This window comes from Akebia trifoliata, chromosome 4 (genome assembly GCF_017979445.1).
Source record: "Akebia trifoliata isolate Shusen 1 chromosome 4, ASM1797944v1, whole genome shotgun sequence".
Lineage (NCBI taxonomy): Eukaryota > Viridiplantae > Streptophyta > Magnoliopsida > Ranunculales > Lardizabalaceae > Akebia > Akebia trifoliata.
Window position 1 is genome coordinate 34,031,196 of NC_141378.1, and position 72,089 is coordinate 34,103,284.

The window sequence follows — 72,089 nt, forward strand, 5'->3', positions numbered from 1 at the left end:
AAAACTTAATCTTCGAAGGTATTGACTTTGGGGTAGGAAAGGACGACCTAGAGAAAGCCGAGCCATCGATTTTCATACACCTAGAAGCATTCACAAAAAACGCATCTATAGTAGAGACATAAATTGGGCTCAAACCCACATGCCATATCAGCTTGGTTAATTCTCACAAACTGGTTGATTAAAGAACTCAGTCTAAAATCTCAATTATAATGAAACAAAAAAGTTTATGCAATCTGAGTTCTCTCATGTACCTAATCTCATCATTTATGGTAATATCTACAAGTACTTATCAATCTGAGGTGGTATTTTCCCTTCTCATATATTAAGTTATGGAAATTTATGGGAACAATGATGAGTTCTTGACTGATCTCATCCCCACCACAAGGAATCGGATCAAGAATCCAACCTCGTAATACGGAAAGATGATAGGTTCGAGATTTGATTTGAAGTTTTTCTATAATTTTTAAGCTCATAAATGTTAACCACAATAATTTCTTAATCAAATTTTAATCAGAATTGCAAATTTGATTGAGAAATTTTCCAAAGTTTAAAAATTGAGGTTTGCAAAGGAAAATCATAATCAATAATAAAACAATGAATCAATCAATTTTGAAAATTCACTTTAATATATGAAATAAACTCAAAGATAAACAAAATGAGATCTGAAATATAAACTCACAGTTAAATTCAAAATTGAACAGAGAAAGATAGAGATAAAGATTGTGAAATAGAAAACGATGTAAAATAAGGATCATTACCAATTTGAATTTTTTTTTTCAATTGAGGAGTAGAACATTTTAGTTTTTACAAGACTTTCCTCCATGATTTTTCAAAGAATTTCTTTTCTATCTGGAGAGAGAGATCTCCAAATCTAAACTCACTTTCCCTTTTTTTTTTGTGTTACAAATTCTCCCCTTTTAAAAAAAAGTGGATATCTTCTTTTTCATGTTCCCTTCCCCTCTATTTATTAAATCATAAAGGGGAAGAGATTTACAAAATTTAATCACAAACTCGAATTGAACAAACTTGAACCAATTATTTTCATAACCATTATTTGTCCTACTCACTATGCATAGTGGCTTGAAATCGCTATTTGCTAAATCACTACATGAATAATGCCAAATTGCTATATAGCAATTTTAGTTTGGCTTCCTTCTTGACTTTCTTAGATTCATAGGTTTTTGTATCCTCTGATAATCATTTTGTTCTTTTAATTCTCTTGGTTCTTGACTCGTCAATCTTTGAAAAACTCTCATCTTTCATAATATTGAGTTTATAGAGTTTTTTTATTAACAAATTAATACTTGACTCTCAATTGAACACTTTGAAATGTAAGTGTGATCATTTTGGGGTATAACAACAATGTCCCCTTGATGCTTGCCTGCCATAGGAACTCAAAGGTGAGCATCACATCAAATCAACTAAAAAGAAACACCTAATAAGCCTAATGGGTCAAGAAGCCACAACAGAAAGAAACATGCAAATTACCAATAAGCATGTGATAGTATGTTGAGAAAAGCCAAGAAGTGGTGCATAAAGGATGACGGACAGAAGAGTCATATCACATTCATTCGCATGGCTTCTTGTATTCAAAGAAGGGAGCTTTCATTATCAAACCACCAATCCATCGTTTGAAAGAATATCAAAGCAAAAATTAGATAATCGCCTTCAATAACTCTCACAAATTGACGATATAACAGGTACGAACATCCAAATTGCATGAAGAACTTAGAGCCTTCATTTTCGTTGAACCATTTTTTTTGGCTTTTGGGCTATACCCTCTGTGGACATGGGATTTTCAATTTTTTAAAACATCCCTCCACTTTGGGGTGTTTTGGAGTCGCCACCATTCAAATTTGTAAAAGGGTGTGAATGGTCACCCGATGTCACATTTTCCGAAAAATCATACATTTTATATGTTTGATGACTCTCGTTGGATAATGCATGTGGCCCAACCTTGATTCAAGGTAAGGGGGTCCATTTATGGAGTAGGAAAGGTGTTAGGCACCCTACTCCATCCACCATAGGTGGTAACCTCAGATTCGGTTTTTCTTAAAATAAAAAGAGAAAATGGTTAAAATAAAACATAATGTGCCCTCGAGTGTGAAGAGGCTTTCGATATCGGTTCAAATCATTGAGGGCACCCCTATGAAGAAGGGGTCCTTTGGTGATTTAAACCATGGTGATGTGTGCAAATGTGTAGGAAAGAGGAGAGTAGAAGAGGGGAGATGGAGGGGGTGTCCCTTTTTCAAACCCACCTTGTCCTTGAGTTGATCTTCAAATATGTCTTCCTTTGAGTTGACTTGGACTTACTTGAGGTTGTAGAAGATTGAGTTGAGTTGAGAGTGGGGTGTTGAGAGTGGAGAGTTGATGGTTGAGAGTAGTAAAGTGAGTTGAAGGAGAATTGTTGAGAGATTGATTCTTTTCTTTTGTTAGTTCTTTTGAGAGTTTTTTGTTGGATTTTTCATTAGGGATTGAGAGTTGATAATGGAGGGGTTTTTATAGAGGTTGTGGGGTATTTTAAGGGTATAATGGGGTGAAGTATTAGAATAATGGCTAATGGCATGGGTTTGAGAGAAGAGGGGGTATGAAATTTGATATGAAAATAAGGGTAATTTTGTAATGGGGGAAATGGGTTGTGTTTTAACCCAAATGGTTTGAATCTTACCCAAATCCATTTGGGTAGAGTGTTTGGTGGGGTGAGATGGGTGATGGTTGATGGGAGAAATGAGAGGTGTAAGGGAGTTGTTTGGAGAATGAGTGTTGAGATGGTTGAAGAGGTAAGGAGTTTGATTTGGGAGGATGGGTAGTGATTGGTTTGATTTTGAGAGGATTGAAGGGATGATGACATGTGGCAAATGGAGAGATGAAGAGATTGGTTAATTGGTGATGGTGGTTGGTTGATTAGAGAGAAGGGTATGGGGGTGATGGTGGGAGGTATGGGTTGAGGTGATTTTTGTGGGAGTGTTTTAAGGGAAAGTGATGGATAGATATGGGTGATTGATAGTGTTAGAGAATGGGGAGTAGGTTAGGGTATGTAGGGTATGAGTTGTGATGTTGGTGGTTGATGATGAGAGGATGGGGAATAGGTTAGGTTAGGGTAGGGTTATGGGTTGAGTTGATTTTAGGAGGGAGGTGATGGAGATGGGTGATTGGATGAGGGAGGTGGAAGGGGATGTTGACATGTGTTATCTTTTGGGTTTGGATTGATGATAGGTTTGATGTGATGATGATGGGTAGGATTGGGCTTGGGTAGTGAATTGGGCTTTGGGCTTTAGTAATGGATTGGGTAAGGTTTTAGATTGTAGGTTGGGTTGGGTTTAGGAATGTAGAATAAGGTAGTTTGGGTTTTATGTGATGGGCTTAGCTTAGGTTGGGTAGAGAGATGGTTTTGGGGTTCATGGGTTTTAAGAAGAATTGTTGGGCTTGGGTAGCATAGTATTGGTTTGGGAGTAGGCTTGGATCATTGAGAGAAGGCTTTTGGGGGGCTTTGGCTTTGAGGGCCCGATGCAACTTTTATTATTATTTTGGCATTTTTGCGTTGAGGACCTGCTCAAATTCGGGTGTCTACACCCTCTTTACTTGGTCTGATAACATTCAAAAGCCATACAAATGCAATGACGAATGTCCTAGAAAAAGGAATTGACAGTAATGGGATCTCAAAAACCAACAATGAAAACAAGTAACATATAAACGAGGGTTTTTGGCTGAAGAATTAAACCCAAAAATCATTGAAGAAAGTGAATAATAATATAAGCGAGTGAGAATCTAGGTTTAAAAAGCATGATCGAGACAGAAGAATCACCCTAAGAAAATAACGATCTAAATTGCTATCAATGAAATAGTAACACGATTGAAAACGACTTTGTATTTACTGAATAGATTGCCAGGTCACTGTAATTTTAGTGATATAATATCACTATGACTTTAAGCCGGTATTTTGAAAAGTAATGATATGGATGAAGAGATTTTGGGAAAAAAAATATTGATATCAACAGAGCTGATTTAGGATATGAAAGTGATATGGATAGTGATAGGTAGGATATAATGAGTTGAGCTGAGAAACATCCCATAGTGATTCAAAACATTTGATAATTCACATTTTTTCAGGACCATTTTTCACTCAACATGTATACTCCAACCAAGAAATCACTAACAAACTCCTTATCAATAAGATCCCAAGCCATTCTCATAGGGGGCATAGGTCAGTTGTTTATAGAAATGATAATAACAGCATTGGAGAATATTAATGGGTAAAGGACCCATAAACATATTGTAAACCATATAAGCAAGATTCAATCCATCGATCCGCCATTTATGTCAATTGCAAGACGAATGCGATGATTCTTCAACCAACATTGGTATTCAAAGAAAATGCCATTGATCAAATTAAATAGAAGCCACTTTACTTTTTAGAGGCAGAAAGAAAGTAGAAACATCACCTAGAACCTTTGTTATGTCAATAGTTGGGAACCTACATAATGGGCCAACTGGGTTAATGAGGTATGGGCACAAAATTCGAAAGTAAAACCAACAATCTCTATCTAACTTAGATCTCATGTGGCAGTCCACTTGGACTAATAGTGTGGTGACACCTGCCCTAAAGTTTCATTAAACTCCCCTTATAAGACTATGGGAAGAGGATGAGGATGAGAAAAATTGACTCCACTTACTCTAGAAGAGATTTTCTCTCCAACTACACACTTCATTATCTTTTCCAAAAAGATCATTTCACTTTTCTTCTTGTGATATTTCTATTTACTAATTTAACTTTTTGAGGACCTTTGGTAGGCACCACACCGGGGCCTCATCCTTCTTCCTTCCTTTTTATCCCGTTCCAGGAAGGTTAAAGTCAATCCAAAATCACCAAGTCAAGAAGAAAACCCTAAGATCAAGATCCACTTGTTGATCAACATACATTGCTCATCTCAAGGAGTGGAACCTAAAAAGAACTTCATACTTTTGGCGTTGTCCATAAAAAATAAAATCCTACTGTTGATCTTATTTTTGCACCATCAAGCCCTATTAACATAACAATGAATCGCATACCTCACTCCCTAGGAGTTCCTTACTTCGTCCTAGTGGATTTAGCCAAGCAATCAACTTCCATTAAAGTACCTTCAATTCATAGCCTACACACCAAACTTAGGGAATTACGACATGACCCAACATAATAGGGAGTTCATATGATAGACATAAAATGAGAGAATACCTTATTGATGGCACATATGAATGCTTAGATAGATGTTCAACCATAAAAGCCACAAGTTATGACAACGACACAAGGACGAAAGATATTATGATTAACGTCGAGGGCACTAACGACGACTGCATGACCAAGAGTGCAAACCATAACTTTGGAACCAAGGAAACTATTCCCATCCTTAAGCCACATAATAGCAATAAGAATGAGAATAATGCCTAAAATAAGGAATGAGACCTAAGAAGGCCATAGAGAAGATGTTTATCTGGCTCGGAAGAAATAAGAAGAATAAGAATACCTTCTTCATCCCATAGAGCCTCAATTTCAAGTAGGAAGAACTACAGTAAGGGAAGTACGATGGCATCATAAGTAAGGCCAAGCCTTGGACCAAGGCTATCATTTCGGTTGTATAGTCAGAGATCCATTGGTAGGGAGGAGGTCACCTAACTCCTTATAAAACAAAAGAAGGTTTTTGACTTATTACTAGCATTAGGAAGAAGCAGAACGAAAGATCTCATAATGTTGATGGTCATGAGAAATTTTCGAGGCATGCTATAAACCGAGGAGATCATGTAGGCGATGATGCTGACCAATTTTAACATGCCTAAGTTTGACATATATTATGGAAGCATCGATCCTATTGATTGTCCTACTACTACCACTACCAATAGATGATGATTTTGCATGAAGGAATGTAACTCTTTTATGCTGAGTTTTTCAGGGAGCTACCCTAACATGTTTTAGGCAACTACAAGTCAGGTCAGTAACGTCATTTTACTATCTCATTAAGACCTTCTTGGCATAGTTTGATGGGAGTAGGAGTTAGGACAAAGACTTGAATACTTTATTTGACATTAAGAAGAAAATTGAGAGTCACTAAGAGAGTATGTGAAGCGATTTCGGTCTGAAATGGTCCAAATTGGCAACTGTGATGAAAATAATGTCATACTAGTGAAAGTGCCATCGATCCGTGGGATGTGCGGATCCGCTTTTGATTTTGAGGTTTGGGAGTCGCCACATAGTTATTACGATCTAGGAACCGAGCATTGACTCAAAAAGGATAAAAACAACTAATCTACAAAAGGAAACTAAGTCCGGGGATCACGTTACGGGGTTGGAAGGTGTTAGGCACCAACCCCGTCCGGCAAACGCCGGTCTCTACTATTTCTAAAAAGAAACTACATTGCTAAAAGACCTAAAAATAAATAAATAAAATAAATAAAAGAAAATTTTATCTAGATGTTTGCGACGATTTGTTCCCTCAGATCTGGTGGAGAGATTCCTCGTATGAGATTCCTTACTTCGTTTTCGTCACTGAATCTGCTTCTAATCTCCCAGATGAAGTATCTGCTTCCTAAATCTGAGTATTTTTTAATTTTTTAATAGATTTCTAAATGTTTTTGAAGGGTCTTTGGGTGTTTTTTGAGCAAAAGTTAGGGTTTGAATAATAGGTAAGGGGTTAGGACTTTAAAATGAAGATTTTGGGAAAGTTAGGAAGGCCTTTTGACCTACTTTTTCTAAGATTTTCTTTGACCTATGAAATTAGGTTGTGGAGGCTCTATATTTATAGAATTTTTTGGAAGAAGTAGGGTTTGACTAAGTCTCCTTTTAGATAAGATAAATTAGGATTTTGACTTTAGTTTTATGAGATTGACTTGGTTTTTTTAGATTAGGATTTTAACTTAAGTCTTATGAGATTGACTTGGTCTTTTTAGATTAGGGTTTTAATTAGAATTTTGACTTAAGTCTTATGAGATTGACTTGGTCTTTTTAGATTAGGGTTTGACTTAAGTCTTATGAGATTGACTTGATCTTTTTAAATTAGAGTTTTAATTAGGATTTTGACTTAAGTCTTATGAGATTGACTTGGTCTTTTTAAATTAGGGTTTTAATTATGATTTCTCTTTACGTTTATTAATGTTTTATTTATTAATTTTGAAATTAAAAATTTTTTAAATTAAAAAATTATCGTTATGCCCCCGAAGAGAACTTTTGCGTTTCAAGTCGATTTTCGATGTTCCGGGATATTTTAGAATCGATTTTCCGTAAGGAATTCAATGGGCTTATTGGTTTGCGTTATTTATGAATGTTTTTGGAGTGAAATGATTGTCAACCCTTATGAGGGGCATTTTTGTAATTTTATTGAATTTGGTAAAAATTGGCGAAATAGTTTATTTAATTTCATTTTGTTGTTTTATGTGTTTGAATGGGTTTTCCTAAGCGTAAAAGGGCTCTAAGGATGTTTTGACGTTAGGGGTATTTTGGTAATTTGATTATTTTTTAGTGATTTTTATCGTAAAACTTCTTTTTGTCTGCAAGATGATGATTTCTATGTTTTTGAGGTTATATTTTCCTAGCGTAGTGTGATTTTTACAGTTTTGTTAGTTTGAAATACCTCATTTAAATTTTTGAAACATATCTAGTAACAAATAAAGCATTGGAATAATCATCCATCATTAGGAATCATCGCGATTGGGTTGGCGAGTTGATTAATCAGGTAAGTGCAAAAATGGGGTGTCTACAGATGCCCCTATTTGACAAAGGGTTGAAGCAAACTAGATAGAAAATATATTTTGGTAGATAGTGCGGTATCTGAATGCCAAAGCTAATGATAGTTCTTTTTGTAGCCTGATTTAGCAATTCGTCGAGGCATTCGGATCCTTGAGGGTAAAACTCTTCCCGAACTAAAATGTTGTCAGGTCTTAGAGTCTGAACTCTCATTGACGATGTCAGATCCTTGAATTTTAGAAAATTCTCCCTGACTAGAGCAAAAGTGTACATGTATGCAATGATGTGATACTTACTGAGTATTCTATCGGATCATTGAGAATAAACTCTCCTCGATTAAAAAAAAATGTCAGGTCCTAGAGATCTCCTCTTACTGACAATGATGATTCAAATTAAATTATGGTAAGTTTGAATAACGAGATAGGTGATGTAGAAACTTCATTAAATCCTATGAAAATTCTTTTTTAGTGTTCGAAAAAATTTGAGTCTGGTTTATTGAACTCTAGCTAAGGTTTATAGGACCTTAAACAATCGTGTCAATTTATTCTATGATTCAAAAAGTTGGAACTCGTTTCTCGGACTCGAATTTAGGTTTGTAGGCACTTCAAAAAACCTTCTCATTCGATATTCAAAAAGTTGGAGTCTCATTTCTCGGACTCGAACTTAGGTTTGTAGGTACTTCAAAAAACCTACTCATTCTATGATTCAAAAAGTTGGAGTCTCGCTTCTCGGACTCGAACTTAGGTTTGTAGGTACTTCAAAAAGCCTACGCATTCTATGATTCAAAAAGTTGGAGTCTCGTTTCTTTGACTCGAACTTAGGTTTGTAGGTACTTCAAAAAACCTACCCATTATATGATTCAAAAAGTTGGAGTCTCGCTTCTCAGATTCAATCTTAGGCTTGTAGGTACTTCAAAAAACCTACTTATTCTATAATTCAAAAAGTTGGAGTCTCGCTTCTCGAACTCGAACTTAGGTTTGTAGGTACTTCAAAAAATCTACTCATTTTATGATTAAAAAAGTTGGAATCTCGTTTCTCGGACTCAAACTTAGGTTTGTAGGTACTTCAAAAAACCTACTCATTCTATGATTCAAAAAGTTGGAGTCTCGCTTCTCGGACTCGAACTTAGGTTTGTAAGCACTTCAAAAAAACCTACTCATTTTATGATTCAAAAAGTTGGAGTCTCGCTTCTCGGACTCGAACTTAGGTTTGTAAACACTTCCAAAAAACCTATTCATTCTATGATTGAAAAAGAGTCGGAGTCTCAATTCTTGGATCGAACTTAGGTTTGTAAGCACTTCAAAAAACCTACTCATTCTATAATTCAAAAATAGTCAGAGTCTCAATTCTTGGACTCGAACTTATTGGAACTACGCTTCTCGGGCTTGAATTAGTTAAAGACTCGGTATTATCGAGTTCAAAATTTAAAAGATTGGGCCTTTATTGGCTTATCATGCATCTAGATTCATAATTATCATTGGACTTCACCGGACTTTTAAGCTTTTGTAAGATTTTCTTTTTATCATGTGATCAAGAATGAAAAGTTTGGAATCACAGTTATTCTAAAAAAATGCCCTTAGTTTAAAGGTTAGCTTATAATTGGAACTTGACAATGAAACTAATAAAATGGATTGCATTTGGAAAATATGAATGAGCAACTATGGACTCTGATATATGACAGATAGAAGAATCGATATTCTTTTAAATTTAAGACTCTTAAGATTATCATATGTGCAATAAGGAATTTGATCAATTTATTTTGAGAAATGTTGAACTTAGAATCTTGACGATTATTCGAATAGAAGATCTTTCTTTTCAAAGTGGTCGATAGTTCTACATTTTTCTGTGGTGAACACTTGAACAAGTAAACATACTGTAAAATATCTTATAATGTTCAAGATGACTTCTGAGTTTTTTCGACTTCAACACTATCTTCATCAGATGTGAGCTTTCAGCTGAAAATAAATGTTGTGACTTGAATAATTTTCTACATCCTCTAGTAAACGTTTTTCTGGATTTTTCTTCTTGATGGGACATTTCCTCCAATTTGATGATGCCTTAATTTTTTTCCTACATCGCCGATTCAGGTTTTCAATCTAGCATGCTTGATTTTTCTTCTTTTGATGATACCTTGATTTTTGCCTAAGTTGCTTTTTTAGGTTTTCAACCTAGCATGCCTTTTTTATGGTTATGCCTTAACTTTTACCTAAGTCGTCCTTTCGGATTTTCAACTTAGCGGATTTTTTTTTCTTGATGATTTTGAATATTCAACTCAGCAATTTTTTGGTTCCTTGGACCTTAATCAAGTCAACAGGAAGACTTAATAGGTGGGCTTAGGACATGGTTTAGAAAGAAAAGGTATAAGACTCAACTTTCCAAAATGCCCCTAGTTTGGCATTTTTTTTGTAAATTCTTTTGATTCTTTTTTTTAATGCACCTAATTTGGCATTTTTTTTTATACATTTTCAATAGGAGATTTTTCTTTTGGATGACAGTTTTCTTAAGAGAATACATTTTTTTTGTGACTGGGCCTGAACTAACTTCTTAGGTTGCCTACGTACCCCAAATACTTCTTTTCTCTTTTGGGATCAGGGCGAAACGTAGTTCATACTAGACTTTCCTCCCAAGGTTGGTCGGTGTGATTTAGAAGGAAGAGGTTATTGATTTTTTTAAAGGATGTGAGGGGCTAAAAAAGGTTATCTTTTATTGGTAAGACATGAAAATGGTTCGACCAAAGAAGGCCTCCTTTGGTGAAATAATACTTGATTTGGTCATGATTCCAGGAACTCGATGGCTGGATTGCTTTGTTGAGTACGGTTTTCTTTTGAGAAAATCTTCAGCCTTCTTCTATGAAATTGAATGTGATTGAATTCTTTGTATTTGACATTGGCTCGTTCAACATTTTCAGAATTTCAAAAAATCTTTTATTCTTTTGTGAATAAGAACTTTCCTCATGATGGATCCCTTCATACAGATCTTAACACTTTTGTCGATTGTTTCAATTGCATCATTCTTGATCGATGAACTTTGACTTTGAAAATCACCATTGACTTTATATTTTCGTGAGACCATGCGGGAACATTGTTGGATTTTTCAAGTGAGTTTATTATTATCTCATATTCCCCTGAGGATAATGTTGTACCGATTTGCACTTCTTGAGTGTATTCTTTAACTCTAATATTCATCAAATTTGATTAGTGAGCTTTGAGGCATTCCTCATGTCAAATTTTATGTTCACATCATTATCACACGCATGATAATCCAAAACTTCTTTATTTATTGGAATTAATGGATTCGGGTTTGCTTATGGATATTAGCTTCAGAGTAGGAGGGGGTTGATTTTGAAATATAGGTAAAGGGTTAGTTTTAACATTAGGCGTAGTAGGAGTAGGTATAGTGACCTTTCCTCACTCAATAAGGTCTTGAATATCATGGTGGAGACTAAGTCATCTATCAAGAATATGACCGGACATCTGATGGAATTCACAGAATTGCCTATTGTTCATGTTTGGAGGAAGATGATTGGGCAAAGGCTTAGGTTGTAATGGTGTCAGCAATCCCCTTTTCATCAAATTTTGATAGGCAACACTAAGGGACATTCCAAGATTGGCGAATTGTCTCATAGGCTTGGCTTGTAAGGGCTGAATGGCTTGAGGGGTTAGTGTGAAAGAGGTGTTGGCTACTTGTAAGGAATTGACACTAGGTTTGAAATGTTTGGGTTTTGACTCAGACGAGTTACCAAAAAGTCTCGAAAAGTATGCATCTTCAACTTGATTTCCAACCTCAAGAAGGGATTGAAAAGTGGGAAGGTACTGAGTTATCAAATAATTGGCATAATTTGGAGTGAGATTCCTGAGGATGATCTTGACTTGTTCCTTCTCCTAAGGTCGATCCCATAATTGAGCAACTTTAGCTCTTCATCGAGCAATGAACTCAGTGAAAGTTTATCTAGGCTTCTGTATAGTAGTTTATAGATCTCTTCTTGTAAGTTCAATATCCGTGTTGAATGAATACTGACCAATAAACTCTTTCATCAATTCATGCCATGTTCTTACCCGAGATGAATCCAATGACATTAGCCAACGTAGGACAGGACCTGTAATGGTTCTTTGAAAAAGTTGTGCCATATGTTTTTCACTCAAACCTTGAGATTGCATGATGCCGACATATACTTTTAAGTGAGTCCTAGGGCATCCAATCCCATCAAATTTCTCCATGTCTGGCATTGTGAACTTCTCTAACAGACGGACCATGGGAAATAACGTCATTGCCCCTAATCCAAGAATAAGATCATTGGGATCTTTGATATTCTTCAAAGTAGTTTCAACCTGAGTTATTCGATGAACTAAGACAAGTAGACGTGTAATTGATCATCTTCTTGGTTTTCGATGAGGTCAAACACATCATGAGGTTCTATAGCTTTATTTTTTTTCTTTTCAGTCTTTAGGGCTTCAATTTGTGTCTAAACAGAAGCGATAATTTGTGCTTGAAAAGATTCTAAAATCTGACGGAGCGTTGCTTCATCCATGGTATTTATTTTTTCTTGTGGCAAAGATTGACTACTTAGCAATGGTAATCTGGAAAAACAATTTTTTTCATGAACTCAAAGTGGTACAAATGGAGGTTTTGAACGTTTAGGACCAATTATCACCTGAGTGGAAGTACACCAAGATTAACCATTGATTCTGAAAATTTGATTATTAACCACATGATTAAAATTTTGAGATTAGCCTAAGTCCGGTGGAAAACATTGAATCCAACTGTATTATAAGTCTATAGGGACTAAGAAGGTGAGAAAAATTAGTCACGAGTCTACTCCTGATTGGGATAGAACCTCTGATAAGACAAAATAATTTGACTCTAAGATCGAACCTTTTGGTATAAAATAGTCTGAGTCTTTGAAAGTAAAACCAATTGGTCCAACTAGTTTTGTGTTGATCAGTTTGATCCATTTGTTTATTTGGCCAATTGATTTACATTTCACACATTGGGTCGGACCGATATTGTGGGTCTAGTTTGAACGGTTTTGATCGGTCCGTCCACTTACCTGTTGGTTGGATTTATTAGAGCAACCCAGGAATACCTATAGTTAGTTCGGACCGGGACCTGTAGGGAAGCTCTTAAACTCTAGGTTTACTACGTGTAATGTAATTTATCTGGTCACCCTTGCCCAAGTATACCTATATACCTCCTAAGCGTACTCAATCAGACACTATGTGGTGACTGAGTTTGATATACAGTATTAAGTGATAATCTAAGACTCCAATTCAAATCTCTGAAGTCAAAAGTAGCCAGTTTAATCCCCAGTTGAGAGGTGACGCACGATGCTGAGCAAGGGCCCACTTAAATACCTATCGTCTAGAATAGACGTTGTCTATCTCTCTCGTATAGTAGGGTACAGCGGGGAAGGATTTTGCTTAGGCACTAATTTTGACCAAGAAGTGAAATTGGTGAACTTTGATATATCGTATAGATATGAGTCTAGGGTTGGCGATCAGGACATGTGACTTTGCGGCTTACAATAGGACAAAGGCTCAGGTCGCTAAAGTCTGGGTGCATCGATATACCTTTCAGTGTCACCTAATTGAACGGTACTGATGCCCTAATTTTATATACCCTAAGATACGTGACTGGATTTGTGGTTTTCATGAATGACGTCGCATCTCCGAGGAGACTGGGCCACGCACTAATACTATATTGGCTATAAGGGACATGCTAGCTTGCAAAGCAATAAACGTGCCAGTGGTGTGTGCTAAACAAGATGAGGTGTGCTCGGGGCATTTTTCAGATAAATAAGCCCATAGGCCAAACCAAATCACAAGAGTATGAATTCCAATTATTGATCAAGAAATACACACAATATTCAAAACATCAAGATCGAATCAAGGCATGTGCATCAAGGATATGTATATCAAGATCATAGCATGTTAGATGGGCACAATTTATATCACAAGAATAATCAATATGATCCAACATTGAAATAAGCAAGGAGGAAAAATTTATTTTTAATCCAAACAAAAGAAATTTTTTTATTTTATTATTGTTCAATCAAGGGTCCCTTTTGGGCGATCCAAAATAAATTGAGATTTTAATGAATATTGAATCGAGGATAGGATGATAATCGTTGAGATAAGGGGTGATGACTTTTATTTTTAGTTTTATTTTTATTGGAATCCTCTCCTCATCACGAACAACATTAAAAAAAAATAATTTTTTAGTTTCTTAGCGCATCACTCACAAATAATTTATTTGAGAAGAAGATAAAAAATAAAAAATCGTTTTCTATTAACGGCACACCACGCATAAAAATAATTTTTTTTTGCGATTTTTTATTGGAATCATCTACTCATCACGAACAACATTAAAAAAAAAATTTCTTAGCGCATCACTCACAAATAATTTATTTGAGAAGAAGATAAAATATAATCATTTTCTACTAACAACACACCACGTATAAAAATAATTTTTTTTAATGATTTTTTATTAGAATCCTCGTCTCATCATGATCAACATTAAAAAAAAAAATTATTTCTTAGAACATCACTCACAAATAATTTATTTGAGAAGAAGATAAAGAATAAAAAATCATTTCTGCTAACGGCACACCACGCATAAAAATAATTTTTTTTTTTGTGATTTTTTATTGGAATACTCTACTCATCACGAACAACATTAAGAAAAGTAATTTTTTTGTTTCTTAGCGCATCACTCACAAATAATTTATTTGAGAAGAAGATGAAAAATAAAAAATTATTTTCTGCTAACGGCACACCATGCAGAAAAAAAATTTTATTTATTTATTTTTTTTTTTGAAATTTTTTTTCCTGGAATTCTTTCCTCATCACGAACAACATTAAAAAAAGTAATTCTTTTTTTTTATTTCTTAGTGCATCACTGACAAAATTTATTTGAGAAGAAGATGAAAAATAAAAAATTATTTTCTGCTAACGACACACCACGCAAAAAAAAAAATATTTTATTATTATTATTTTTTTTGAAAATGTTTTCCTGAAATTCTCTCCTCATCATGAAAAACATTAAAAAAGTAATTTTTTTATTTATTAGTACATCACTCACAAATAATTTATTTTCACAACTTCTCACCCATGTATAGTAACGTGCTAAAATTTTTCTAAAATAAAAACAAAATTCTATGACTCCCACCCCAACCACCATCATTCCATCATCCATTCATATGTCACTTTGAATATTTCATTGTTTAGAGTCATCTCAAAATAACCCTAGATTGAATCTGAAAAAAATATATGCCAAATCAAAGTATCAAAAATCAAATCAAAGGATACCAAAGGATAATACAAATCAAAAAAATAATCCAAAAAATCGGTCAACACCCATTTTTCTACATCATCATTCTCTCAATATTTTACATTATTTAGGATCATCCCAAACGACCCTAAATTGAATCATAGCAAATAATAGTCCATAATAATATGTTAAAAATGATGCCGTGAGAATATAATACAATCTCAAAAATAAATGAATCAAATAAACTAAAAATAAATAAAACAAATATAAAAAAAAAACTAGGTCTAGGGGCTTTTCAAGTTTGATCCTCAATAATCCCTAGTGGAGTCGCTACTGAAAGTGTCCTCGATCCGTGGGGTGTGCGGATCCGCTTTTGATTTTGAGATTTGGGAGTGGCCACCTAGTTATTACAGTCTAGGAGCCGAACATTGACTCAAAATGGATAAAAAAACTAATCTACAACAAGAAACTAAGTTCGAGAATCACATTACGGGTTTTGGAAGGTGTTAGGCACCAACTCCACCTGACAAACGCCGGTCTCTATTATTTTCCAAAAAAAACTACATTGCTAAAAGACCTAAAATAAATAGAAAAAAATATACCTAGATGTTCGCGACGATTTGTTCCCTCAGATCTGGTGGAGAGATTCCTTTTATGAGATTCCTTAATTCGTTTTCATCACTGAATTCGCTTCTGATCTCCAATATGAAGTATTTATTTCCTAGATCTGAGTGTTTTCTAATTTTTTGATGGATTTCTAGGTGTTTTTGAAGGGTCTCTAGATGTTTTTTGAGCAAAAGTTAGGGTTTGGATGATAGGTAAGGGGTTAAGACTTCAAAATTAGGATTTTGGAAAGGCTAGGGAGGCTTTTTGACTTACTTTTTCTAAGATTTTCTTTGACCTACGAAATTAGGTTGTGGATGCTCTATATTTATAGAGTTTTTTGAAAGAATTAGGATTTGACTAAGTCTCCTTTTAGATAAGATAAATTAGGATTTTGACTTTAGTCTTATGAGATTGACTTGGTCTTTTTAGATTTGGTCTTTTTAGATTACGATTTTGACTTAAGTCTTATGAGATTGACTTGATTTCTTTATATTAGGATTTTGACTTAAGTCTTGTGAGATTGACTTGGTCTTTTTAAATTAGGATTTTAATTAGGATTTCTTTTTACGTTAATTAATATTTTATTTATTAATTTCTAAATTAAAAATTTTTTAAATTAAAAAATTATCGTTATGCCCCCGAAGAGAACTTTTGCGTTTCAAGTCAGTTTTTGATGTTCCGGGATGTTTTGGAATCGATTTTTTGTAAGGAATTCAATGGGATTATTGGTTTGCGTCATTTACGAATTTTTTTGGTGTGAAATGATTATCAACCCTTATGAAGGGCATTTTCATAATTTTGTCGAATTTGGTGAAAATTGACGAAATAGTTTATTTGATTTCATTTTGTTATTTTATGTGTTCGAATGAATTTTGCTAAGCGTAAAGGGGCTCTAAGGATGTTTAGATATTAGGGGTATTTTGGTAATTTGATCAGTTTTTAGTGATTTTTATCGTAAAGCTTCTTTTTGTCTGCAAAATGATGATTTCTATGTTTTTGGGGTTATATTTTCCTAACGTAGTGTGGTTTCTAGAGTTTTGTTAGTTTGAAATACCTCATTTAAATTTCTGAAACATATCTAGTAACAAATAAAGCATTGGAATAATCATCCATCATTGGGAATCGTTGCAATTGGGTTGACTAATTGATTAATCAGGCGAGTGCAAAAATGGGACAACTAGAGAAGTATTCTTAGTTGGGCGACTTACACAAGAGCAATCTAAGAGCTCCCATGATCCCGGTCCCCTCATCAGCTCTAGTACTAGTTTACATAGGTATCAAACATACTTTATCATGCCATCAACAAACCCATCAGTATGTCAATAGCTTGGGGTAGGGAACAACACCCCAACTTTCGTATTGAGGAGAATGGTCTAACTGAAGACAATAAAAATAATAAACAAACAAAATATCAGGCCTACCACCTGAGGTATTTTCTAAGCTAACTCCTCTTATTACCTTGGTAGAAAAAGATACTCGAAATCATTTAGCATGCACTATACTTGAAATGGCCCAGACCCATGGATGGAAATCCGAAAGGCCGAAATCAAAATAAGTACTGCATATTCCATAGGGACTACGTGCACATTGTCACTCTTTGTGGGAACTTAAAATTCACTATCGAGTGCCTAATAAGGAGTGGGTATTTGAGAGAGTTCATCAATGAAGGTGATAGATAGAATATTCAAGAACAACAACCAAGGCAATAAGAACCTCAAGACCAGGGACAATACTTATTGCAAAAATAGTACGAAGAGGCCACAAAAGTAATCAAGAACATCATCATGGTAATCTATAGAGGACCAATTGAGACTATAGAGGGCTCGATGAAATTAAAAGCTCGAAGTCAACTAAGCAAGGTTGAGTAATTTTAAAGGATATTCTAGGTCATTCACAAAGCTTAACCAACTGTTGAAGCTTCTACCTTGGAGCAGACAAGCCAAGTCGAATTCTTAGATTTTGACTTAGTGGGGGGTACAAGATTATAGAATGACAAGGAGTTCCATGGAACATTCTTAAAATATCTAAGTCAATATTCCAACTTACCATATTATCGGAGTAAAAACCTGAAAGTGGGTGTCATTTTCAATAGGATACCCTCCTCATGTTTCTTACCAACATTACATCATTCACTTATTGCATACACCTACCTTTCCATGCATCTCATTCATTGTTACTCTTTATTTTTTTACTTCCTTTTTAAAATGATAAAATTTAAAGGTAACAACCTTAGGGTGGAATAGGGTGTCTAACACCTTCCCCTAACCAAACTTCATTACCTAGATGTAGGTAGATCATCCACTTTTTTCCACTTATGAGAGTCACTACAAGTGCTAAAAAGTCAATTTTCTTAAAAAATCATTTCAGTTGTCCATTCACACTCATTTCCAAAAAATAAATGGTGGCAACTCCAAACCATCATATTATTGAGGTTCACATGAGAAACATCTTATGTCTACAACTTGCATATATGTAGTATAAGAACTCTCAATGAGAAAGAGGTATAGTTTAATTTCTCCATGTGAGATAATCTTCCCTTTTTAAGTAAAAAATGTTAAGAGTTAAAAGAGTATTATCCTTATAGATAAACACTAGAAACTCAAAGTATACAAAAAGAAGTTCCTTATGGACATATTTTTAACATATTTGCACCTACTCATATTCTTTATCTTATGCATCCATGCACATATGTGAAAGCGCCCTCGATCTGCGGGTTGTGGATTTGGGAGTCGCCACCTAGTTATTATGGTCTAGGAACCGAATATTGATTCTAAATGGATAAAAAATATTGGTCTACAAAAGGAACAGGTCCGGGGATCACGTTACGAGGTTGGAAGGTGTTAGGCACTAACCCCGCCCGGTAAACGTCGGTCTCTTTTTTTTTCTAAAAAAGTTACATTGCTAAACAGACCTAAAAATAATTAAAATAAATAATAAAATAAGAAAGATTATTTTACCTGGGTGATTGCGACAATACGTTCCCTCAGAACTGGCGGGGAGCGTCCTCGTATGAGTTTTCCTATTTTTTCTCCGTCACTGGATTCGATTCCGATTTCCAAGATGAGGTATCTTCCTCCTAGATCTGAGTATTTTCTAATTTTTTTGGAAGGTTTCTGGGTGTTTTTTGAGTAGAAATTGGGGTTTGGATGTTAGGTAGGGAGTTGGAGCTTCGGATTTAGGATTTTATAAAGGCTGGAGGGTGTTTCTAACCTCTTTCTCCTAGGGTTTCTCTTGAGCTCTGAAATTAGGTTATGGAGGCTCTATATTTATAGAGTTTTTTGGGTAGAGTTGGTGTTGGATTAGGTCTCTTAGGATAAGATGAATTAGGATTTTATTAAGGTTTTTGAATTAGGGTTTTGAATTTGGGATTTTTAATCTTGCGTACAATGAAATAATATATTTTTAAGTTTTTTGAAAAATCCCATAATTATATTTTTAATTCTTTGAGCCCTCGGATAGAGGGGTCATTTAATAAATATCAAGGGGGCTCCACTTAAATAAGTGGACAATCACCTAAAATTTTTCCTGAGGGTTTGATTGATTGATTTTCTTTGTTCAAAATTTTAATTTAATTTTATTAAGGTTTTAATTTACATTAATTAATATTTTATTTATTAATTTTAGAATTTTAAAATTGAAAAATTACCATTTTGCCCCCGAAGGGGACTTTTGTGTTGAGGAGTCGTTTTTCAATGTTTTGGAATATTTTGGAATCGTTTTTTCATAAGGAATTCGATGGAATTATCTGTTTGTGTCATTTATGAATTTTTTTTTTGTATGAAATGATTGTGAACCCTGTGAGGGGCATTTTCATAATTTTATTAAATTTGGTGAAAATTGATAGAATGATTTATTTGATTTTACTTTATTGTTTTATGTATTCGAAAGGATTTTCCTAAGTGTAGTGTAGGCTCTAGGGAAGTTTTGATGTTAGGGGTATTTTGGTAATTTGATCATTTTTTAATGATTTTTCACGTAAAACTTCTTTTTGTCCAAAAATGATGATCTCTATGTTTTAGGGTCATATTTTCCTAACATAGCGTAGTTTCTAAATTTTTATTCGCTTGAGATATCTCATCCGAATTTTTGAAACATATCTAGTAACAAATAAAAAATATTGGAATATTCATCCATCATTAGGAACCGCCGCAATTCGATTGACGAGTTAATTAATCAGGCGGTGCAAAAATGGGATATCTACAATATGCATTGTTTATTTTTTAATTAGAAAATCCTTAAGAAAAAAAAAATTTACTCTTCACTTTTAGCCAATAAATGGTAACTATCAACTTGATGAGTGGAATGATGTATTTAACACCTTTTTTGTCTCACAATCAAACCTCTTTACCCGTACTTTCTTGGTTAAGACCAGATTTGAGTCACCAACTTTTTGAAAAACAAAATTTCAAAACTTGTTTTATGGTGTCCATTCACATCTTAAACTCTTGAAATGATGGTGACTCTCAAACCCAAGTAAATGAGGTTTAATCCCTTAAACTTCACATATCTACAAGATCTTTGTACGTTATATTCGAAAGATCTTAAGGCACAAGAGATATATCTTTAAAAAACAAAATCTCTTTCACCACAACACCAAGTTTTGCCAGGAAATTCACAACTCTATTAGTTTTCCTCCAATAAAACTCGAAATAGCATGGTAAACAATCTCACTTGTTGCTGAGGACTATTTGTATTCAACTTGACAAAGTCATCTTTTGGGGACATCCAAAAGACACTTCTGCCTTCTATTTATTGTAGTTTTATAAGAGCAATACATGGTCATTTGTTTCCATGTTTTGTAACAAAGGTTACACCTCGAAACAAAAAAAAATCCTCTTTTGTTGAGATTCTCCACCGTAGTCAATTTTCATTGGATTGCTAACCAAGCTATAAAAGAAATCTGGGATTCTTTTATTGCTCTGTAACACCTCAACCCCCCATGGAACTTTTGGTCAATCCGGGATTCCATTTGTTGAAGAGATCCAAATCACTCTATCTTTCGAAAAACCTTTAGGGACATATTGTTCTTGGATTAAACCAAATAATGTTATATACATTGATTGAATTCATACACATCATTTAAGGTTATTTGAAAGCGTACCCTGTGCCGTTGAGATTTATTGATTGATTGAGCACGAGAAAAACTGTAGAATAATAAACTAATACGAGGTATGCGAATTGTATCGATCCACCTTTCTTGAATACTAGAGCCGATCCCAACATGGTCTAACACGTCATGTCAAGACTAATTCGAAAATATTAGGATTAGGTGAATGAATCGCGCGTGTTCCACTATTAAATTTTGTTACTAATGGGCAAAAAACTTAAAAAAGTAACCGATATGCGATTTCTAGTCATTAGATTTTGTTATGTTTGTGCATAATGTTAGTGGTCGGGACAATGTACTGTATACAGCAGGAGTAATTCTATTGGTCCAACACCTAGATTTTGGTGTAGCAATACTTATAATTCCTTTAAGGAAGGTTCGATCATTTTTTTTATAAAATATAAAAATCATAGCTGAGTCGTTTTATTGTTCATATAAGGGAGAATTTCAGTTTTTTCGAGGAGGAAGTGACATTGAGAGATGTAACCCTGCTTTTAAAAAAATAGTGAGAATCTCATCATCATCATCATCTATGGACATAGGGTTGCAAATGGGCCAGTCTCAACAGTTTCGGACCGGGCCGCGGAGATACTAAAGCCTAAGTCCGGCCCTACTATATATGGGTTTCGGGCCGCAGATCAAACTTGACATTCGGGCTAATGGGAGGGCCAATGGACGGGACGGGTCTTGGCATTAGGTCAAATTATGTAAATTACCCTTGTAACAATTAAAAAATAATCACAAAATATGGTCAAATATGATCTTTTTATTAAATAGATATGATTTTTGTAAATGTTTATTAAAAAATAAGGGTTTATATTTATTTTATAAAAAATTGAAGGGGGGGGGGGGGTTAATTTAATTCTTGACGGGCCAACTGACCGGGTCAAATGGACAGTCTAGGAGAGTCAAAGCTCAAGCCCATCCAATGCTACATCGGGCTAGGTATTGGACCGGGCCGGGCTTCAGGCCAACCGTCCAGATTCAACCCTATAGGTACATAGGAAATCTCGCCGCATCATCCAAATTTTATGTCATGCTTTCGTCTTTGATTTGCATTTTATTTGAGATTTTAGGAAATCTCTCCAGATTTGATCACTTTTACACCATAAGTAGAAATAGTAGGTTTCAACTTCTAAAATCATCAGTGATCCTCCCAAGACTCTACATATATTCTAAGGAAACCTAATTAATAGTCTTAAAATACTCCACCTCTAATAGACCGAACTAACTTTATTACAAAAATTAACTAATTAGCTAGACCCAGACCCGGCCGGTTGGACCACCTATTCATCATGGGTCCCCATTATTGGAGCTTGAACCAGCAATGACAGTCCAAAAATGAAATCTAATAAAGCACAGGCAATTATATACATAAAATTTTTGGGTGAATTGTAACAGGTGGATTTGAAGATCAACAAATATTACACTGCATGTCATAATCAACAATATGTATAATTTTACAATTTACTATGCCAAACACGTGCACTTGCCCCATTAACAACATTTGCACAAGGACCACACCCCAATTTGACTCAACCCATGGAGCCACGGTTCACAGCCTTTACACACTTGGGGTGCACCTCATACCCACACTCAATGCACTGGTACGCCCACCCTGACCCTTGTTCCTCACAATCACAACATATGAAGGGTCCTCCACCAGTCCCCTCAGACACTAATGTGAGCTCGTGCCGATGCCCTGCATGGTACTCAAAGCACGGGAGGCTTTTGGCTTCTTCATCCTTCTGCTTTTCTAAGGACTCAAGTTGTGCCTCTGTAAAGGGGTATGCCTTCTCTAGGTATAAGTTTATAAGGTTCCTTCCATGCTTGGTGAGGGTCTTACCGTCGGGGCCTATAATTACTAAGCAAGGGATCCGCTGCACATCGAAGTACTTAGCGAGCTCCTTGATTGTGGCGTCTCCAAAGGGTATTGCTAACCATGGCATGGTCTCGAAGTAGGTGTCGAAAGTGGCTTGGTCAGAGTCGCTGGAAACAAGCACTATTTCAAAGTCATTGTCTCTTTCTTCTACTAACATTTGCTTGATCTTATGGTAGATGGAAATCAGCTTTGGGGTGAACTTGTGCCCTGGATGGCACCATTGGGCTGAGAAGTAGAGTCCTATGGTTTTCCCCACCAAAGATGCAACTTTCACCTGCATAATTCAATTTCCATTAACTCTTATAAAGTAAGTAGCTAAGCTCAAATGATATTGGATTCTAATTTAGGCCAACCGCAACCACCACCAAAAATCTGCATCCCTTAACAAATCAAACAATGAAATTAAATATGGTGTTTGGGTATCACACCCCTTTAAACTTTTTTTTACATGATTCAGGGTCCAATACATCATCGCATTCCTATGAATGTTGTCTACGTGGCATGCTTTAGTTGGAGTTTAAACACCTCTGGCTCATAACCAAGCCGTACATGCTGAACGTGTTTATTTTCCAATCAAACTGTGCCACTTAGACAGGACACCGGATTGGTTAGTGATTCTTTTTTTAAATTTCAGTTTCTACCTGTGTTTCTTTCCCTCTTTTTGGTTTCTGGTTTTTGAACAGACATTTACTATTTTTACATTTATGTGCTAAGCTTATGAACCAATGGAATGACACCATGCGTATTGAAAAATTACTAAAATAAAGCACTTTTAACTGCTCCGAAATTTTCTCTCTACTAACCAATCACTCTTGCTCATTTAACACACATGGCATCATGCCATTGGTTCATCAGCTTAGTACAAAAAATTTCTAAACAGCAAATCTTTGTTCTTGGTTTCTGGTGCTTGTATACTCTGCTGAGAAAAACTAAAGCATGGTTTTAAAACTCATTTTGATGTCTCATCTCATCTATGAACGAGACCGAGTTGTCTTGGATGAGACATCAGATTTATTTGAGTCACTTCAGCCGATATTTAAAATAACACCTTAGTCAGAATAAACCATGCCATTTGAGACTTGTCAACTTGTCTCGTTGGTGGATGATACTGAGACAACTCAGATGAGTCGTCTCGATCTTGGACGAGATTTAAAACCATGATCTAAAGTGACTGCCTATGAGATTAAGAGTAATGTAGGAAGAACATGAAAATTGATTGCTGGCAGATTGTAGTTTCAGCTACCCCATTCTTCCCCTTCTTTTTCTCTTCTACTTTTAATTACATTAATTTCTGTATTATAAGAGGTTAGTTTATGACTGGACTGGTCCGTCAGAACAAGCTTGACTTACTAGAAATTTGGATCAACTCAATGATAATTTGAAAACCCTTATTGTGATGTAAACTATTTACCTGTTTAGGTGAGGAGTGACACAAGAGAAAGTCTCTATCATGTCTGGTGAGTAGGTTGGTTATGGTTTGATTTTCATGTCTATCTTTCTCTTCCTTCTCCAATTCCTGCAACCTCTCTTTAGTAAATGGGAATGCTTGGATCCCATACCGATAAATTAGTTCAACTCCATCGTGCAATGTGGCATCATTGTCGCCATCGTTAGGTTGTAGAATGACTAAGCACGGAATACCTTCGATGTCAAACCTTCGGTTTAAGGCCTTCTTCGAGCTCAAGTCAGAGAATGGAATGGATAGCCATGGCATGCACGCTCGGTATTGGTTGAAGGCGTCAGAGTCTTCATCTGATGACACAAAAACAATCTCCAATCCAACCCCTTGATCTTTTAATTGTTCATAAGCACCCACTAGTATGGGCGTGAAGTTCCGACATGGAAGGTACCAGTTGGCTGAGAAGTAAAGGCCTACAATCTTACCTTCTAGATCAGATACTTTCACCTGCAAATATAAAAGATCAGTTTGTTATGAAAATTTTGCTAGAAAAATGAATGTCTTATATTTTAGTGTTATTGGGGATTTCCGAGCAACTAAAATAATATGACTTTTTATCTTAAAAAAATGTGAAAGTTACAGGTAAGAACTAAAAAGACAATAAAAATAAAATAAACCACAATTTCTTCCTCTTTTAGCCCTAAAATGAGACACTAACATATCATCCATACCCAAAATACCAAAATTGCACCTATATCCCCATGGATTGTCCTTAGAAATGATGACCTTGAAGGTAGACTATTTAATCCACTATTTATTGGAGCGCAGTTTTGGAGAACCGCATTTAGCAGACGCCTAGAGACCCCACATTCCTATTGGTCCACTTGTATTAAAAGCTTCCCATCGTGGGTATTTTTGTAAATTTAGGATGTCCATCAATACTAGTGGATTAATAGGAACGTGGGGTCTCTAGTGGAGTCACAGTCCCATCGATGCGCAACTGGCTAGATGTGAAAAGGGTTGTAGAAACCAACAGGTCAAAGTAGAGTGGAACAGAGTGGAACAACAAGGAGTGTGATTAGTCCCACATCAGGTTAGGAGAACATTTAGAGCATGGGCTATAAGGACCAACTAGACACTACTTGGTACGACCCATTCTAAAGTCGTGTGGGCTTTCGTTTAAAGTGAATAATATCATACTATTGTGGGCCCGAAACGTTACAAATGATATTAGAGCTGAGGACGACTATTCTTGTTATTGATTGTTGTGTTATCTGCCTCCGCTCCCAGGTGTCACATGCTCACGTATTGTGCGCCAATTCGATTCGTGACCCTTTTATATTTATAGTTGCGCATACGTGATCAAATCGGTCTTTTGAGGTAAATGATTGTCAACATGGTATCAGAGCACTAGGTTCGTATAGGTCATGAGGGGGAGTGTTGAGTGTCGTGTTATCCGCCTCCGCTCTCGGGTAGCATGTGCTCACGTATCGTGCTCCAGTTCGACTTGTGACCCACCTTCTTATATTCATAGTTGCGCCTTCCCCATTAGATCGATTTTTTGGGGGTAAATGGTTGTCAACACTTGTTTGGTGGGGAAGTTGTCATGGCCCTGTTGGTGTGCCATTGTCTAAATGTGAAAAAAATGAAGATTGAGTAATCAAAGTAGAATCGTCCAGTTGTAGGGTGAAAATGAGGAAGAGTGTGATTAGTCCCACATCGGCTAGGAGAACGTTCAAAGACTGGGATATAAGGACCAACTAAACCAGATTTGATACTGTCAGTAAGATATAACATATCTATATATCTATATATATATATATATATATAGCCATAATTAGTCTATCTAATTATAACATGATTTTGTATTATAGTTGTAGATATCTATCAGTCAAATACAATATATATATTTAACCATAATTAATCTCTCTAGTTATAACATAATTTTGTATATTATAACTGTAGATATCTTGTAATTAGTAGGAAGATTATAGTTTCCTTATCTTCTTCTTGATTGTTGTAATTGCAGACATTCAGCCTTGTAATCAGCCCAACAGTTTCTATATAATATGAGCCCAACAGTTTCTATATAATATGAGGAACCCTCACAATGAGAAGTATTCAGTGCAATTGACATGGTATCAGAGAGCCTAAATCATCTAAATTAGGATTGTTCTAGGTTTCAGTTTTCTGTTGAGGGTATGGAGTTTCTTTCTTGCTGGAAACTACTATTTTGGGGTGATTAGTGACTGTTGATAGATTCTTTGGAGGTGGTGGAAATTCTGTGGTGGCTGTTGACGAGGTCTGTGCTGTCTGTGGTGATTGTCGGCAGGTTCTGTGGCTATTCTTTTTTGCTAGAACAGTGTTGGAGTGGATCGGTTGGTATTGGAGTGTTGCTGTCGATTTTTTTTTGTTGCACATTCCTGGTCGTTTGGTGCTGTTTGGGTTGCTGACTAGAAACTTTGGGCTCTAAAGGTTGTTGTTTGGTGGTTGTGGGCTTCTTGGATGATGTTTGGTGGACTTGGGCTTGCGGTCCAACAGATCTGGTGGGTTTGGGCCTGTTACTTCTTTATCAGGTTTTACAATTTCTGATCCTGGTGGCTTTGGGTGTTTATTTTAATTTCAAGTTGGTACTGTTATTATATTGGTTTCATCATGTCTTCTAGCGAGTCTTTCGGGGTCTGTTTTACTGAAAAAAATTATTCTACTTGGGAATTCCAGTTTCAATTGTTTGTTACAGGGAAAGAGTTGTGCGGCCATATCGACTGTAGTGATCCAGCTTTTACGGAGCTTAATGAGCTGGCTAAGTGGACGGTCAAGAATGCAAGTATGATGTCTTGGATCTTGGGGTCTATCAATCCTCTTATTGTGCTCAATCTAAGGCCCTATAAGACTATGAAGACCATGTGGGAGTATTTGCTAAAGGTTTATCACTAGGATAATACCGCACGCCGTTTTCAGTTGGAATATGAGATTGCTAGTTACACTCAAGGCAATCTCTCCATTCAGGAGTATTTTTCTGGTTTTCAAAATTTGTGGGGAGAATTTTTTAATATGGTTTATGCAAAGGTACCTGTTGCATCTCTCTTTGCAGTTCAAGCTGTTCATGATCAGAGCAAGAGATATCAATTCCTGATGAAATTGGGCCATGAATTTGAGGTTACTTGCACAAATTTAATGAACCGAGATACTCCTCCATCCTTGGATGTTTGTTTTAGAGAATTACTTCGTGAGGAGCAGCATCTTCTCACTCAAGCTATGTTCCAACAAGATTCCAGAATCTCCAATCCAAATCCAGTAGCCTATGGGAAAGGGAAGGACATGCGCAAGGTTCAGTGTTTTAGCTACAAGGAGTATGGTCATATTGCCGTCAACTGTGCAAAGAAATCTTGCAACTACTGTAAGAAACAAGGCCACTTTATCAAAGAATGTCCCACTCGGCCTCAGAATCGTCAAGCTGTAGTGAACACCTCGTCTACTACAGAGATGTCCTTAGCTTCTTCTTCTATGGCTGGACCATCTGTTCTTACTCTTGAAATGGTCCAGCAGATGATTGTGTCAGCCTTTTCTGCCTTAGGGCTCCAAGGTAATGGTACTACTTCATCTAAATCTTGGCTTTTTGATTCTGCTGCATCCACTCATATGACCGGATCATCTAATACTCTTTGCAATGTTCGTCCATATCATGGTTCATCCCATATTCAGATAGCTAATGGGAGTCATTTAACTATTAATGAAATAGGAGATATTAATCATTCTTTCAAAGATGTTTGTGTCTCCTGAAGTTTCTACTAGTCTTATTTCAGTTGGCCAATTAGTTGATAACAATTGTGATGTCCATTTCTCTCGTGATGGTTGTCTTGTGCAGGATCAGGTCTCGGGGAAGATACTCGCAAAGGGGCCTAAAGTTGGTAGATTATTCCCACTGCACTTTTCAACTCCTAGTTGTTTATCTTTGACTTGTATGACAATTAACACTCAGAGTGAAGTATGGAACAAACATTTGGGTCATTCAAACTCTGTTGTTTTGTCTTATATGTTAAATTCTGGTTTATTAGGCAATAAAGAACAAGTTTCTAAAAATCTATCATTTGACTGTTCTGTATGCAAACTTGGTAAGAGTATGACTCTTTCGTTCCCTTCTCATGGAAGTCGTGCTGCAAAATGCTTTGATATTGTGCATAGTGATGTATAGGGCATTTCTCTTGGAATTTCTCATGCTCGATATAAATATTTTGTGAAATTCATCGATGATTTTAGTCGGTATACTTGGGTCTATTTTCTTCGGTCCAAATCTGAGGTTTTGTTTATTTTTCGGACTTTTGCAGTATATATTGAGACCCAATTTTCTACAAGTATTAAGATTTTGAGGTCTAATTCTGGTGGAGAGTACATGTCCCACAAGTTTCATGATTTCCTAAACCACAAAGGAATTGTTTCTTAGCGCTCTTGTCCTTATACCCCTCAGCAAAATGATATGGCAAAACGAAAGAACGGACATCTCTTGGACGTTGTTCACACCTTATTGCTCGAGTCCTCTGTTCCTTCTAAATTCTGGGTTGAGGCATTATCTACTACAGTTTACTTAATTAATAGACTGCCCTCTCAGGTCTTGAATTTTGATTCTCCATATTATCGTTTGTGTCATAAGCATCCTAATTATTTTATACATACTTTTGGATGTGTTTGCTTTGTTCATTTACCTCCTCATGAACGTCACAAACTTTCTGCTTAGTTTGTTAAATGTGCCTTTATGGGTTATAGTATTTCCCACAAAGGTTATGTTTGCCATGATCCTTGTTCTAACAAATTTCTTATATCTCGTAATGTTGTTTTCTTTGAGAATCAATATTTCTCTTCTACACATGTTGAGTCATTGCCTGAGATTAGTATTCTACCTTGTTTTGATGAATTGACTCCTCTCCTTAAACGTTTCAAACCTGGAATGGTGTATACTTGACATCTACCGACTTTAGCCCTTCATCTGAGACTTTTTCGACGACTTTTCTTGAGATTGACATGCCATCTGAGATAGTTCTGATAAGTTCTCCCAAGCCTGACATACCTTCCGATCCTGTTCCTCAACAATCTACCCGAGTATCACGTCCCCTTGATTGGTATGGTTTTAATGCTACTTTGACTTCTATTCCCATCCCTACATGCTTTTCCGAGGCTGCTAAACATGAATGTTGGTGAAAAGCGATGGATGAGGAACTTCGGGCTATCCAAGACAATCATACATGGGACGTGGTTCCTTGCCCCTCTAATGTTAAAGCCATCGGTTGTAAATGGGTTTACTCGATTAAGCTTCGCTCTGATGGGACTTTGGACCGGTATAAGGCATGATTAGTTGCCCTTGGGAATAGGCAAGAATATGGGGTGGACTATGAGGAGACATTTTCTCCAGTGGCGAAGATGACTACAATGCGTACGGTTATTTCTATTGCCGCCTCCCAAAGCTGGCCACTTCACCAGATGGACGTCAAAAATGCTTTTCTTCATGGTGATCTCAAAGAGGATATTACATGACTCCTCCTCCAGGCTTGTTTTCTTCTTCATCTTCCGCTGTGTGTAAGTTGAAGCGGTCTCTCTATGACTTAAAACAGGCTCCCCAGGCATGGTTTGAAAAGTTCAGGTCTACTCTGCTTCACTTCTCCTTTGTCCAAAGCCAATATTACTCCTGTTTGTTTCTTTGCAAGAGTCCGACTGGTCTCTTTCTTTTACTTGTGTATGTGGATGATATTGTCATTACTTGATTACCCACCTCCAACAACATTTTCAGGTTTTTTTTTATATGAAGGATCTTGGTCCTCTTACGTACTTTTTGGGGTTGGAAGTGCACACCGATTCTTCGAGTATATTCTTGAATCAACACAAGTATACCTAGGATTTGATTAGCCTGGCTGGTCTTCAGGATTCTTCTTCGGTAGATACTCCTATGGAGGTCAATGTAAAATATCATAGTGAGGAAGGCGATCTTCTTTCTAATCCTACTATGTTTCGACAGTTGGTAGGCAGCTTGAACTATTTAACTATTACTCGGCCTGATATTTCCTTCGTTGTCCAGCAAGTTAGCCATTTTATGCAAACTCCACGCCATCTCTATTTAACTGCCGTGCGTCGTATCATTCGATATTTTCGAGGGTCACCTGGCCGTGGATTGTCCTTCCCAACCGGTTCTCCTCTTCGCCTTGTTGCTAATAGTGATGTGGATTGGGCCGGATGTCCTGATACTCGATGGTCTGTCACGGGTTGGTGCATGTTTCTTGACAATTCTTTGATCTCTTGAAAAAGTAAGAAACAAGCTCACATTTCTAAATCCTCTACTAAATCTGAATATCGTGCAATGTCTGCTACTTGTTCTGAGATTATCTAGCTTCGTGAGCTTTTGGCTGAGCTTGGTTTTTCTCAAGCTGTTCCTACTCCTATTCATGTTGATAACACGAGTGCCATTCAGATAGCTGCAAATCCCGTTTACCATGAGCGTACAAAGCATATTGAGGTGGATTGTCAGTCTATTCGAGAAGCCTTGGACACTCGTGTTATTACTCTTCCTCATGTTTCCACTAATCTCTAGATAGTTGATGTGTTTACAAAGGCCATGACACCACAGTGCCATCAGTTCCTTGTGGGCAAATCGATGCTTCTTGATTGCCCTAACATCAATTTGAGGGGGGATGTCAGTAAGATACAGCATATATATTTAGCCATAATTAGTCTCTCTAATTATAGCATGATTTTGTATTATAGCTGTAGATATCTGTCAGTCAGATACAACATATATATTTAGCCATAATTAATCTCTCTAGTTATAGCATGATTTTGTATTATAACTATATATATCTTGTAAGTAGTAGGAAGATTATAGTTTCCTTATTTAGTCTCTCTTTGATTGTTGTAATTGCTAATATTCAGCTTTGTAATCTGCCCAACAGTTTCTATATAATATGAGGAACCCTCACAATGAGAGGTATGCAGTGCAATTGACAGATACGACATATTTTAAAGTCATGCGGGCTTTGGCCTAAAGCGGACAATATCATACTGTTGTGGGTCTAGGGCATAACAGGCGATCTCCAAAAACACACTCCTATATATAATATAAAAACACAGAACACCTAGCAATATGCATTATACATCTAATTGACATTCAATGAATTTAGCTTCCCTAATAAGAAGTCTCTAAGTATAAAGTAGAAACGGTAAATATCACCATTAGATCAGGTAACAAAAATATTGTATGGTGCGTATCTGGTGCCACATCATCACTTGTAGTTACTCTATCTAATCTCTTTTGTATGGGGAAGAATACTCCATGTCATCAAATTGGTTGTTGAAACTTTTCCTACACTCATATGGTTTAGAGTTTGAAAACTGAGATTAGTTTTAATAGCTTATTATTATTATAACTCTGTACTATATGGACTCTGGTTATCTTAATGTTGGAGGTTCATTATCCTTATAGTCTTGAATGTTGCAATAAAATATTCATCTAGTTTAGTGTTTAAAGACTCTACTGTTAATTCTTTACCCTCTCTCTTTATCTATGCGGTAGGAAGATATCCAATCGTCTAACCTCATTAAAGGGAAATGGAATTCCATCTTTCGGAAATTGGGAGATGGGATGGTATCTATCACTTTGTGTAGACACCTTATTGACCAGACCCAAAATCTGAACAAAAGCCAAACTATTCAAGGATCAATATGTGACTTGGGCTAGGGCCCAGTCAGAAAATTAGTTAGATCCTAGGTCTAACGTAGTGGATTGGACCCAATCCGACCCATTGGGTTTGACTAGACAAAATTTTGTTAAGTCTTTGGTCCTCACTTGCCACTTAGCCTCTTAAACATGGATTTCTTACAACCTGAGAAACTTGTCTCGTTTTCATTCATTCATTCCGAAGTAGCAACTAATTAAAATATCTTAAGAATGGTTACTATAACTCTCTTGCCTTTTTTATTCCCAAATCAATCGAGCACATGGGTTTAAATTTACATTTTTTACTCACTTTCATTACGATCATCTCAACATATCCTAAGGTGCTTAATGTATATGAAAGGGAGACTTGGGGAATTGGACAATTTTATCCCTAGTCTAAATTTGTGTAAACTTACCACCCAACCCTCAGTTTGTTAAGGCGTATGGAATGAAAAATTGCCACCAATACATCTTCATTAAAGCCAACTCCATGTCATTCTCAACGTAATTTTTGTACTCATCCAAGAGTTGGGGTATGGACATTCATACCCTCTAAATTTTTTTCTAGAAATCTTAAAGGAAGTTTAGTACTTAACCTTTGATGATCATGATTGCTAAGAGTAAAAAAATAGTGAATTACCATCGAGACCTCATTAATGGGGGGGGGGGGGGGGGGGGTAAATGAATTCCACTCTTATGATATCTTTGTAAATAAACCTCTTTAGAGAATTTGAACCATTATACCCTAAGAACTCTCACGAGATCTTTAAATAGAGGAAGAATCTCAAGGCTCCCGTCATCAGATGCTTAGCCTAAAAACTTTACCTAAATCCTGCTTAACCTTCTCGCCCTCTCAAACATTTTACCTATTGCAAGCTTAAAGATTAAACAAAGAAGAACAAGACTAAGAAGGAGCTCAAAAAGGTAACCAATGTCGTATGTAGTGTAATTTAAATCTTTTTTCTGGGATTTCTCCTTCTAACCATATCATTTTTCTTTGTAACTTAAAAGCCTTGTGTTCAAATTGTGCCACATGCTTACGTATCATGCCCCAGTTCGACCCCATGATCTTTTTATATTCATAGTTGCGCCTTCCCCATCAAATCAATCTTTTGGGGTAAATAGTTGATAACATGGTATTAGAGCACTAGGTTCGTATAGGTCATGAGGGGGATTGTTGAATGTCGTGTTTTTTGCCTCCACTCTCGAGTGTCCCGTGCTCACATATCGTGCCCCAATTAGACTCATGGCCCTCTTATATTCATAGTTGCACCTCCCCCATCAAATTGGTCTTTTGGGGTAAATGATTGTCAACACTTATTTGGTGGGGAAGTTGTTATAGCCCTGTCGGTGTGCCATTGTACAAATGTGAAGGGATGCGAAGATCGACAAGTCGAAGTGAGGCCATCATGTTGTAGGTGAAAACAAGTAGGAGAACGTTTAGAGTCTGGAGTATAAGGACCAACTAAACCCTACTTGGTACGACACGTTTAAAAACCATGCAGGCTTTGGCCTAAAGTCGTCAATATCATATTATTGTGGGTCTAAGGCATAGCAGGCAATCTCTAAAAACTCCTATATATTATATAAAAACACAGAACACCTAGCCATATGCATTATACATCTAATTGATATTCAATGAATTTAGCTTTCCTAATAATAAGTCTCTTAAGTATAAAGTAGAAGCGGTAAATACCACCATCAGATCGGGCAACAAGAATAGCTAAGAATGTATAACCATCTACTCAATGTCTACAACTATATGGTACGTGTATGGTGCCACATCATCACTTGTAGTTACTCTATCTAATCTCGTGTATGGGGAAGAATACTCCATGTCATCAAATTGGTTGTTGAAACTTTTCATACACTCAAATGGTTTAGAGTTTGACACCTAAGATTAGTTTTAATTGCTCATTATAATTATAACTCTTTGCACTACATGGACTCCAATTATCTTAATGTAGGAGGTTCATTTTCCTTATAAATAGTCTTGAAGGTTGCAAGAAAATATTCATCTAGTTATGTGTTCAAAGACTCCAATGTTAATTATTTACCCTCTATGGGGTAGGAAGATATCCAGTCCTAGGTCAAGTGTTTGACCTCATTAAAGGGGAATGGAATTCCATCTTTCGAAAATTAGGAGATGGGATGGTATCTATCACCTTGTGTAAACACCATAAATTGCCCAAACCCAAAATCTGAACAAAAGCCAAACTATTCAAGGATCAATATGTGACTTGGGCTAGGGCCCAGTCAGAAAATTAGTTAGATCCTAGGTCTAACGTAGTGGATTGGACCCAATCCGACCCATTGGGTTTGACTAGACAAAATTCTGTTGTCTTTGGTCCTCACTTGCCACTTGGCCTCTTAAGCATGGATTTCTTACAACCTGAGAAACTTGTCCCATTTTGATTCATTCATTCCGAAGTAGCAACTAATTAAAATATCTTAAGAATGGTCTAACTCTCTTGCCTTTGTTATTCCCAAATCACTCAAGCACATGGGTTTAAATTTACATTTTTAACTCACTTTCATTACAATCATCTCAACATATCCTAATGTGCTTACTGTATATGAAAGGGAGACTTGGGGAATTGGACAATTTTATCCCTAGTCTAAATTTGTGTAAACTTACCACCCAACCCTTAGTTTGTTAAGGTGCATGGGATGACAAATTACCACCAAGACATCTTCATTAAAGATAAGTGCATGCCACTCTCAACCTCATTTTTGTACTTATCCAAGAATTGGGGATGTGGACCTTCATACCCTATAAAAAAATTTCTAGACTTCTTAAAGGAAGTTTAGTACTTAACCCTTGATGATCATGATTGTTGAAAGACAAAAATTAGTGAATTATCATCAAGACCTCATAAGAGAGGGTAAATAAATTTCACTCTTATGATATCTTTGCAAATAAACCCCTTTTGAGAATTTGAATCCTATACCCTAAGAGCTCTCACGAAATCTTTAGATAGAGGAAGAACCTCAAGGCTCCTGTCATCAGATGTTTAGCCTAAAAACTCTACCCAAATCCCACTTCACCTTCTCGCCCTCTCAAACATTTTAACTGTTTCAAGCTTAAAGATTAAACGAAGAAAAACAAGACTAAGGAGTTGAAGTAGGTAACCAATGTAGCATGTAGTGTAATTTAAATCTTTTTTCACGGATTTCTCCTAACCATATCAATTTTTTGTAAAAAATTGAATTTATTGAGAATTCTTGGATTGACATTACAAATGCCTTAATAGGGTATTTATAGACCAACTATCCTATTACAAGAATATTCTAGAAAACTATCCTATTGTAGAAGATTACAAGAATATTCTAGAAAGCTAAGAGAGATCAAGAATAATCATGAATATCCTATAAGCCTTGGAGATTTTTCAGCACTCCCCCTCAAGCTGGTAAATATATGCTTGCCATTCCCAGCTTGCCAATGGCCTTTTGAAATGTGGTTCCAAGTAATTCTTTCGTTAGAACATTTGCAAGTTGCCCTTCTGTTGAAACGTATGGGGTGCAAATCAAACCACTGTCTAGTTTTTCCTTTATGAAATGTCGATCCACTTCCACATGTTTTGTACGATCATGTTGCACTGGATTATGAGCAATATTGATGGCTGACTTGTTATCACAATACAACCTCATTGGACTGTCCCAGGTGATTCTAAGATCTTCCAGAATTATTTTGATCCACAGAAGTTCACAAATTCCTTGTGCCATTGCCCGAAACTTTGCCTCTACACTTGATTTTGCTACAACCGGTTGCTTTTTACTTCTCCATGTAACTAGATTTCCTCCTAGAAATGTACAATAACCGGACGTCGATCTTCTATCCACTACAGACCCTGCATAATCTAAGTTTGTGTATGCTTCCAAACGCAAGTTTGCTCATTTTTTAAATAAAATTCCCTTACCTGGACTACCTTTTAAGTATTGGATGATGCGGTATACGGCTTGCAGGTGTATATTCTTAGGATTGTGCATGAATTGGCTAACCACACTAACAGAATATGCTATGTCAGGCCTAGTATGAGAGAGATAAATCAGTCTTCCAACCAATCGTTGATACATCCCTTTGTCTACAATTTCATCTTCTGGAGTTTCACTTAGCCTATGATTTGCTTCTATCGGTGTCTCCATGGGCCTGCAACATATTTTTCCAGTTTCCTTGAGAAGATCTAGCACATATTTCTGTTGTGAGATAAATATTCCTTCCTTTGAACGAGCAACCTCTATACCTAGGAAATACTTCAACTTGCCTAGGTCCTTTATTTCAAACTCTTCTGCAAGACGTTTCTTGAGTGCTCCTTCTTTCTTCTCATCATTACCAGTGACAATAATATCGTCCACATATACCAATAGTGCAGTTACTCCCCCAAAGGCCGAGTGTTTTACGAATAGAGTGTGATCACCTTGACTTTGTTTGTAGCCCATTCCTAACATTGTCTTTGTAAACTTTCCAAACCATGCTCGTGGAGATTGTTTCAACCCATACAATGCTTTCTTCAACCTGCATACCTTCTTATCTCCTGAATTGTCATCAAATCCTGGAGGCCTCACCATATAAATTTCTTCCTCTAGGTCTCCGTGAAGAAAGGTGTTTTTCACGTCGAATTGGTGTAAACTCCAATCTAAGTTGGCTGCCAATGACAACAAAATCCTTACTGTGTTCATCTTAGCCACCGGTGCAAATGTTTCTTCATAGTCCGCTCCATAGGTCTGTGTATAACCCTTTGCAACTAACCTTGCCTTGTATCGTTCAAGTGATCCATCAGCTTTATACTTCAAAGAAAACACCCATTTGCATCCAACAGGTTTCTTTCCTTTGGGCAGCTCCACCAACTCCCAGGTTTTGTTCTTCGCGAGTGCATCCATTTCCACTTTCATAGCATGTCTCCATTCTTCTTTGCTTAGGGCCTCGGATAGTGTTTATGGTATGGTTGTGGCGTTTAGATGGGTGAGAAAGCTTTTGTGTGATGGTGACACTTTTTCGAATGACACAAAATGAGACAATGGATATTTTGTACAATTTCGGGTACCTTTTCTAACTGCAATGGGTAAGTCAAGATCATTTTTTTCAAAAACTTCAGAAGACAAGTTGATGACAGGGATATCAGTATTTACCTCATTTCCGAGAGCTGGTTCGGACGCTTGAGTTAGCTTCGGCTTAGCAGTGGAACCTCTCTTCCTTGAGTAAACTTGCAATGGTTTTGTGACAACTGATTCAATACAAGTATGTCCTGGGGTTATAGGTTCAAGTTGTCCAGCTTCAGGTTGTTTTGATGGCTCAACTTTTTCTTATTCAAGTTGTTTTGGTGGTTCAGTTTCAGGCAAAGGAAATGGAGTGTTTTGGGTTGGTGGTTGGCTAGCTTGAGCAGGAAAGTCCATTAGAAAGCCATGATCCCCTTGATCTTTATCTTCACTAGTAAGTGTCTCCCCCTGAAGAGAAGGTTGGAAAAAACTCACTTTCAATAAAAGTTACATCAGCGGACACAAAGATTTTGCGAGATGGTGGATGATAACATTTATAACCCTTTTGAGTTAAGGAATACCCCATGAAGACACACCTAAGAGCTCGAGGATCAAGTTTACTACGACAATGAGAATGAATATGAACAAACGAGATACATCCAAAAACTCGAGGTGACAATTGATTGTGAGATGCAAAATTAGAAAAAAAAATTTGGAAAATACCTCCCAGGAACTTTTAAAATCAAGAACTCGAGATGGAGTACGATTTATTAAGTGGGCTGATGTGAGAACTGTTTCACCCCATAAATATTTGGGGACATTCCGTTGGAATAACAATGCACGAGTTGTTGACAAGAGATGGCCATTCTTCCTTTCTGCCACTCTATTCTGCTGGGGTGTATCTATGCAAGAGGATTCATGTAATATCCCCTCTTTTTGAAAATATGGAGATAATACTTGATTAAAATATTCTCTTGCATTGTCAGATCTTATTTTTTTTATTTTAACCCCAAACTGATTTTTGACCATGTCATGAAAGATAGGGAGAACCGTACAAACATCAGATTTTTGTTTTAGCAAAAAAATCCATGTGACACGAGTACAGTCGTCAATAAACGTGACAAACCATTTAGCCCCTGAAATATTTGAAATTCTTGACGGTCCCCAAATGTCACTATGGATTATTTGAAAAGGAAATGAAGATTTTTTATTACTCAAAGGAAAAGAAACTCGTTTGTGTTTGGCAAACTCACAAATGTCACAATGAAATTCACGAATATCAACATTCTTAAATAAAGAAGGAAACATGACAATCAAAATCCTAAAGGAAGGATGTCCAAACTGAAGGTGATAAAGCTAAATCTGATCTTTTATGGGAGATCTTGTATCTGACAACAAGGAAGATGGATTGTCAATCCTATAACTCTTATTTTTATTCTGCACATCAAGGTAATAGAGGCCACTGCTTTCCTTAGCATGCCCAATCGTCATCCCCGTAGCTCGGTCCTGAAAAATACAAGAGGTGGATGAAAAGGTCAAGTTACAATTCAAATCTTTTGTAAGATTTTGGACAGAGACTAGATTTATTGTAAGTTTTGGAGCATGCAAAACATTTTTCAGAATTAATGAAGGACTTACGTGAATATCTCCTTGACCTGCTACAGTAGCAAATGACCCATCGGCCAATGTAATTTTTCTATTACTAGAACATGGACTATATGTGGAGAATATAAAAGAGCAATGAGTCATGTGGTCAGTTGCTCCTGAATCAATGATCCAAGAGTCCAAATGGTTACTATCCGAGACACTAAAGGCATGAGAAGAAGAAATCATACCTGAATGTGCAAATGAACACATACCCGATGGTTTCTCCAAGGAATTGAGAAGTGATCTTAGCCGTTCAATGTCTTCTTTGTTGATCTCCTTGCTATTAGAATTCTCTTGAGCACCCGAGCCATCACTGCCAGTTTGTGCCAGATTAGCATGTCCTTTTTGTTGCCAATTCTGCTGCCAGTTTCTTGATCCTCCCCCATTTTGACCAGAAAAGTTTTGTGGTCTCCCATGAAGTTTCCAACACTGCTCCTTCAAGTGTCCTGTCTTCTTGCAATAGTTGCAAATGAGATTGGCCTTGTTACCATTTCTTTGATCTTGCCGTTTGCCTTCTGAGTTTACAACAAGAGCCTTCTCTGAGGAGGTTAGCTCTCTAGGACTTGTTGTAGTTAATGCCGAGGTTTCCAGCGATGCGTGTGGAACAAGCATGACTCCCCTTCGGCTTTCCTCAGCACGAACAATCGCAATTATCTCATTTAGAGATGGTAATTCTTCCTTTCCAAAGATCTGCACTCTCACTTGATCAAACTCGGGATTGAGACCCGCCAAGAAGTCATATGTTCGATCATTCTCAATAAATTTTTTGAGAATGGCAGCATCTTCACTATCTTTCATCACAATACACCTATAATGATCCATCTCTTGTCACATGTTTTTCAACAGATTAGAATACTCTGTAATTGAACAATTACCTTGTTTTGTAGTAATAAGTTTGGTCTTAATATCATAAATCTGGGCTGAATCGTTTACTTTTGAGTATGTCTGTCGAACTGTCTCCCATATGTCCTTAGTTGTGGTGAGGAACATACAAGTGTCACTGATTTCTGGCACCATTGCATTCCAAAGCCAGGCCATGACCATGGAGTCCACTTCATCCCAAGCAGCGAATACAGGATCATTTTTATCGGGTCCGGTACCAAGGAGATGACTGAGTTTTTCCTTACCTTTGAGAAAAGTTCAAACCAGCTGTGACCATTTTAGGTAATTTTTACCATTAAGTCTGTAAGCAGCCTGAATATTCTGTAACTCCCCTACGGCTTGATTGATCGTCACCATCTCAAACTGATTGCTGGCTACTGACTCTTCTGACATCGTGAATTCAGCAAAGATCACAAGGGAAAAATAAAGGAAGGGTAAAAACAGATGAACAACGAACAAGACGGAAAAAAAGAAAAAAATTGATTCCTAGGATGAGCCTAAAGCTCTGATACCATGTAGAAAATTGAATTTATTGAGAATTCTTGGATTGACATTACAAATGCCCTAATAGGGTATTTATAGACCAACTATCTTATTACAAGAATATTCAAGAAAACTATCTTATTGTAGAAGATTACAAGAATATTCTAAAAAACTATCCTATTGTAGAAGATTACAGGAATATTCTAGAAAGTTAAGAGAGATCAAGAATAATCAAGAATATCATATAAGCCTTGGAGATTTTTCAGCATTTTTCTTTGTAACCTAGTAGCCTTATGTGCAAATCACCCTCCAACTACCCAAATTAACCTTTTTAAGCCTTACTTGGGGAAGACTTTCGAATAAAGGACCTGGAAATGGATGGAGGAGGGGTACCCTAGATCTAGAACCCTATATATATATATAATGACATGATAAACATATTGGAGCGCTCTCCTTTGGCCTTTTTCTTTGCCTAGATGCACATTCTCTAGTGAGTTGGGACACTTTTGCATCCATGTAGTGTAACTTGCATATGACCTAAAACGGGGAGGATCGTTTGTGGGGTGACTTTTTTCATTTAAGCCAAATAACATTTCTAATAAACAATTAGCATCCTTGCAACATTCCATGTAATTCCCCACCATATAGCATTTCCCACACCAATGTGACAATGCTACTAAAATAGGAGGTATATCAAATTTCTTGTGTTGACGTGGGATAGATGGTTCTCCCTCCAAAGAAACTATTTTAAGTTAATTCCAATTGGAAAAGAACCCTCTTAAAGTCAAGTTTCCTCCCACCAAAGATATCAGCATTATTTCTATTAGTCTGAGAGTTATATCCCAAAGAAACGACATGTATTTGTGGTGATAGAAAGTTAGGGGCAACAACTTCCTAAGCTTCAACTCCCAATTTTTTTTAAAACCATCTAGAACTTAGTTCATCCTAGGAAAAAAAAATCTCTCAAATTGAAGTTGATTTAGTTGGATTTTAAAAAGGCCTTCAACCGAAAGGTCTAAAATCGTTATTGTTGAAATTTCCAGTCATCTAGGTTCCAACATGTCATTCTTTACATTTGCATACAAAAATATGAGGGTTGCATATTAATTTTTTGTTGAAATTAACTTCTACTAAAGATCTAGGGGACAAGGAAACTCAAGATAGATATAAAACCAACCAAAAATTGACGAGAATCAAATTGGTACCACCCTACCTATTTATATTTGAATTACGTAAACCTGACCGATCTTGTTCCAATACAATTCGAACCTAGTTTTTGATGTACTTGGATCTTTTAAAGGTCTACATTTACATCTTTGGACCTTTTTATAGGTAAAGATAATTTTATTAAGAAAAGAAACGGTGGCCGAGATGGCCAACCTATCAAAAGACAAACACACCACAAACAAACCCCAAAAAACACCAGCACTAATAGTACAGACTCTATCTCACCTAACAAGAAAGTACTAAAAAACAATACCCTTGAACACCTTATGAACTTTAGATCTCACAAAAACCAAAATAATAAGTTGATGAGTTGATGCTTCCTTTCCTTCCAAAAGGACCAGCAAATTGCTAAGGGAGATATCCCCAAAGAATACATTTTGAGTTCCTAAAAGAAGCACCCCACTGTAGCCTAGACTTAAAAACCAAACGCACTGACATGGGAAAATAGACCACCACTCCAAACAAAGAGAGGAAGTGATTCCAAACATTTCTTGCCACCGAACAATGGAGAAGAATATGATCCATTGTTTCCCCATCTCTTTTGCACAAACAAAAAAAACTTGGAGAAATGAACCCCCTCTTCATTAATTGATCAAAGGTTCGAAATCTCCCAAGAGTGACTTGCCGGGTAAACACTGAAACCTTAGAAGGATTTTACTTCCCCCAACCATACAATGTGGAAAAGAAGTGGGCCCATCCCACACAATAAAGAGAACGTACTAAGAATCATCCATCCCTAACACCGTCCCAAAACATTTTATCCTCAACATGATCATCCAACTTGGGATCATCAATGCAAGCTAGCAAACCACATAAAGTTTCCCATCTCCCAATCATTGAAACACCTTCTAAAACCCAAGTGCCAATACACCACATCAGCCTCCTTGACCATGCAAGATTAAATGGCATGATCTTTCTTTAATGAGAGCCCATATAACTCTAGGAATTGATCTTTAAGAGGGCATTTCCATAACAGCAATCCTCCCATAACCTAACTTTGTTCCCTCTTCCAACTCAAAACCTTACATTCTTACGAAATAAAACTAGTATTTTCAAGATACCCTTCCAAACACCACAACCAAAAGGAACTCTAGCTTCGGCACTGTCCCACCCAAATCTCTGAACTCACTTCATACTTAACTGCAATAACCTTCCTCCAAAGGCTTTCTTCTTCAACCCCAAATCTCCAAAACCATTTTCCAAGCAAGGCTGAGTTCATCAAACTAAAGCATCTAATGCCCATATCACCCCATTTCTTCGGTACACAAATTTTCTTCCAACTAACCATATAAAACTTTATGTTCCTATCTTTATCATGCCAATAAAAATTACTGCAAATCCTATTAAGCTTCACCTCCACACTTTGAGGAATAGAGAAGAGGGATAGGAAATAATTTGGAATGATAGCCAAGACACTCTTTATGAAAGTCAAATTTCCCTCCTTTTCATAGGTGTCTGGCTTTCCACAAGCATAGCTTTCTCCCCCACATTTGTCAAATTACTTAATTTTTTCAACTCCCTTCCCCAAAAATAATATTTTGCATCACTTATATCTTTCAAATTTTAAAATTCTCTCCCAAACCACCGGTTAGTACCACTATTTTCTCATCAGTGTTTTCCACATCTCTAATGATAATATTATTCTTTTATCAAACAATAGTAGTAAATCTAAATAACCACTTCAGGTATTGTGTCGTGCCAAACTTAAAACTAAAACAAGACGTAACTTTTGATAGGGATATCCATTGGGCTACTATTGTATGTGTTTTTTCAGGTAGCTTGTGAAGATCTATTTTGTTACATTATTGTAATGATTGTCATGATGTCATGGTGGATCGTTACACTATCGTACTGATCTGTAGACACCCCAATTTGCATGGACCCACCTCGAAGTGCTTCCCAAACTCAAATATCGACAAAAGGGCCAAATGCCCAAGTTTTCAAAACACTTACCTTTTGTTTACAATAAAATCCCAAAGGCCTTTAAATGGGCCTATGGACCTGCCAGTAACACTCATTGTTTGCATTATTGTCCTAAGCCTCTTCAAATCTACCTTTTTATTCAAGTTAAAGCCCAACCCTCACTAGGCCCACTATCACTCTTAAACCCCTTTTAAACCCAATTCCTAACCTAAACCAAATCTAATCTAATCCAATACAATCCACGTTCAATCCCTAATCCATTCATTCCAAATCATATCCAAATTCCAATTCCTCAACATAACCAATTCAAACCCCAAATCATATCCAACCAATCCAATTCCCAAAATCCTCCTAACCTAACCCAATCCTAGATCAAATCCCTTGCCAATCCAAATCCTAAATTCCAAATCAAATCCCCACCCAATTGCTAGCCCATTACAAACCCCAATCAAACACCTAACCATACCCAATTCTAAGGCCCAAATCCCATGACATTACCAAACAAAATCCCATTTATCACTAACCCAAGTCCTATCCCTAACCAATTTCTAAATTAAACCAACTTCCAAGCTAAACCACAATCCAAAAATCCCAAACCGATTTCAAAATTCATCCCCATAGCATTCCTAAAGCCCTTTCAAGGCCCTAAACCCATTCCAATCACTAGGCTTACTCAATCTAGTTTCATCACCTTTCCCTAAACCTACCACCCTAATCAACCCCAATTCTTTTCAACCACTTCAAAAACCATGTCCAAACCTACCACAATTCTTCTAAAAAAACCAAACCCAAAATCAACAAAGGCCCAAGCCCAATTCCATACCCATGATTATTATTGAACTTTGAAGTCCATTAACCCATGTCAAAGCCCACTCCAACCATCTTACCACATGTCATCACCACCTTTGTCATCCCAAATTCAATTTCATCATTACCTTCCAAAGCTACACAATCATACCACATGTCACTAGCTGATTCCATGATTTTCTCTAAAATCATCTCACAAGTCACTCCTATGCTACACCTTACTCTTCTCTTAATCGACTCATCAGACTTCTTAAAAGCTACCCATGCCTATCGATCACGACACCACATTTCATCATCATCTTCATCTTCTCAAAATCAAATCACCTCACCCTCACTAACTTGACTTTCACTCAATCAAGGCATAGGTTGCAAAACCCAACTCATTTGGATCCAACTAAATGACATGGGTCAAAAAGAGATCCATCTACCATTTTCCACTTTTTCCCTCCACTAACCTCAAATTCCAACTACGTTCTCCAAAAACCCCATGCATTTTCCTTCACATCCTATTTTGGGCCCTTTTGACCCTAAAAAGGGTCCCAAAGCTCTATAAAAGCTCACTCTCTCTATAAAAAGGTCATGTTTGGACTCTCTTTTTAAAGTCTCAAATCTCTCTCTCGAAACCTCAAATCCATCTCTCAATCTAAAATCCCTACACCACAAACTTCTCAATTCTCAATTTCTCCAAGCATAAATTCAAGATCAAGAAGACTAAAACGGGAACATCAAGAAGAAAAACAAGAACAACATAAGGTTAAGGTCAAAGTTAATGTAATTATACTCCTCACTCCCTCTTCTATCTTCCCTCCCTTCTTTAATTTCGATTTAGAAAACCCTTAAGATGTGATGAATAACCTCTCTTACATCCAGTAGATTGGGTTTTAGCTTCAACGAAAGGGTAAGGGTTGAAGTCCTCAAAAACCTACAATAAGATGTCCTTAGTGTAATGCCTATGATCCTCTCGAGGATGGCACCACTTTGATTTCCTTAAACCCTTTATACATTCATTGCACCCACCACTGCAAATTTCCTTAAAGCCTAAAGGTAATTGGGCCATTTTCCTTCCATGAGAATGGATCCATAGCAATCAAAACCTATACTTTTCAAAATTACGAATCTCATATATGGACATGGAGATGATGAACATTGTTCTAATTGATTTCTATGTGTACATTGTATGATCATTTACCTCAAGACAAGACATGGATTAAGACTCCTTTCTCAATAAGGATGTCCTCATTATCTAGGCCTAAATTAATGTCCTTTTGAATCAAGGGTACAAATCGTGCGTTTCCCTCTTCTTTTGTCTTTCTAAAATGGCTAAGTGTTCAAGGAACCACCTAAGGTAGAAAGAGTGGGGTGCCTAACACCTTCCCGCTATCTAATCGGACTCCCTTATCTAGACTCTAGGTGGACCAATGTGCCCTTATCATTGCGAGTCACTACAATGTCCAAAATCAAAATTTAAATAACTTTTATCCGGATGACCATTCATACCCATTTTCTAAAAAAGAAGAGTGGCAACTACAAATGAAGTAGTGTCGACTTTTCCATACTCGAAAATTACATAGTTACACGATAGCTATGCCATTGATGTCATGCAGGTATCAACTTAAACTAGGTCTAACTTCTGGTATGTGCATCCATTTTGTTATAAGAATGTATACTTTGGGTAACACACAAAGATCTATCCAGATACATTATTTTCGTGTAAACTCTAAATTTAAATATGGCATAATTTAGGATCTAAGCATATATATGTCTATTATTATTATTATTATTATAATTATATTTTCTTTTAAAGTACCCCTCTACACAAACCTAGCTATTATTGAACTACCAAAGCGATAGCTAAATTATTGATATCACATCGAACCCGAACCTAGGCAAATGCAATTTTTCATCTAGGCTTTTGTTTGGCTATTATTATATGTGATTTTGGATTATCTCGCAAAGATCTATCCAAATGCGTAATCTTTTTTATCACCATAACTCATAGCAATCTGTATACTATTGATGTCATACCAAATTTGAATTTAAATAAGTCCAAAATTTTACTTTGGGCTCCTATTAGGCTATTATTATATATACTTTTGGACAGCTCACGAAGATCTATCTATTTAGATGAGAAATGATCTCTTTACTATTGGACAAATGATAAAAATATTGTTGTGATTACTACACAATTGATGTTGTATTCAACTTGAGTTTAAATATTGCATAACTTTAAATCCAAGAGTTTGTTTGGCCATTATTATGTAAGAAATTTGGTAGCTCGTGCATATCTATCTAAATCTATAATCATAGCAATCTCCATACTATTGTAAAAGGTACTGTACAATCATAGTGATCACTATAGTATTGTAACGATTGATGAACTATTGATGTCTTGCCAAACCAAAACTTGAATATGGCATAAAGTTTTATCAAAACATCTGTTTTATTGATATTATGTATGCTTTTGGGGTACTATGAAGATCTATATAACCACATTATCATACATATTGCTATATTATTAAGGTTGTGTTAAACCTGAAATTAAATAAGGAGTATCTTTCAAGTTGGGCTTCCATTTGGCTATTATAATATATGCTTTTAGGTTATCTCATGAAAATTTACAAATCTAAGATTTCTCAGTGATCTCTACATTATTGTAGCACCCTATCCCTTTATCTTTTCTCTAAAGCTTTTAATCAGGATTTTTGATTTTCCCTCAAGGATTAAGGTTGGTTTCCATTGATCTATGGGTTTGAAGGAGTCACCATTATTCAATGTCAATGGTGTGAATAGTCACCTATTTTGGAATGACTCACATTTTGGTTTGCGAATTAGAGGTTTGAGATAAGTAGTTCAGCTGAGAAAGGGGAAGGTGTTAGGCACCCCAAATTCCTCCCCTAAAGATAACTTCTTTCTTACTATAATTACTTTCAATATTTGGATTAATGAGATTTTTGATTGGTTAATCAAAGCCAGAAAATGGGTAAGATTTTCGAAACTTGGTTCCGGGTGTTCATATTTATATGGAAAAGAGTGTAGGATTATTTGGTAATTCAATAACCCAAGAATTTTTTAATGAAGGTTCCAGGCTAGGGTTTTGAAAAATCCATCCTCCAGACATTTCCTTTAATCTTTCTGAGTGTGTACTACACAATGATGTGCTCTAGGTTAATCCATTAGAATTAGGGGAAGCTAGGATTTTCCACTGGCTTGAATTGAAGAAAAAAAATTATGTAAATTTCTACCTTTAAGTTTGATGGATATCGAGCAGCACTTCGATAGCATTGAGATTTTCAAGGAAGTTTCCCAAGCAGAATTTCTACTATGTGGAAAATCGGAAAGAACGTCAGAAAATTAATCGGGAAGACTAGAATGGTTGAATAAGAAAATTAGAACATCAGGAAGGCCTCGGGAGTGTAGGATCATCAACATGAAAATAAGGAAGGCTCAAGAAAGGGAGTAGGTCAGAGTGGGGAGGCTTGCTACGGAAACTTAGTAATTGAAGTGTATGGGAAAAGGGTGGAAAGCACCCCTATTTAAATGGTTGGCTAGACCGACCTTCTAGATCGATCTGGCCGATTTGGGAAATTGGCCTAGCGTTCCCTAAAGTTGAGGAGTTCACGTAAGGGGATTCAAGGCATGGGTTGCCCAACCTTTATATATTTTCATGATCAGCCTAAAAGTCAATTGTGAAAGGGCATAGGTTAAATAAACTTTTATGGGGGCCTTAAGGTAGTTGGGCTTGGGTTTGTGCTTTGAATACTTTGGTCTTGAGATATTAAGGTCTGGTTTAGGTCTTAGGACTTCCAAGAAGGTTCTGGGAAGGCTCATAAGTTTCCGAGAATTTTGGGAGAGTGTGGAAATGCTTTTGGGTCTTCCAAGAAATGTTTAAAGTATTCAGGAAGGTAAGAAAATTTCCTTAGAAGTGTAGTAAGGCATTTTGAGAATAGTTTCAGGGTTTGTTAGGGTTTCCAAAGTGGTTTCAGGATTTTGGGAAAGGTTTAGGGTTTCTAGGAAAGGGTTTTGAGAAGGTCAAAGAATGGTTTTAAGAAGATTTTGCAGGATCGCGGGAGATATTTGGGACGGCCCGAAAATGTTTCTTGGGACTTGGATGATTCTTATCATTAGGATTCCTCCGAAATTGATGAACTGTTGCACCTTTTACTACAGAAAGATGCACACAATTTTGGGGTGTCTACAATTATCATAAGGATAGTTATATTATCATAATGACCACTACACTATTAATGTCATGCCAAACTTGAACTTAAATAAAATGTAACTTTTGATCTAGACATTAGTTTAATATTCATTTAGGATAGCTTACAAAGATTTATCTAAGTACATTATTATATTAGTATCTACACTATCATAAAAAGCTATGCACTATGGTAACAATCACTACAATATTGATATCCTAATAAAACTGAAACTAAGGTGTAACTTTTGATTCAGACATATCCGTTTGAAGATGTATGTATTTATCAACTCGTGACAAGTGATATAATATCTTAATGATCACTACACTATTGATTTATGCCAAATCTCAACCTAAATGAACTGCAACTTTTGGTCCAAACATCCATTTGGCTATTATTATATATGATTATGAGGTAGCTCACAAAAATATCTTCAACTAGACTATTGTACTACTCTCTATTCTATCTCAATGATTACTAAATCACTAATGCCATGCTAAACCTGAACTGCAATGGGATGCTACTTTTGACCAAGGCGTAAATTAGGATATTATTATACAAGCTTCTGAGTAGCGTGGAAAGATATATCCATATACACTACTGTAATGATATTATATTATCTTATTGATTGCTACATTGTCATAGCAATCACCATACAATTGATGTCATGGCAAACTTTTACTCAAATCGGGAATAACTTTTGAGATGGACATCTAATTGGTTATCGTCATATATGCATTTGGTAGCTTGAAAAAGATATATTAATATATACTATTGTAGTGATCGCTATAATAATTTAGTGATCTCTGTGATATAAATAGTGTAATAATCATGATTATGGTATGGGGGTCACTATTGTAATCATGTGAGGTTGTAGGTTTAAACCTCATCTACTTGGGTTTGAAAGTCGCTACCACCCAAAGAGTTTAAGGTGTGAATGGACACCATAAAAATAATTTTGAAATTCATTTTTTCAAAGAATTGATAACTCAAATCTGGTCTAACCTTAGAGGTTCTAGCAAGTAGATTCGGTTGTGAGATAAGGAAGGTGTTAGGCACCTCATCTCACCCATCAAGTTGATGGTTGCTAAGAATTGACAAAAGGTGAAAATTACAACTTTTTTTTTAAAGATTTTTGAGTTAGGATGGAGAACAATGCATGTATAAGTAGATGCATGAGATAAAAAAAATGTGGTTGGGTGCCAAAGTGTTTAGAATATGTCCATAAGGTATTACTTTTATTTGCTTTGAGTTGTGAGTGCTAATGAATAAATATCGCACTCTTTGACTCTTTGATTTTTAAAATAAAAAGGGTGGTATGTGCAAAAATGTATGCATGCAAGGTTTCCTCAAGGAACTTATTATAATCAGGGGAGATTACCTCTCATGGAGGGATTACTCTCTTCCTCTTTAGCCATTCAAAGTGCTTACACTACAGGCAATGCAAGTAAGCTATACAAGAAACAAAAAAAAAACATTGAAATGTAAATGTTCCCTAAGGAACTTATTATGGACTTAAAAAAGGGAAGATTACCTCATATGGAAGAATTATTCTCTTCTCTTTAGCCATGGAAAGTAATTACACTACTTGCTTGGAATTTAAATGAACTTGTAAGTAAATTATTGAAACAAATACAAAAATTAAAAGTTCCAAAGGGTCTTATAGTTGATAAGGATCCACCTACAAAGGGGATGGACTCTCAACCCAAAAGCCATAGGAATTAAACTACATTATTGCTAAGGAAATTTGAAGTAAAGGTGGTCTTATAGTTGGTAAGGATGCTTCCACATTGGTTTTCTTTTTTTCTTTTCTTTTTTTAAACTTCTTCTTCTTGTTCTAAGCTTCTAAAATGTATAAGAATATTTGGACAGAATTTTGGAACTTTAAAAGGATTCAAGAAGGAAATTTTATAGAATTTTGGGAAAGTAGACTTGCCTCCCCATTTTCCTTGGAAAGGTCTTCTTTTATAGTCATTGGGAGACTTAGACCCCATCAAAGTATTCTAGATTATCTTCTTTGAGTCTTGTCAATCATGATGATTAAATGATAGAAGTGTCAAAGCACACAAAGTTCTTGAGAAATTTATGGGAGGGGTAAAAGTGTTCAAACCCTTTGAAAATGATCAAACCTTAATGAAATCAAAAGTAATGGCATATAGTTAACTCAAAAGAGTAGAAACTCTGTAGTAAATTGCTTTGGATGGGCTCTCAACAAACTTGAGGGTAGAAGGACAGTTTCTTTTAGGTTCTAGAGAGTTATCCTTGATGATCAAAAGGGTTATGATCCCTTGAAACTTAGTCAAATTGGAAAGAATTGTTGAAGAATAATTTTAAATCAAGAACAAGAAGGTGGGCTTAAATCTTAGATTGAGTCTCAACAAACTAGGGATTGGAAGGTAATTGGCACTTTGTTTTTCTATGAGGTAAATTCCCCTAAGCAAATCTAGAGCACTCAAGTGCAATCATTCCAACCACAACTACCTAACCGACTCGACCTTTATTGAGTGAGAGCTAATGCAAAAATGATGAAGTACATTAAGTCAACAACAGGCCAAATAAAAAATTGTACAGACCTTAGGTGACCTACAGCCTATAGGAAATCAAGTTTGGCCATGGGTCAGTGAGGGCCCAACTTAATTGATTTTCTTTGAAAAAACTTGGTTCTTTTTAAAGTGGGTCCCACTTGGTAGATTCAAAGTCTTTCGGGTTACACCCTACTTCACTAGATTCTTATGAGCTCTCGAGCTCAATCTGGGAAAATTAGGGTGTCTACAACTACAATTACACATAGATAAATCCTTGCAAGCTCCCTAAAAGCACATATAATAATAGTTGGAGACCCAGGTCATTAATCACAACATGTTCACGCTTAGGTTTGGCAAGACATTAATAATGTAGTACTGATCCCCGAAGCTATCTTAGGGATCACCATGATAATATAGTTGGATAGATCTTCATGAGCTACCCAAAAAGCATGTACAATAATAGCAAAACGGAAGTCCAAATCAAAATTTAATCCCAGTTTGAGTTCATGTTTAACACAATATTAAACCTGAAATGATTGCTTTGATTTAATACTATCATAGAAGAAGAAATAATACTTCAATAGTGATCCACTAAGCTATCGTATGGATACCTATGATAATATAGTTGCATAGATCTTCACAAGCTACCTAAATAACATATACAATAATGGCAAAATGGAAACCCAATTTAGAAGTTACACCCTGCTTGAGCTCATGTTTAGCACAACATCAAACCTGAAGTGATCGCTTAGATTAATATTATTGTTGGAGAAGAAACAATAAGATTGCAAAGATCTGCTGAGCTATTATAAGGATCATTTTGATAATGTAGTTGGATGGATCCTTATGAGCTCCCCCAAGTGCAAGTACTATAATAGCACTATTGTTGGAGAAGAAACAACATGTATATACATATAGTGATTTGTAAGCTATCAGAGAGATCTGTCATAATGAAACTGGCAAGCTCCCCCAAAAACATGTACTATAATAGAAAAACAAAGTTCAAGTCAAAAGCTCTACATTGTTTGAGTTCCTGTTTAGCACATCAAACCTGCAGTGATAGCTTAAATTTAACACTATCATCGGAGAAGAAACAATTTGTATGTATTGATCTACTAAGCTATCATTGGGATCGTTTTCATAATATATATACATGGGTCCCGTTCAGCAACAAACATTTTGGCAAAACATTTTTCAAAACATGGGTTAGAGGTTTTAGAATGGGCTGATTTTTGGTGAGGATGATCTCCTCACCGAGGAGATCATCCTCACCAACTTGTAGCCCCATTTTACAAGTTGAAAAATCGTGGACCGTCCATTTTTTATAAACCATTTTTGATGGGGTTAGAAATTTTGGAATGGGCTGATTTTTGGTGATGATGATCTCCTCACCATAGAAATCATCCTCACCAAAAATCAGCCCATTCCAAAATCTCTAACCCATGTTTTGAAAAATGTTTTGCCAAAATGTTTGTTGCTGAACATTTCCCTATATATATATATATATATATATATATATATATATATATATATATATATATATATTCACAAGCTCCACCAAAAGCATGTAATATAGTGGCCAAATGAAACCCGAGTCAAAAGTTACGGATTGCTTGAGTTTATGTTTATCACAACATCAAACCCGAAGCGATCACTTAGATTTAACACTATACTATTAATTATTTCCTCTGATTCAATCAATTATTTTCGAAATTCTGACAACGAAAACCGATAATTTGCTGATGAGTACTATATATAGTAGTAGGAAGCTTTTCAATGCAAGAGATTGCAAAGATTTGAGAATGGTAAAAAGTTGAATAATATAGGAAATAATTAGCTTTTTTTATTGTAATAGAGGTGTTTTGCCATTTCCTTTAAATGCTAGATAATGTGTCAAAAAATAAGGGACAAAGCCCTTATTTCCACTAGATGGGGTCTTGAACACTTATTAGGGCTAAACACCAGAATGCCATACAATTTTTTGTAAATCGGACTGAGTATGACATAGAGTGATCAATCTTTTAGTGACATATTAGGAATCATGTGATCAGATCGTGATATATTTGGATTGGATTGCAATCTCTATGATCATTAGTGTCTACTGTTAAACTTTAGTTTATCAAAATCATCTTTGGAATAAATAAAAAAAAAATCAATATACTATTAATTAAATTATAATATTTTCTTTTTTCTAAGAAGAAACCTATAAAACAACAAAACGAATTTTGAAAAACAATTGATATTCTAGTTTTCCATTTTAGAAAAATATTAAATAAAAATAAGAAAAAAAAAATTAAAAAATGTTTGATGCTCCTACACATTGAAATCAGCTTGATTGATGATATCCAGCTAGTCAGCTACTAGATTCCAACATTATTTTTTATTTTAAATATGTTATGGACTTTATAAACATTGATAAGAGTAGGTAGAGACCAAGCCCATGATAAAAACAATAAAAATAAAAATAAAAAATCGTGCTCGAGTGACCTCAACGGGAGACACACAAGGACACCTTGAAGTGGTGGTGCGCACATGTCCATAAATGCATTTTACTCATAGTCGGAGAAAACGCAACTACAGGCATGTGTGCACCACCACGTCAAGATGTCCCCTTGTGTGTCCCATTAAGTAGAGCGGAGCTAATGGGGGCAATTGCCCCCACAAAACTTCGAGACACCCCTATATTTTCAACTAATTACATGCCCCCCCCCCCCCCCCCTTCTCCTTCTCAATTTTTTGTGACATTGCCTCTTGAAGGGATATACTAATTGGAAATGATCTATATATCATTTTCTTCAACTTCTAACTAGAAACCTCTGAATTTCTCCCTAAAACCATTCATCTTCAAGTTCTTCACCTATACAACTAACCATAATTTGCCCCCACTACAAGAAAATCCTGGCTCTACCCTTGGTATTAAGCAAAATGAAAATAAAAATAAACGTATAGGATACAACAATCAGGAGACTATTGTAGGGTAAATTACCCAACACCTTCTCACCAAAATTTCCTGATTTATAATTTCTAACTTGAATTCGCATTTTGAAACTAGAATTTAATTAAAATGCCAATAGGTGGGCTCCAACTTCTTGATGGGCAGACGTGGATTTGTGTAGTTATGTTACTTCCTAGAGCACAGGATCTGAAGTCCAAAATTAATTAACCCCCGTGTATTGATGGCATCCCTAATTTACAAAACTACCCTTTCATGTTTGACGTGGCATGTATCAAAGAGGTGAGAGCAAAAAAAAATCACTATTATAACCATTGTTTTGAAAACCGGCCTGAATCTGTGATTCAAAAGGTCCGATCAGATTATCTAAAATGTCGATTCGTCTTGAACAAGAATCAAGAAAATCCAAAGGAACCGCCAGTTCTAAAGATGGTTCAAGGGTCCGATCAGATTATCTAAAATGTCGATTCGTCTTGAACAAGAATCAAGAAAATCCAAAGGAACCGCCAGTTCTAAAGATGGTTCAAGGAACAAACGGCCGGTGTTTGGAACTAATTCCATTTTTTTATTTTAAAAGGAAGATTTTGTTTGAATGAAAAACTGACATTTTTAATGTGACATGGCATGTGAAAAGAACCAGATCTTTTTCTTTGTGTATCCCGAAGAAAAAGATATATGCTTCGATAGATTACCACGTCAAGAGCATCAATCAAAACATAGTAGTAATAGAGATTTAATATCATCTTTTTCTTAAAATAAATAAGATACTTTTGGAAACATACCCATAATCTGAGTGATAAAATAGATGGCAAGTATAATCAAAGGTTTGAAAAAAATTATTAATTTTCTTTAATAAAAATATTAGCTAACAATGAAAACTTAGTAACATATATAGAGAATTAGTATCATCTTTTCCTTCAAAAAAAAAATAATAATAAGATATTTTTGGAAATATTGTAATATGAACCGTGTGATTAAAGGTTTTATTGTTTTCTAAGCAAATTAGTTACTTAATAATTTGCTTTTGATTAGTGAGCTTGGCCTAAAGGAACAACTTTTTTTTTTTATTATTGATAATTAATTGCTATAATTTATAAAAATCTTTAACATATGATATTCAATCCCACCAAATTCAACCAGGATCTGACCACAGTCTAACCCATTAGACAAGTTTTATGTTCGGTTCTTAAAACACTGGCTATAGTAAGTGGCTATGTGCATCAACTTGATGTGCGAAAGACTTATTCCCTTCACACACACACACACACACACACACACACACAAACACAGAGAGAGAGAGAGAGAGGAGACAGAGATCTAACCTTTGGTATGAAAGAGAGAGATTAATCAACTTGTCACTAAGAGGTGGGCTGTAGACAGAGTATAGATATATAATCTAGAGAGATGAATACTTGGTATGATAGAGAGAGATCTAATGATACTTTTCTTTTGCTAAGCTTGGAACTTATAGAGAGAGAGAGAGAGAGAACCTGATCTCCAGTAGAAGAAAGCAGAAAGTCACGATCTTTGGAGGCCAAGAGAGATGAAAATCGAGAGCCATAGCCCTTATCCGATTCACCGTCCAACACCCACAAATTATCTCCACTACTCTTCTTGTTATTCTTCAAGCATGTCTCCGTCCTCATACCGCTCTCTCTCTCTCTCTCTCTCTCTCAACCGCGACCCAGCTCCCAAACACACACTTAACATCGTTGGAACCTTGAAGGCCCTTATATTCCTCATTTTCTACACGTGTCGTATTTCCATCCAAATTACAGATGCTCACAAGTACGTAGACATATATGAGTGGGATCCCGTTTCCAAGGAAATCTGCCTCACAATTTTTTCTTTCATCAGCACTAATAAGGCGTTAGGGATATTTAATTAAAAGCTCGCGATTAAAACTGTTAAAAATATAATTTTTTTTTTGTCACACTTTCATATGGAATAAAAAAGAAATGAATTTAAAATAGAAATTAAAAAAAAAAAAAAAAACCCACTAAGACATTAGGGATTCACTCATTGAAAAGATTAAATAGAAAAGAAAAATTATTAGAACTAAGCTAACTAAAAAATATGGCATAAAAGAGCAGGAGAGGAGCCAAGATTTTTGGTCAGTAGAGTGCTAACGATGGTCGACTGATAATCTTAGTTTCCTTCTTAGTCAATAATTCCTATAATTGAAACAAAAGATTCAAACTAAAATCATGGATTTTTTTTTTACAAAAAACTAAAAAACATCATTTTTATACTCCTCATTTTTTTTTCTTATGAAACTTTTTCAAATTTATTTAAATTAATCAAATTGAATTTCATTTGAATAAGTATCAAATCTAAATTTTTTTATTATTTTTCTTGAAATAAATAGTGATTGAAGGTGAGGACCCTTTAATCATTTTTCATTAATCTGGGAAGATTGAGATCAATGGATGCATGTTGTGAATTTGAAAAATACAAGGCCTCTAATATCGATCAAAATGTACATTTTCTTTACTAAGTAAGGAAAGTTTATTGAGCAGTCAATAAACCTTGTGACATCTAAAAACATTATCCAATGCCACAGGGATGTAGTGGACAAAATTCTAAGAATTTTTTTGAAAAAATCTCGCTTGTTCACCCTTTGAGTTTTAATTTTAAATTTGGGAGTTTGATATCCGTCTCTTTCAACACATTGGATCAAGTCTAAAAGAGATTTTTTATTTTTTATTATTATTAAATCTTGTAATATAATTCTTTCCATGAAATCTAGAGAGTTGTGGTGTTGGATTGCCAATGTTGGAATGCATGTGGGCCCAAAGAATCTTAGTAAGATTTGAAATCTTACTAAGTTAGCCAAGTTATTCTATGTTTTCATTTAGTATAGTAGTGTAAGAAGATCAAGAGGCATGTCGTTACCTTGAAAACATAGGTTATATTTCTAACAACGGTGAACCGAATCTTTTTTATTTTATTTTATTTTATTTCATATAATAGAGTGTAATAGGCTTGGGGCCATGTAGTGTAATTGTAAGGATGTTTGTCATCTGTTAGAAAAAACACATGAGTGTATGTCAAATATCGATTAAAGTGTGAGGGGTTAAATCAATAAAAAAAAATTTAAATAAAGTATGAAGGGTTAAATCAATAAAAAAAATTCAAAAAGTTCAGTAGGGGGTATAGCCCCCACTCGTCCCTACTTAGCTCCCTAGATGAGGTCGTTGTTGAAGTCGGGGTGTAAATCTATAAGATGCTCATAAGGGTTCTCGATATAATTTTTCTTTTCTTTTTGTGGATGTATTGAGGATAATAGCCCTTTGCGACTTTAACTTTTTACTGGGTTTATATACTTTTGTAATATTTGCTATTTTTGTTTTACATGGTGCTCCTTTTTTATAAGTATAACTTATTTGTTTCTTCTGCAAATTTTTTTTTCTATTAGTACAAAAAAATTTATTTATAACACACCAATCTTTTTAAAATTACCATATTACTTATATTATAAAAATGGTGTGTTATTAGTAAAATCTGGTGTGTTAATAGAAGTTCTCCAAAATAAAAACCATTGTCGATGCTGCCGATGTACTTGTTTTTGATAGGAAATTCAGATGTAATTTCTATCACAAATAATATGGAAATTCTCAAACTTTGATCATTTTTTCTCATTTATCAACAGTAGCATTCCAGTAATGTACTGTCCTTTTTAATTTATTTGACATTCTTACATTTTCTTCAAAATTGAAATACCTCCTTTAAAAAATGCCACGTGTAATTCAATGAAAAACGTTTCTTCAAAATTTTGAAGCGGTCTGCTCACTTCAAAATTCACAAATGTGGTGGGGCTTTGAGAGTAATTAGATTTCGTACGGCCTAGATTAGAGGATCTTTTAAAAAACTGACGATGCTATTTAGTGGGCCCCACGATAATCTAAAATCATGAATATAGAAATTCTCGGCTTAAATAGCTGTAAAGTTGCACAGACAGTGAGACGGAGACCCCTTACAAGTTCCTTTTTCCAAAGTCCTTCAATATTCTAAGTGAAACGCGTGTACGGTTATGATGTACTTTGAAAACGTGTAGAAATCACAGACGTCCACGTTTAACTTATCTGGTTGGTAACGAACTACTTTGACCGACTAAAGAGAGAGTGGTGGGACGTCCAAGTCGCTAGCCTCGGCTTTTTCTGTGTTTGTGAATACGTGTCATGTTGTCAGAAATTAATATGAGTAATTGAGATGCTAACGTGTTATTTAGGCATCGATTGTTCTTGTTTGTGGTGGGCCCAGCCTTAATATAAATAATCGTAAAGTTTTGGCTTTTTCTGTATTTGTGAATACGTGTCGTGTTGTCAGAGATTAACATGAGTTATTGAGGTGCTAAGGTGTTATTCAAGCATCGAATGCCCTTGTTTGTGGTGGGCCCAGCCTTAATATAAATTTTAAGCCAACTACTTCAAACCCGATCACAGGTGACACTTGTCCTTGAACTATCCTACGCGTCTCAATCATATGGACACGAGTTTCTAGGATCTTTTAATTCGTACATATCGTGAGATTATATTATCAAGCAATTTCTCTTTTCAAAGTATATAACGTTGTGGTACCATAATCAAGGTTAGTATGCCAGGAATGTATCTGGTGCATCATGATCTACGGACATAAGATGAACAATGGAACCACATAAGAGGATTAAATATAATCTGATGCAATAAATAAGGGTCTTGCTGATCATTAAAGATGATATTGGGTTCATGTGAATCGTGAGAAAATACATGACCTCGACAGTGTGCATGAATGCAAAATCCAATGGTCAAGATTTTACATAACTAGATAATGTACATCTCATTGACAATTATCCAGTGGATGAGTTGCATTTGTGTGTTGATTTTGGATAACAAGATAATCAATCATTAAGAGAACAGAAGAGAAACTCAATTTCTCTCCATCATATTTGGATTGATCGAAGAGAACTTGGGACAACTTTGAAATTTTAAAATATCATAAAAGTGATCTAGGATAAGAGTTAGAATTGTAAAATATTTTATAATGGCTTCTCTCTATTTCTTTCCTCTTCTCTCCACTATTGGAGAGAAAGAAACCTAATAATTTTTCTCTCCCCACTATCCAAACAAGAGAAATTCATTTATTTTCTCTTCTCTTTATTTCTCTCAATCCAAACATAGCCTAAGGTTATGTTTAGATTGAGAGAAGTAGAGAGAAGAGAAACTCATGAAGAGAAGAAAATAGAAGGGAAGGGAAGGGAAGGGAAGAGAAACTCAATTTCTCTCAACCGTATTTGAATTGACAGGAGAGAAGTTGGGACAATTTTGAAATTTTAAAATATCTTAAAAGAGAAATAAGGGTAGGGTTGGAATTATAAAATATTTTAAAAGGTTCTCTCCTCTTCCCTCCACTTTTGGAATGAGAAAACTCACCTTTTTTTTTTCTCTTATCTCCAATTATTTTCGTTTTTCTCCCCACTTAACAATCGAAACAAGAGAAATGGAAAGAAACTCGTTTATTTTCTCTTTCCTTCTCTTTTCTCCATTTTTCTCAATCCAAACACAATGTAAATATTGTAGCAAACAATATGAATCATATTTTACAATTTAACCTTTATAGTAAGCTATACATCTAATTAAGAATTTGTTATATGTCATCTTATTCCACACCATGTTTTTTTTTCTATGGTACATGATAATAGAATGAAAAAATTACTTTTGTGACAAGACTACTCTAATAAAAATTTTAAATTAAAAAATGTAGAGGGTAATAATGGTACAATATCTAAATCGTACATGTGTCCTAGCAAAATAAAGTGGTACCTGGAGCGAGCCAGTAAAATGAACCCTGCCTAGCAATACGACAGAAGTTAGTAATGCATGGTCTAATTGGTGGGGGCAAGATAACAAAAGGAGAAATCAAGTTTGTTTAGTAGAGCAAACCTAGTCCGAATATCTGCGTGATTCTGAATCACGCATATCAAGTCTGAAGATCTCCTAGGAATCCTAAACTCAATCTCAGAGATCCCAATTCTGTTTAGGATGCTTGCGATCAAGGGATTCACCGTAATCACATTTCGATTAAAAGGGAAACCCTGGTTGCAAGGAAAAACCTATAAATAGGGGAATCATCAGAGGTGAGGAGATCTTTTTTGGCCAAGAGGACAAGAGCTAAAACTATTATTTTCTAGAATATTATTTTTCTCTACAATTCTATCTTAGGTATCGGAGGATCATTGGCAGGTACCACACTGATACTTACAGGAGGGACTGAAGAGCTATTTCAAATTAGTAGGGTAGAATTGATCAAGGTAAAACTCGATTCTACCTCTACAAATTTGGCGTCATCCATGGGAAACACTACAACAAATTGATTTCACCTGAAACAATGATGACAACCACTAGATCGATTGAAGGAAACACTCATCCTTCGTTTGTTGCACCCACCATGGAGACTATTCTCTTAAATCAACTAGAAGTAATGAAAAAGCAACAAGAGGAGATGTAGAAAATAATGGATGACTTGCCTGAATAGAACCGCACTTTGAGTCAACACCTAAATAATCAATAGAAAGAAAGGTAAGATCTTCCACCTCTTATCGGAGATGATCACAATTCAAATGCAGAAGGAAGTTCTCGATTACGAGATCCAAGTGGGAAGAAAAACATTGAAGCTGCGACCGTCACAACAACTTGAGTTGAGTCCATGATGGGTTTGACATGAGCGAGGGTTAGAAATATAATTCGAAAGGAAAAAAAGGTGGTAAAGAGCATTAATATCTACTTGGTGGTTGTACAAGCTATTAGGAGAATTCAAAAATCACCTTTCACGGCTGAGATCTTGTTTAAGGAGATCCCAAAAAGTTTGTACCACCACATTTCACCCCTTGACCTTTGAGGTTTGGGAGTCGCCACCTAGTTATTATGGTCTAGGAACCGAATATAGACTCAAAACGAATAAAATCAACTAATCTACTTAAAAAATAACTAAGTTCGGGGATCACATTACGAGGTTGGAAGGTGTTAGGCACCAATCCCGCCTGACAAACACCAGTCTCTACTAATTCCCAAATATAACTACATTGTTAAAAGACCTAATCAATAAAAAAAAATTTAAATCTTTACCTTTACGAAGACAACGGTCTTGTTCCCTCAGATCTAGTAGAATAATTCTTCGTACAACACTCCTCGCTTTGTTCTATCACCGGATTCATTTCGGATCTCCAAAAAAAGTACCTCCTTCTGAATGTTTTTAATTTTTTTTATGGATTTTCGAGGTGTTTTGAAAGGATTTTTTGGGTGTTTTTTGAGCTAAAGTTGGGGTATAGATGTTGGGTAAGGAATTGAGACTTCAAAATTAGGGTTTATGGGAGGGTAGGGAAGCTTTTTGATTTACTTTTCTTAGGATTTATTCTTGGATACAAAAATAGGGTGTGGAGGTTCCTATATATAAACTTTTTTAAGTGCCTTTTAGATAGAGTTAAGGTTTAATTATAATTCTTTTAGAGAGAATTATTATTTAATTATAATTCTCTTAAAAAGAGTTATTATTTAGTTATGATTGCTTTAAACAGAATTATTATTTAATTAAAACTCTATTAGGATTTTGACTTTTAGTCTCATTTGATTGACTTTTAATATCTTGACTTTAGTCTTACTTGAGTGACTTTAAGATTGACTTTAGTCTTACTTGATTGACTTTAAGATCTTAACTTTAGTCTTACTTGATTGAATTTAAGATTGACTTTAGTCTTACTTGATTGACTTTAATTTTTTGGAGAACCCCCTTTATTATATCTTTAATTCTTTGAGCCCCCAGATGGAGGGGTCCTTGAATAAATATCTTGGCAACCATCAACAATTTTGCCTGAGAGCTTGATTGATCGATTTTTTTTGTTCAAAATTTTAAATTAATTTTATTAATGTTTCACTTTACATTATTTAATGTTTTATTTATTAACTTTAGAATTTTAAATTTTTTTTAATTGGAAAATTACCGTTTTACACCCTAAAGAGAACTTTTACGTTTCAAGTCGATTTTTGATGTTCCAGGATGTTTTAGAATTAATTTTTCGTAAGGAATTCAATGGAAATATTGGTTTGTGTCATTTATGAAATTTTTTGTGTGCAATGGTCGTGAACTTTATGAGGGGCATTTTCGTAATTTTGTCAAATTTTGTGAAAATTGACGAAATGATGTATTTGATTTCGATTTGTTGTTTTATGTGTTTGAAAGAGTTTTTCTAAGTGTAATGTAGGCTCTAGGGTCGTTTTGATGTTAGGGGTATTTTGGTAATTTGATCATTTTTTAGTGATTTTTATCGTAAAACTTCTTTTTGTCTGAAAAATGATGATTTCTATGTTTCTGGGGTCATATTTTCCTAGCGTAGTGTGGTTTCTACAGTTTTGTCAGTTCGAGATACCTCATCCAGATTTCTGAAACATATCTGGTAACAAAATAAAGTATTGGAATAAACATCCATCATTGGAAATCGTTGTGATCAGGTTGACGAGTTGATTAATCAGGAAAGTGCAAAATGGGGTGTCTACAGATGCCCCTCTTTGGTAAAAGGTTGAAGCAAACTAGATAGTAAATATATTTTGGTAGATAGTGCGATATCCGAATGTCAAAGCTAGTGACAGTTTATTTTTCAGCCTGATTTAGCAATTCGTCAAGATGTTCGGGTCCTTGAGCGTAAAACTCTCCCCGAACTAAAAGGTTGTCAGGTCCTCGAGCGAGAGCTCTCACTGACGGTGTCAGATTTTTGAATTTTAGAAAATTCTACCTGATTAAAATGTGCAAGTGTATGCACTTGAAATCTGAGATAAATCTTAAAGGGTCTGAGCAAAATCCGAGTAAAATTGAGTAAAATCTGAGCAAAACATAAAATCTAGGAAAACTTGAGAAAATATTTGACTTAAAACAAAACTTGAAAGAAATTTGAGGTTTGAGAAAAATCTGAGCAAAAGTTGAGAAAAAGTTGAATGTTATACTCTACCTACCCTAGGTGAAAGAGTAATGAACTTTTTTTTTTTTGGGAAGTTCTACTCTACCTACTCGGAGTGAAAGAGTAATGAACTAAGCTTTTTGGGAGTCCTACTCTACCTACCCAGGGTGAAAGAGTAATGAACTAATTTTTTTGGGAAGTTCTATTCTACCTAATCGGAGTGAAAGAGTAATGAACTAATGTTTTTTTGGGAGTCCTACTCTACTTGCCCAGGGTGAAAGAGTAATGAACTAATTTTTTTGGGAAGTTCTACTCTACCTACTCGGAGTAAAAGAATAATGAACTAATTTTTTTGGGAGTCCTATTCTACCTACTCAAAGTGAAAGAGTAATGAACTAAGCTTTTTGAGAGTCCTATTCTACCTGCCCAGGGTGAAAGAGTAATGAACTAATTTTTTTTTGGAAAGTTCTACTGTACCTACTCGGAGTGAAAGAGTAATAAACTAATGTTTTTTTTTTAGAAGTTTTACTCTACCTACTCAGAGTGAAAGAGTAATGAACTAAGCTTTTTGGGAGTCCTACTCTACTTGTTCGGGGTGAAAGAGTAATGAACTAAACTTTCTGGGAAATTCTACTCTACTTGCTCGAGGTGAAAAAGTAATGAACTAATTTTTTTTTGGAAGTTCTACTCTGCCTACTCGGAATGAAAGAGTAATGAACTAAGTTTTTTGGGAGTCTTACTCTATCTACCCAGGGTAAAAGAGTAATGAACTAATTTTTTGGGAAGTTCTACTCTACCTACTCGGAGTGAAAGAGTAATGAACTAATTATTTTTTTTTCTTTTTAGGAAGTTCTACTCTACCTACTCGGAGTGAAAAGGTAATGAACTAAGCTTTTTGGGAGTCTTACTCTACCTACCTAGGGTGAAAGAGTAATGAACTAATATTTTTGGGAAGTTCTACTCTACCTACTCGAAGTGAAAGAATAATGAACTAATTTTTTAGGAGTTCTACTCTACCTGCCCAGGGTGAAAGAGTAATGAACTATTTTTTTTTAGAAGTTTTATTCTACCTACTCGGAGTGAAAGAGTAATGAACTAATTATTTTTTTTTAGGAAGTTCTACTCTACCTATTCGGAGTGAAAGAGTAATGAACTAAGCTTTTTGGGAGTCCTACTCTACCTACCCAGGGTGAAAGAGTAATGAACTATTTTTTTTGGGAAGTTCTACTCTACCTACTCGGAGTGAAAGAGTAATTAACTAATTTTTTTTTTCGAAAGTTCTACTCTACCTACTTGGAGTGAAATAATAATGAACTAAGCTTTGAGGGAACAAACGGGGGATTAACCTCGTATTTGATTTTTTTTTTTTTAAAGTTAGATTTTATGAAGGTCTAGTAAACATTTTAACTCTCTTTGAATCTTAGGAGTTTTCAAAATTACTATCAAGAGAGTAACCTTTAATTCAAAGTTAACTTTATCCTTTGGGGTTGGAATTGACCAGGTTTCAGAACAAAAATGCCCCTAGTTTGACAGGGAACATTGCACTGGGGATAATTGAACATAATTTGAAAACGAATGCCCCTAGTGTAAGGGGGGAAACTGTACTCTTTAGAAAAAGGAAGTGTCCTTGTTATGAAAGTTTGAAATCCTTGATTACCGCAAGCGCAATAAAGGTTTAACTTTTAATTTTGACTTTTTATATTGAAGATTTTGAGTCAGGCTCAAGAAAATAAAATATTTCCTTTTGAGATTCATTGTAGAATCCATCATTTTTCCTCTTGATTCACTTGGAGAAGTAGAAAATTTTCAGATCAATCGTAGACGATGCTTGTGACTTCTGAGTCTTTGTTTGGTTTAAGTTGGGTGTTGAACTTGATTATTCGAACTTTAGATGTTTCGGCTCGAACCGCCTTTTACCTTTTCAACTCTATGGAGATTTTCTTCTTTTTTTTTTGTTGCTCTAACTTTTGCATAGATTGCCCTTTGGAAGTTTCAAACTAGAGAACATGCTCTAGCTTTTGCCTAGATCACCTTTTCAGGTTTTCAATCTAGAAAAGCTTTATTTTTTTCTTCTTTGCTCTGATTGTTGCCAAGACCGTCCTGTCGGATTTTTAATCTTACGAGTTTACCTTAATTTTTGCCTAAGTTGCTTTTTTCGGGTTTTCAACTTAGCAGGCTTTTATCTTATTTTTTTTTCTTCCTTTTTGAACTTTTGGAGTTATTGTCTGATTATGCTTTACTACATTCCTTAACTTTTCCGCAAAGTACTTAGGAGGACTTTTATGGGTAGGCTTAGGACTGGGCATAAAAAGAAAGGAATTTTGAGGCTCAAAAACCTAAAAGCCCCTTATGTGGCATTTCCTTTTAAATTATTTTCTTTTTTCCTTGAATTTTCTTCTCCATTTTGGATGATATTTTTTTTCTTTTGATTTTTTTTCTTTTTAAATTTTTTCTTTGTTGGGGAATCTATTTTTTTATTTTGATGTGGTCGGGCTTGAAGTAACTTCTCAGGTTACCTACGTACCCCAAAATTTTGGGATCAGACCAAGACTTAGTTCGAATTCTTCATTTCCCTCCTCTAGGTTAGGTGATTGGGTTGAGAAATAAAAAATGTTTTTTTTTTGTTGAAAAAAGCTGCAAATGGTTGAAAAAGGAAATATTGATCTAGGTAATAGGAGAATTGATTCGGCCAAATATGGCCTCCTTAAATGTAGTACCGTTTGATTTGGTCAAGGTTGGTTGGTTCTGGTAATTCAATTCCATCATGATCTTGAAGTCTGACAGTTTTTCCCGGTAATATTTCCTTGATGATGAACGGACCTCCCCAATTTGGTTTGAACTTCCTTCTAGGGTCAAAGATAGGTACTTGATTCTCTTTAAAATCTGATGATTTTTCAAAGTAGTGTTTTCTTGCTGATAGATGAATCTCTCCAATTAAGTTCAAACTTCCTCCTATGGTCGATGAGGAATGCTTAGTTTTCTTTGAAGTCTGATGGTTAAATCATGGACTTGTAAGTAGCGAACTTTAACGTACGAGCGATTCTTCTTTGATAAGTTTGCACCCTAAGTTGTTTTTCTTCAATCAAGTTTAGCTCTTCGTACCCATGGCGGACCTAATCTACCTCTGGCAACTGACTTTCCAACAAGACCCTGAGAGACAGGATTTCCATTTTAACTAGCAAGACTGCTTCCATATCATATACTAATAAGTAGGGAATAGCTCCAGTAGAAGACTACATTGAAGTATGATATGCCCCTAGTGTGAATGGTAACTTTTCTAACTAATCCCGGTGTGATTAACGCTATTTCTTGATGATTGTTTTGAAATATTTTATTGGCTGCTTCAACCTTTCCATTAATCTGAAGATGGTAAAGAGATGATGCCGGCTCTTAAACTTTGAACATAAAGTAATAATCTCGACTTTGAAGTGTGACCCGTTATCAGATATCAATTCCAAAGGTACCCTATATTGACTTATGATAGATGCAGTGATGACAACATTGATACGTTTATAACATCTTCCTTGATCTCATTTTCTCAAGCCAGTATATATTCCGTGTCAGACAACACCCAAGCTTGCACATAACATATCTTCATCAGACCACACGAACAAGTCTTCTGAAATTTCTGAGTAAATTCATTATCCCCTTGTGTTCCTCTAAGGATAAGATGGTTTCTATTTGAATCTCTTTAAGAATTATTTTCTGTTCCGAGGTCAATGACCTTTGCTTTCTTAATTAAAAGTTGAGCTCGACTCTTATCTTTCTTGTCCAGGAGAGAAATTTATCAGATTATTAGTTATTCATTAATGCACTCGAGGTATTCAAAAATTTCCTTTATTCAATTAAATTCAAATAGGGTGACTGACACCATTGCAGACTCGACAAACTAACTTGACTAGAACAAAATAGGAAATAAAAAAATAGACTTGATTACTGAATTGATAGAAAGAACTGGACTCAAGACTTATAAAAAACTAGAGACAATTACCCACAACGGGCTTGATTACAGACTGAGAACTCGAGAAACTATTTCCAAGCAGTTGGACTGAGTCTTCTTCTTTAGATTCTTCGCATTCTTAAGACTTATTTCTTCTCTATTGGCCAAGACTGCATTTGGTGACGAAAACCTCATTAGGGACCGTCACTTTGGTAAGAGGGGGGCTAGGAGGTTTATGATTGACTGAGCGGATGAGAAGGATTGGGTCAAACGAAAGTTGAGTAGTGGATACCATGTTCAAAGTTTGAGGAGGTTGGTAAGTGGGTAGAGGGTTGGTAGTAACATTTGGCTACTCAGGGGTAGGGACAATAACTTTTTTGGCGTCAATGAGGTCTTGAACTGTATGACGAAGAGCGACGCAACGATCAGTAAGATGATCGAAGTTTTGGTGAAACTCACAAAATAAGTTGGGATTGTGAGAAGTGGGGAGTGGATTTCGTAAAGGTCGAGGTAGGAGAGGTGCAATGAGCCCTTTACTTAATAATTTCTGAAAGACAATTCTCAAAGACATACTAAGATTGGTGAATTTCCTACGTGGTCGAGGTTGACTAGGGTAAACTTGGTTACTAGGCAGGATAGTAGATTGGACGGGTGTAGTAGACGTATTGGCTACATAGGTGTGATCAACGCTAGACTTGGAATTGGTGAAAGACTTTTTGAACTTATTGTCAAAAGGATTGAAAAGGATTCCGGAAGTGAAAGCATCTTTCAATTGGCTACCAACTTGCAATAGAGACTCGAATGTAGGAAGGTATTGGGAGACTAGATGTCGGGCATACCCTTGCGAGAGGTTTTTTAAGATAATAGCCACTTGTTCTTTCTCTGAAAGTCTATCCTATATTTGTGCAGCCTTGACCCTCCAACGACCGATGAAGTTAGTAAATATTTCTCCATTCTTTTATTTAGTTGACTCCAAGTCCCTTCTTGAAGTTTTAATTTCGGTACTGTATTTGTACTGATGCCAGAAAGCCTTTGATATATTCTCCCATGTACCTAATATAGCTGGATCTTGAGACATCAACCATTGTAGAGCTGACCCAAATAGAGTTCGCTAAAATAGCAATGTCATCTGTTAATCGCTGAGTCCCATAGTGCGCATGCTAGTAACATACACCTTAAGATGCGTTTTTGCACAACCTACCCCACTGAACTTGTCCATTTCAGGCATCACAAACTTCTCTCATAGATGAATTCTAGGGATACGGTTCAGGGCTTTCAATGCCCGCTGCAATTTCATCGATACCGTTTATACTCTTCATAGCTGACTCCAGTTGAGACATTCTATTGGCTAACACTGGATTCTCATCAACATACTTTTCGTCTCCATCGAGTTTGAAGATCTCACGTGGACGTTTCTCTTCTACCTTCTTTCCTTTTGGGTCATCTAGGGGATTGCCTGTTGATTCCAAGGTCTGTTCTAACACTTCTACTTTGCTTCTTATACTGTTGATATCATTGGCAAAGGCTGTCAAGATCTTACGGATCTCTGTGAGCTCAGATTCTGAAACCATTTCTGCCTGTTGACTTAGTATTGACATTTTTTCTAACCGACTGGACTTACAACTCCAACTAGGAGGTGGACGCTTGAGTTTGGGTGCAATGATAACACTGAAAACACCATCAAAGGTGGATCACTAGTTACGGACCCTAAAATAGACTTTTAACAAATAAAGATTTCTCTTGATAGCATGGGTTAAGTTAATCCCTAGATTCAAAATCTCTAACCAATGAAATATTTCCATCAAGAAATATTACATGAAAATGATTTATTGATTTTGTTAAGTATGAAATATTCAGTCCATTGAATTAAACTGGCTAATGCAAGGTGATTGGGACTATGTTCCCATTTGAGTTTGGGCCGGTTCGACCTAATAGATTTGAATATTTCACTTGCATCAAGCCAATTAGTTCAACTGGTCCATATGTTGATCCATAAGATCCATTTACCAATGAGACTAATTGGTTTAACTTGATATTGACCAGTATGTCTCATCAATTAAGTTTATTGGGTTGGACCGATATTGCGGGTTTGATTGGAGTGGTGTAGACCGATCCACCCACTTACCTTTTGGTTGGATTAAATAGAGCAACCCGGGAACACCCACGATAAGTTCGAGTCGTGGCCTACAAGGGAGGTTTCTAGACTCTAAGCTTACTATATGCAATGCATTTTTATCTGGCCACCCTTGTCTAAGTACACCTATATACCTTTCGAGCGTACTCAATCAGACAATACGTGGTGACTCGGTTTGATATACCGTATAGGTGATAATCTAAAACTCCAACTCACTTCTCTGAAGTCAAAAACAACCAGTTTGATCCCCAGTTGAGAGGTGGCGCACAATGTTGAGTAAGGGCCCACTTAAATACCTCTCATCTAGAATAGATGTAGTCTATCCCCCTCGTACAGTAGGGTACAGTGGGGCAGGATCTCACTTAGGCACTGGTTTTGGACCAAGAATTGCAATTGATGTACTTGGATTATCTTTGATATACCTACGGGTACGAGTCAAGAGTTGTAGCTTTCATAAATGGTTTGGCATCCCACGAGGGGTCCGACCACGTACTAGTACTACGTTGACAATCGGGACATATGACTGTGTGGCTCACAATAGGTCAAAGGCTCAAGTCGCTCCAGCGTAGGTGCATCGATATACCTTTCAGAGTCACTTGATCAGACGGTACTACTGCCCCAGTTTGATATACCTTAAGGTATGTGACTGGAGTTGTGATTTTTATAAATGACGTCGCATCTCCAAAGAGACCGGGCCACACACTAGTGCCACATTGGCTATATGGGACATGCAAGCGTGCAAAGCAGTAAACGTGCTAGTGGTGTGTGCAAAACAGGGTAGGGTGTGCCCGGGGCCTTTTTTCAAAAAAATGGGCCCATGGGCATGATCATATAATCACAATACAGAATATCAAATTGTTCACAGAATGCACAATCCAACATGTTACAATCAAAGCAATCATATCGGAAATATATCTGTTGAGATCATGACATAATAGAGGGCAATCAATGAATATGTCACAAAAGATAATCAATCAAATCCAATATTGAAAGGCACCAACAAATTTTTTTTTTATGTGAACCGAATTTTTTTTTTCATAATCCAATCAAAGCTCACTTTAGGTGACCTTAAATAAGTTGAGATTTCAACGAATATTGAGGATAGAACGGTAATTGTGGAGATAAGGAGCTATGAACTTTTTTTTTTTATAAAAAAAATTGTTACTCAACAAACTTCTCAATGAGAACTCAGGTTACTTTGACTACCACATTAAGATTTCAAATTTTACAAGGAGTCATAGGGCCCACATGATTGATAATCCAATGCCACGGCTTTCTAAATTTCAAGAAAAATATTTAGATCCAAAAATAATATCAAAACATAATAGTCTTAGATCCAAATATAGAGAATCTTAATATTCTACATCGAACGAGAAAAATAAAATAAAATAAATAAATATATATATATATAGGGTCGGGTTCCGCATACCCCTATTACGACTCACATTGCGACATACCGTTTTGTCTTATATGGGCAAAAATGTTTGGAATGGGCAGATTTTTTGTGAGGATGATCTCTATGGTAAGGAGATCATCTTTGCCAAAAATCAGCTCATCATGAAACTTCTAGCCCCATGTTTACAAGTTGAAAAATTTTAGACCGTCCAATTTTTGTAAATCAATTTTGATGGGGTTAGAAGTTTTGGAATGGGATGATTTTTTGCCAGGATGATCCCCTCATCACAGAGATCATCCTCACAAAAAAATCAGCCCATTGCAAACATTTTTGCCCATATAAGACAAATGGTGTGTCGCAATGTGAGTCGTAATAGGGGTCGTAATAACGCTATCCCTATATATATTGAAAATTTTTCTTTCAAAATTCATTGTATTGGTGACATTGTTTCATGCTACTGAAAGCGCCCTTGATCCGCGGGGTGCGCGGATCTGCTTTTGACCCTTGAGGTTTGGGAGTCGCCACCTAATTATTACGGTCTAGGAAATGATCAATGACTCTAAACGGATAAAGAAACCAATTTACTAAAGAAAAACTGAATCTGGGGATCACATTAAGGGGTTGGAAGGTGTTAGGCACCAACCCCGCCCTGCCAAAGTCGATCTCTACTAATTTCCCAAATAAGTTACATTGCTAAAAAACCTAGATAATAAAAAAAAAAAAAAAATTTATACCTTTCCGATAGCAAAGACCTTGTTCCCTCAGATCTGACAAAAACTACTCCTTGTACTGTATTCCTTGCTTCGTTCTGTCTCCGAATCTGATTTCTGATCTCTGAGGCAAGGTCTCTCTTTTTTTGATCGAGTTTGTTATGGATTTTGGGGTGTTTTTGAAGGGCTTCTAGGTGTTTTTTAGGCTAAAATCGAAGAAAGGATGTTAGGTAAGGAGTTGGGGCTCCAAAACTAGGGTTTATGAGAGGCTAGGGGGCTTTTAGACCTACTTCTCTTAGGATTTATGATTTGATCCAAAAATAGGGTGTGAGGACTCCTATTTATATATTTTTTTAAGGGTTGATTTAGATAGAATTAGTGTTTAATTAGAATTCTTCTAGTTAGAGTTGTATTTTAATTAGACTTGTTTTAGGTAGAATTGTATTTTAATTAGAATTATTTTAGGTAGAGTTATATTTTAGCTAGAACTCTATTAAATAGAATTATTATTTAATTAGAACTCTATTAGGGTTTTGACTTTTGATCTTATTTGATTGACTTTAGTCTTAATTGATTGACTTTAAGATTTTGACTTTAGTCTTAATTAATTGACTTTAATTTTGACTTTAGTCTTATTTGATTGACTTTAACACCTTGACTTTAGTCTTGCTTGGTTGACTTTAATTTTTTGGAGAACCCCCCTCTATTATATCTTTAATTCTTTGGACCCCCAAATGGAGGGGTCCTTAAAGAAATATCTTGCGAACCCTCAACAATTTTGCCTGAGAGCCTGATTGATCGATTTTTTTAGTCCAAAATTTTAAATTAATTTCATTAATGTTTCACTTTAATTATTTAATGTTTTATTTATTAATTTTAAAATTTTTAACTATGAAAATTGTGAAATTATCGTTTTACCCCTAGAAAGGACTTTTCGGTTTTAAGTCGATTTTTTATATTCCATGATGTTTTAGAATCGATTTTTCGTAAGGAATTCAATGGAAATATTGGTTTGTGTCATTTATGAAATTTTTTGTGTGCAATGGTCGTGAACTTTATGAGGGGCATTTTCGTAATTTTGTCAAATTTTGTGAAAATTGACGAAATGATGTATTTGATTTCGATTTGTTGTTTTATGTGTTTGAAAGAGTTTTTCTAAGTGTAATGTAGCTCTAGGGTCGTTTTGATGTTAGGGGTATTTTGGTAATTTGATCATTTTTTAGTGATTTTTATCGTAAAACTTCTTTTTGTCTGAAAAATGATGATTTCTAAACTTTTGGGGTTATATTTTCCTAACGTAGCGTGGTTTCTACAGTTTTGTCAGTTCGAGATACCTTATCCGGATTTCTGAAACATATCTGGTAACAAAATAAAGCATTGGAATAATCATCCATCATTGGGAACCATTGCGATCGGGTTGACGAGTTGATTAATCAGGTGAGTGCAAAAATGGGGTGTCTACAGATGCCCCTCTTTGGCAAAGGGTTGAAGCAAACTAGATAGCAAATCTAATTTGGTAGATAGTGCGATATCCGAATGCCAAAGCTAGTGACAGTTCATTTTGCAGCCTAATTTAGCAATTCGTCAGGATGTTCGGTTCTTTGAGCGTAAAACTCTCCTCGAACTAAAAAGTTGTCAGGTCCTTGAGCGTGAGCTCTCACTGACAGTGTCAGATCCTTGAATTTTAGAGAAT

General features: G+C 35.8%; 3 protein-coding genes across 4 annotated transcripts; 1 reads left to right on the forward strand and 2 right to left on the reverse strand.

Moving 5' to 3' along the window:
• Positions 1–22,018: 22,018 nt before the first annotated feature.
• LOC147404777 (putative nucleoredoxin 2) lies at positions 22,019–37,233 on the reverse strand. Its single transcript, XM_086437907.1, has 4 exons — positions 37,143–37,233; positions 36,801–36,973; positions 23,984–24,478; positions 22,019–22,846 (listed from the first exon to the last, which is right to left on the reverse strand). Exons 1-4 carry the CDS (start codon positions 37,231–37,233, stop codon positions 22,226–22,228), a joined length of 1,380 nt encoding a protein of 459 aa, XP_086294033.1. The 3' UTR covers positions 22,019–22,225.
• LOC147404778 (uncharacterized) lies at positions 27,026–27,966 on the forward strand. Its single transcript, XM_086440855.1, has 2 exons — positions 27,026–27,557; positions 27,840–27,966. The coding sequence occupies exons 1-2, from the start codon at positions 27,026–27,028 to the stop codon at positions 27,875–27,877; spliced, it is 570 nt and encodes a 189-aa protein (XP_086296981.1). The 3' UTR covers positions 27,878–27,966.
• A 403-nt stretch (positions 37,234–37,636) lies between the features above and the next one.
• On the reverse strand, positions 37,637–54,923 carry LOC147404779 (uncharacterized). Of its 2 annotated transcripts, XM_086440854.1 has the most exons (4): positions 54,613–54,923; positions 39,170–51,388; positions 38,507–39,102; positions 37,637–38,153 (listed from the first exon to the last, which is right to left on the reverse strand). In XM_086440854.1, the coding sequence occupies exons 3-4, from the start codon at positions 39,090–39,092 to the stop codon at positions 38,119–38,121; spliced, it is 621 nt and encodes a 206-aa protein (XP_086296980.1). In that variant the 5' UTR covers positions 39,093–39,102; positions 39,170–51,388; positions 54,613–54,923; the 3' UTR covers positions 37,637–38,118. The 2 variants fall into 2 exon arrangements, with proteins under 2 accessions (XP_086296980.1, XP_086296979.1); XM_086440853.1 differs by having other exon boundaries at positions 38,507–51,388.
• Positions 54,924–72,089: the final 17,166 nt, after the last annotated feature.

What these genes read in the sequence shown, in the direction of transcription:
- LOC147404778 (XM_086440855.1), top strand. Translation starts at nt 27,026, where the DNA reads ATGGTTTATGCAAAGGTACCTGTTGCATCTCTCTTTGCAGTTCAAGCT. An exon ending in TTCTGCCTTAGGGCTCCAAG is followed by an intron (nt 27,558 to 27,839) that starts GTAATGGTACTA and finishes TGTCTTGTGCAG; the next exon opens with GATCAGGTCTCGGGGAAGAT.
- LOC147404777 (XM_086437907.1), bottom strand. Translation starts at nt 37,233, where the DNA reads ATGGGGTATTCCTTAACTCAAAAGGGTTATAAATGTTATCATCCACCA. An exon ending in AACCAGCTCTCGGAAATGAG is followed by an intron (nt 24,479 to 36,800) that starts GTAAATACTGAT and finishes TTATATTTGCAG; the next exon opens with GTGAAAGTATCTGATCTAGA. An exon ending in GTCACTCCTCACCTAAACAG is followed by an intron (nt 22,847 to 23,983) that starts GTAAATAGTTTA and finishes TGAATTATGCAG; the next exon opens with GTGAAAGTTGCATCTTTGGT.
- LOC147404779 (XM_086440853.1), bottom strand. Translation starts at nt 39,116, where the DNA reads ATGGATCATTATAGGTGTATTGTGATGAAAGATAGTGAAGATGCTGCC. An exon ending in TTCCTTGGAGAAACCATCGG is followed by an intron (nt 38,154 to 38,506) that starts GTATGTGTTCAT and finishes TGTATTTTTCAG; the next exon opens with GACCGAGCTACGGGGATGAC.